We start from the raw sequence: 72,089 nt of genomic DNA, 5'->3' as shown, positions 1-72,089 counted from the left end.
GTTTTATTTTTTATTTTATTATTATTATTGATCTTTTCCCCCCTCCATTTTTCCTCCAATTTTCTCCCATCCCAATGTTAGTCGTATGGCAATTCCCAATCCACTTCCTGGTCGCTGCGCACTTACCCCCCACAGTCAGATCATCTGGGAGAGTGGAGGCTATCACGTGCTTCCTCCGACACACGTCCAGCCAATCAACCGCTTCTTTTCACCTGGCAGCGCGGATCCTCCCTGAGAGGGCGTAGCGTGTGGAAGGATCACATTATCCCACTCAGGTCCTATCCGCGCTTAGCAGGCGCCCCGACCGAACTGTAGGAGTCGCTGTTTACAACGACCCGGACCCACCCCGCCAGCTTCTCCCACCCTCTAATACTGCCAATTGTATTAGTGCAGACGGCCAGCCAAGCTGGTGACAACCCCGGAGCTGTGAGCTGGATTCGAACAGGCGAATCCAGCCGCTCCGGGGTTGGTGACGAACGCAATCTCCGCTACGCCACCTAACCGCCCCGTCATGTTGTGTTTTGATGTGTATTGTCTATGTCTGACATGTTGTGTTTTGATGTGTAGTCTATGTCCAACATGTTATGTTGTGTTTTGATGTGTATTGTCTATGTCTGACATGTTGTGTTTTGATGTGTAGTCTATGTCCAACATGTTATGTTGTGTTTTGATGTGTATTGTCTATGTCCGACATGTTATGTTGTGTTTTGATGTGTATTGTCTATGTCTGACATGTCATGTTGTGTTTTGATGTGTATTGTCTATGTCTGACATGGCATGTTGTGTTTTGATGTGTAGTCTATGTCTGACATGTTATGTTGTGTTTTGATGTGTATTGTCTATGTCTGACATGTTATGTTGTGTTTTGATGTGTATTGTCTATGTCTGACATGTTATGTTGTGTATTGTCTATGTCTTATGTGGAGAAAAGATAAAAACTGATAAATACATTTCTACAAAGCATGGAGATAGTAGGAAGATGGGTAATGCTTTATTTTAGATGACACAAACAGTGACTAAGTACCAAGAGACTAATGGTGAACAATTATGTTAACAACACGTTGGAAAGACTATTATTTAACTTTATTAATTTAGAATTAGAGGTAAGGGATTTCAAATGATTTCTGTTCTGATCGTGTCACTGGGAAGCGAAGCAAAAGCCATACTGGAAGGATCCCCCTGCACCCCAGACATCAGGTCTGAGACTTGAGTAACGGACAGTTACTTTTTTTTGTTTTATTTTTTAATTTTTTAAACATAAAAATAGATATACAAGCATTAATTAACAGTACACATCCAATGAAATCACCATTTGAATAAATGTAGTATACAAGATATACACCTAATACTTGCTATCTAATACCCTACATACATTATGCTCTCGCTCGCTCCCCCCCCGGACCCCCACTTAGATAATCCATCCATTATCATTCGCTCCTAACCAGGCACTACAATTCATATGCTAGCTTTTATTCTCTCCACCACTTCTAACCACATTGCAATTTTGGTTTCACTGACACCTAAAATTCTTGCTGTAGATATTTCTAGATAAATCACATCGAGATATGTAAGAACCCAAACCTTCAGACACATTTTTTCCAGTTGAAACCATCGTGATGCTATCAGCTTTTTAGCCACTGTGATACCAGATAAAACTAATCTCTTTAGCTGTATAGGGACTGCAAACTCAAAAACATCATTCAACAGCAATACAGAGGGGTGTACAGGTATATTAAGAAATTTGATAATTGCTGGGATACTTCTTTCCAGAATATCTTAACTGGTGGGCAATCCCAGTACATGTGCATAAATGTACCCTCATCCCCATTTGTACATACTGTAAGGAGCATCTGGAGTCTGGTTTAAGTCCCATTCTGTTCAATCTGATAGGAGTCAGGTATGTCCTATGCATATAGTTGAGATTAATTTGTTGATTGTCCGGGTTACGTGACGCAATTCGAACGTTTGCCCAGACTTCTTGCCAATCAAAATGTATTTCCAGGTCTGGTATATCCCTCCTCCAGACTGAGTCTAGGGGGAGGATTCCATACGAGGACGTTAGTAATTGATGATAAAAATCAGATACAAAACCTCTCGATGTCTCTCTTTCATAGAATAATTTGTGATATCTGTGGTGTTCAATTGGTATCCTTAATGGGACTCCATGAGCCTTCAAACATACCAATAACTGTGCGTAAAAATAATGTGTGGAACTGGTGAGATACATTTTTTTATATATGTCTTTATATCTACAAAAACCCCGTTTGTTGAAAACATCTCCTAATGTGTGTATGCCCTGCTTTTCCCATTTAGGGTATCTTATAGGTCGTTTTCCAATCAGGAGTGCATTGTTATTGAATAGGGGAGTATGACTATGCCATTTATGTAGGTTCGAATATTCTTTTTGTGTTTCACGCCATATCCGGATCGCATGAGTAATTATGGGGCCAAATTTCAATTCGTATTGCTTAATTGATAATTTGGTGTATACTATGTCCTGCAGTCTATGTGGTGCTACTATATTTACTTCTAAGTTTCTCCAGGATACAGATGCTTGGGAATCAAACCAGGTTGTCAGTGGTCTTAAAGTGTACGCCTTAAAATAGTGGTACAAATCTGGAAATGCCATACCTCTGTCGGCTTTGTTTCTCTGTGCGGTGGATCTTTTTATACGTGGAGGTTTGTTATTCCATATAAATTTGTATGCGGTAGAGTGTAATTTTTTCCAGTAACCTTCTGGAGGGGGTAACGGTAGTGTGGGATATTCTTGGATATCCTGATGAAGAATGTTCTCAGTCAACCGAGGTTTGGATAATAACAAAGGTTTATTAACCAAACAGATAGTAAGTACATAGAGAGAATGGCTGAGGGCTTCCCCCAGGTGATCAGCTGAAATGACCCAGGTAAAAGACCTCGATTGTGGTCGGGAGGAGCCCTTTATAGTTCAACAAGGGGGGTGTGTGGTCCCATTTGATAGGTCAATTGGGGGGGGGGGTACAGGTTTGGGGAGAGGAATGTCTTATTCCACAGAGAGGGGGGGGGGGGTGTATTTACATGAAGACATATTATACCACAATACTCACTTTTCTTTCTTATAATGTGGGTGAGATTAATGTATAATATACCAGGATTGTTTGGAACAGGTAAAAGTGAAAATAGAAAACAATTAAAATAATGAAAATTTTGGCCGATGTGATGTTGGTTGGCATAACAGTTTAAAATAGAATTATTTACATCTATGATTCATGACATGATCGACTGGACTGCGGTCTGTGTTATTTTGATATCAGAGATGTGGGAATAGATATCACCCTTTTCTTTTATTAATTGCTCAAAATACCTATGTCAATGAGTGGTCCTCAACTCTGATATCAAACCACAATTAACATAAGCTATAGCTGTGCATATATCTTGGCATACCTTCAGTCGTTCATGTCGTGACTCAGGGGAGCTAATGTGATGGTTGTACATACAGGCATCGTAATAAACCAATTAAATACATGCACTGTCTCTGTGTGGTCAGAGTGCACAGGGTGAAAAAACTAAATTGTGTGCATAATTATTAGGAATAGGATTTACACATAAGGCTAATGTGTACAAAAACATTTTAACAACCGTTAACCTGGTGGTTAATAAAACTAACATGATTGATTATGGGAAACTGTTCAAAAATATATATATATATGCACATTTTATAATGATTCTTGATGAAATTACTTAGGATCCAGTTGTATTTAACCTGAGTTTGAGTGTCACTTTCATCTGTGATTGCCTCAGTTTTGTTGGTCTTTACTTAGTATCAGGCAATTTTCTCCATTTCTTCTCTATGAATGAGGAGATAAAACGTCTTATGCATCGCTTCTGTATGTAATTCTAGTGCATATACTATCAACTGTTCACCATACAGGTGCAAAACAACAACGTTACATGTCCTCTTCCATGAGAGAATAAACCAACTGATTCTTTCTTGTCTGACAATACAATTTTGTAACCTAAGTAATTCAAATGTGATGTAATACAGTAACACAGTAAAATTTAAATAAATACATAATAATGTGGACAATGTGTGTTCAGATATCTCTTGGTCCACAGGGCTCTGATGATGTCTCTTCTTGACGATGCAGTCGGGAACATTCACTCCTCCATCATTCAGAGGGGGCCTATAGGAGGTTGTCGTCCACTCCCTGTGTACCTTGTCAAGGGTCACCGGTAGCAGTATACTAGTAGTGGCCTTGCAGACTCTTTTCCTGGAGTCTGTTGTTCTCCACCACCATCACATGTCTGTCACTGTGCTCACGCTTGACCTTTATCAGGCCTAGAGACATGGCGGTAGGGTGGTCTTGAACGTGCTGTGTGGTGGTTGGTCCCCTGCTCCCCGTCATCGCGGTACCAGAGGGGCGAGGGTTTGCTGGTGTAGTGGCCTGTCTGTAGGACGCTCTCTCTCACACGGATGACAATCTTGTCATGGGAATCCACCTTGATGGTCGGGGACTTCAGTTCCCTTTTGCAGATGGTCTGCCGCGGGTCGCTGGGGTGAGGCTGCATGTCGTCCTTTCTGTCTCTGCTCCCCTTCCTTTGGGGACGTCTGTGTTGTGTGGGCTGGTGGTTCTCCCACGGTTGTTGTCGTCGCCCCTGGTTGTGTCCGCAGCTCCTTGGCGGCGTCCCTGGTGATTCTATGCTGTCGTTCGTGGTTCAGGTCATGTGTCGTCTCACGTGTCGTCTCACTCGTCCTGTCCTCTCACCAATTTGTGATCTGAGGATGATAAAAACTGCCTTAGAAAACTCCTCACATAAATGATTCAACGCCTTTCTGCTACAGAGGAAAATCATTTAGGGTTAATTCATTTCATTGTGTAATACCATCGTGCATTTGATATCGTTTGGATCCGATCTTTGCATGGAATCAGAAACATTTATTTTTTATCTTTATAATCTGTGATGTCAAATTTAATTTGATCTTACCTCAGGATGCGTTGGGTGTACCTCAGGATACTTACCTCGCCATGACTTCTCTGGCGTTCTTCACATCTCAGTGTGGCTCATCATGGCATAGGGGGAAAAAAACATAAAACCTAGACAGCCAGTTAATTTTGCATGAAAAACAATCATTTGTTTTGTCGTCTACTCTTAAGTAGTATTAATTTAATTACCTCTAATACACCGTGTGCATTTTGATAATCATTGTGTAAATGATTATCCTGCTTTCAACTGATACAAATAATTCTAACCCTAGCTAACCTTACTGTGATGCATTTGTCCTAATAAACTAACCTACACTGTAGCACTCAACACTTTGATGACCATTGTTACTCAGCTGATAGAGTTGTGCCCTTTTTGATGTCCTGTCATACAGAACCTGTGAGTCGCTTTTGGATAAAAGTGTCAGCTAAATGATCAATGTATGTGTATACCTTGTACATTTAGATAATTGTGCTTCAATTTGTGGTTGATATTTTGCAGTCATGGAAATGTATTAGTTGTTAAAAGAATAGTCTAAGGAATAGTCATGCATGTTATTGGTTATAAACAGAGAATAGAAGGAGGAGATTGTAAGTAAAGTTGTTTTCATCATTAATCTTTCATCTCGGGCACTTCTACTTTGTCTGGTTTTATTCAGAATTCATCTCTAATTCGTGTGCCTCTTGAAAAGAGATGATGAAAACGACTGGTTAGTTATTGTTAGTATGGGAATTAGGTAGATTTTCATGACTGCAACATCATCACCTGTGTTTATACTATACTAAGTTGAGTCTCTAGGTGTGGTCAGAGTGTAGGCATACCCTGTGGGTTTCAAGTGCCCATCCTAAATAGTGTCTGCTATCGTCGTCTCACAATTGATTTCCCTTTAGCTCCAAACTGCTTTGTTCTAATGTAGATTAACTCAGTCCCTTTCTGTCTCTTGATTGTCTGTTTGCTTCTTGTAAACACAATTTACATGTGGGTGTTTGGATGCAGATTTGTTTTAAATGGTCAATCGATTGTCTCTCAGCTCCACACCATCTTCGGTTGACATGCAAATTGTTGGAGTTTCAGTCTTTTGTGATACAATTTTGGGTGTAGGTCTCTGCATCTCGCCTCAGAGCCTGACTGAAAATAAAAACACATGTTAATTTTCCACTTCTAAGACCATTTGAGTGGGTTCTTTGTTGATTGTCTGTGAGCTTAACAAAACATCAGCTATTTCTCATCCATCCCATCCTAGGATGTAATGATAGTGTTATAATTTATCAATCATATCGCATATGTACACAAGCATCATATGAATGTGGAACCACACATTTTGAATCATGTTTAAAAATGTCTTACAATGGAAAGGGCTAGTTATCTTTCATTGGTTCTTTAGATAAACACATTAACTCAAGTGAATATAACCTAAACATCTTACTTTTAAACATAATCTATGTTGTTTGTGCCCAAGTTTTCAACATTAAAAGCGTATAAAGTCTAATCTAACGCTGTTTATGTGGACTACAATTCCTGTACTGCCATATACCGGAAACCGCTGTTTAGCTCCCCGTATTGGTCAGTATGATCGGTACGCCCACAGATGTATTATAATTCTGAAACAGACATTGTAATTAGCTTTATGTGACTTATAATGTGTAAATTAAAGCAACATAAACACTCAAGTGATCTGAGATAGTTGTAATTTACTGTAACTGAGATGATAGTTGTGTATGTACAGTTACTCCCTTTTCTTGACTCCTTTTGTATCACAAACAGTACTGAATTTGCAATTCTGGTATGTCATAAATGTATAGATGTAGCAGTACTGACTATCTGTATGTCATGTATGTCATAATATGTCCTGATGAATTGAAAATGGGGGACCCTGATGTAAACAAGATGAAAGTCTCTCTCTGGTCTGCATCCCCTTAACAATTGTGTGTATTGAGCTGTACTGTATTGTACCCATTCTGCAATCTGTTAATAAAGTTTTCAATCAATCAATCAAAGCATCTATATTATGATTTTCATACTCACCGGGGAAAGCTGTTGTGTTGACGTCGTATATTATAATCGAATAGTGGTTCCAGAGGCTGTAGCACGTTACGTGTCGTCAATGCAATGTTCGGCTCGTTTCTCCGGTGGTCTGGGATAATGCAACCCTGGAAACACTCTTCTGCATCTCGCCACCGCAACTCAACATTTTCCAATAGCAGCGCGCACATACATATACAAATAAAACATATACTACACGTGGATTTCACGCACCCTTGGCATTGGGCACATTAAACTTTACGTTCGCTTATGGATAGTTTCATATAAAATCATAACTCCACGGCGCGCATAGCGTGACGTCATCGCTCCAAGCGACGTTCGTGCGTTCCCATTCGCCTCGGAAATAACGCTTTGCAATCCTTATATTAGTTCCGCGAGCTCTCAATAGCCTGGAATTTACCTTAACCCAGCGTTTTGTTACCGAATGAACGCGCCTGTGCATATGTGAAACGTAAACAAACTGAAACGATAAAACTATACTTCCCCAAATGGTCGTTCCCGTGGGCCGGTTTTGTTGATTCCGGAAATTACTATCCTAGTTTGTCCCGTGAGTTGCACCTCAATGTTATTCTCTGTATAACGGTACTAGTCTCTCAATGCTCGGCGCGATATCAGTCGGCATATTGTGTGTATACAAACGAGACTTTAAACAGACGAACAAACATTAATACATATAAGTTAACGTGTGTGTATATCTGACTGTATTGGATCGCTGTACGTTTAGTCGACCAGCATCTGCTGCGACAAGGCATTTATCCCTTGATATAACTACACATCGTTATTAAAGTCATAACGACCGAACCTGACTTCGAAATTTACCAGCGATATATTAAATTATATATACCTTTTAATCATACTCACGGTCCCTTCGACCCGCGACTAATGTCCCGTTAAATGTACATTCACATACTGCCGAGGCATCGCCGGTCATCTTCCCGCTATCTGTATTAATCAATTGGTTAATTCAATCCAAATACATCGTTTTCAGGAATGGAAGAGATTGTGGGCTTAGTTTGAGGTTGAAACAATGAATATTATGACGCTACTCTGGTAATTAATAGGTTCCAATAGAGTAGCGTTTTCCAAGGATATCACATCATAATAAGCCCACGTTTCTTGCCTTGTTGCCTATATTTTAGCCTGCATCAGCTAGACTTGGGTTAGCAAACCAACAACCTTATTTTGTGCCCTAACTTTCGGTTTGGCAACAGCTCAAATCCGGGAATAGCACTAACAACCCATCCTCTCAGAACATCTGTCCAGATAAGGACCCAGGTACACGCGTTTCCCCGGTACGATTCTCAATACAGATCAGATATATTAATGCACATTATTCTTACTCAGCCATGATCTCAATATTTGACAACATTCTGTAATGTTCACCTGGCACAGAGAAAAGCGGGAAGGTTTTAATTCCTTGCCATACATTTTTGGTCGACCATCCTATTATACTCACTTTTCTCTGTATAGCTGAAACAATACAGCACGCCGGTAGGACGCAAGAGTCCGTCACAAGTTCGTAGACGCCAATTGTGGGATATTCTTGGATATCCTGATGAAGAATGTTCTCAGTCAACCGAGGTTTGGATAATAACAAAGGTTTATTAACCAAACAGATAGTAAGTACATAGAGAGAATGGCTGAGGGCTTCCCCCAGGTGATCAGCTGAAATGACCCAGGTAAAAGACCTCGATTGTGGTCGGGAGGAGCCCTTTATAGTTCAACAAGGGGGGTGTGTGGTCCCATTTGATAGGTCAATTGGGGGGGGGGGGTACAGGTTTGGGGAGAGGAATGTCTTATTCCACAGAGAGGGGGGGGGGGTGTATTTACATGAGGACATATTATACCACAGTAGCATTGAGCTAATGAAGTTGATTCTAGGTAGGACATCCATCTTAACTATTGATACCCGTGCCTGTACTGAGTTTTTAAGTTTGGACCACCTGTCATAGTCGTATTTGATCTTATCTTGGATTTTTATGTAATTGTACTTCACCGTTTGGCTTATAGTAGGGAATACTTCAACTCCTAAACATCTGAAGTGTTTAACCATTGGTATTTCCTCTGGAAGGAGTATATTTTTTGCAGGGGCATTAAGTGGAAGGAAAGCCGACTTTGGCCAATTTATCCTAAATCCCGATAGATTGCCAAAGTCATCAATCAACTTGAGAAGATGAGGCATTGAGGTGTTAGGGTTTTGCATGAACAGTATTACGTCGTCCGCATATAAACTAATTTGATGTTGTGTGCCCTTGATTGCGATTGGTTCTATGGATTGGGATTGTCTTATATATTGTGCTAAAGGCTCTAATGATAAAGCGAATAGTCCGGGGCTAAGAGGGCAACCCTGTCTAGAAGAGCATGATACCGGAAATATTTCGGAGGTGATTATACCTGTTGTAATCATGGCCAATGGGTCTTTGTATAATACTTTAATCATATCAATGAATCCTTTTCCTAACCCCATCCTTTCTAATACTGCCCATAGATAAGACCATTCCAACCTATCAAAGGCTTTCATCGCATCCAGGGACAGCATCGCCTTAGGTGTGGTGTCATCCTTGCTGGCATCTAGCACATGTAGTAACCGTCTTATATTATCCGTGATCAAGCGGCCTCTTATGAAGCCAGTCTGATCAGGATGAACTAAAGACGTCCTATGCTTTTGAAGTCTGATGGCTAATACCTTGGAGTACAGCTTGATATCGGTTCCGAGTAACGGACAGTTACTTACAGTTTGTTAACACATTAGTTCCTCATTAGTTCCTATGTAATATCATTATTATTGTGCTCCCTGAAATGTTACTGTCAGACGTAGCTTTAAAACACGTGCCTACATCCTGCCTATGAAAGGTCACGCAAGTGCACTGTTGATCTTTCTGTGCACGTCTATCACACTGTCTGGTCAGTCTGGTGTATGGCAGCGATGCCACTGTCCTCTCCTGCCTCTTCTTCCTAGCCACAGGGGTAGGACGTGAAATATACACGAGTAATGACTTATGTTAACATCATAGACATACTGTGTCTGGCAGCCATTGGACGACACCTTATGTAAAACAGTGAATATGTAGTGTGGCTAATGAAAAACAGATCTGAGTGGAAGTGGGAGTTCCATTCTTGTTAGCAAAATGGAGCAGATGTAATGACATAATTGTAGGTCACACGGCTGTGTCAACTTACAGCACTTGTGGAGGTTTTAGTCGAGGTGAAAGAGGATAAGCAAAAGGTGCGGTTGAGTTCCCGTGCAAACGTGGTGATTTACATCACCATCATCAGGTAACAACATAATTGTATGTGTGTGTGTGTGTGTGACACACATTTCAATTACTTATTTATGTCCTCATATAACATAGGTGATGGACATAAAACTGATCTCTCAGTATCCTGCATTTGCTCAATTGACAATCAGGTTGATACATCCGGTACAACACAGTTAGGCAGACAGCACGATAACATACAGCACGATAACATACAGGACGATAACATACAGCACGATAACATACAGGACGATAACATACAGCACGATAACATAAAGGATGATAACATACAGCACGATAACATACAGCACGATAACATACAGGATGATAACATACAGCACGATAACATACAGGACGATAACATACAGCACGATAACATACAGGATGATAACATACAGGACAATAACATACAGCACAATAACATACAGCACAATAACATATAGCACAATAACATACAGCACAATAGCATACATCACAATACATACAGGACAATACATACAACACGATAACATACAACACGATAACATACAGCACAATAACATACAGCACAATAACATACAGCACAATACATACAGGACAATACATACAGCACGATAACATACAGCGCAATAATATACAGCACAATAACATACAGGACAATAACATACAGGACAACAGGGCCCGTTCCCTGTACCTGGTTCAACTAAGTCGATCAAAAGTCCCATTAGCCAGATTCAATTAACCCGATGATTGAAATCAGGCTATCCCGGTTCCTCGAAGGCTGATCCAGTCGCAAACACTCTCGTTAATTCAAACCAGACTTGAGTACTAAGGATAATTGCGCATGACTGCCTCAGCTGAAAAGGCAGCAGATGACCATCCCCGAAAACCATGATTTTCTAACGGGAAGATGTCGCTGACAAGTTAAATGCATATCTATAGGCAAATTTTAAGTCCCTCATTACCCCAATCAATCAGATTATATTTCTTTTTTTTAATCCACTTTTTCTCCATTTTTCAATTTTTCCCCCATCCCAATTTAGCCGTGCCAATTCACCACTCCCCTGTCTTGATTGTTGCTCGCATGTGCCCCCCACTGGCTGGTCGTAAGGAGGATAGAAGCCCATCACACGTCCCCTCCGATACATGTGGAGGCAGCCAGTCACATCTTTTCACCTGCCAGCGCGGACTCTCATTGGCGAGGAGTAACGTGTGGGAGGCTCACACTGCCCCCGCCATTTTCCTGTCTTTGCTGTGCAGGCGCCCTGACCGACCTGTAGGAGTCGCTGTTTACAATGACCAGACTACCACCCATCGACTCCCATCCCTCTGACTCTGCCAAATTAGTCAGTATGACGTCTGGCCGAAGCCGGAGGCAATGCTGACAGCCGGATTCGATACCGGTGTCTCTTGCGTTGGTGACGAGCGCAATGTCCGCTGCGCCACCCAGCCGCCAGATTATATTTCTTTAAATGTGCCTGCTGGCAGTAGGCTTAATGGAATGAATAATCGAATGAGATCTTGCTAGTGAAAATAATTACTTCAATTCTTTCAGAATAAGTAGATAAAAACAAGCCCAAATAGTATCAAATTGATACAAATTAATAGATACTTATGAGGATATTAGTCCGTCAAACAGTGCATCTCCTCATCAGACATTTTAATCCCAGTTACAATATCACAATAACAAGTGACAGTGATACAATTCAACAATCCACAGATTCAGATTCCTTGTAATTCACATCCACAATCCACTCGTAAAGACGTTTCAATTTATGCTTGAATGAAACACAATCCGGGTGCTCCGGTTAACCAAATACATCCACAGCGGAGAATATGAAAAGGATAGAGCCAAATGCCCGATAGGCCTTTTAGTCCAGTCATTATAGGCCAGAATTAGGCTAAACCTAGGACAAATTGCAACATTAGCAAACTCAACTGATTTTGTATCCTCAATATGTCTTTAGTGAGAGAAAAAGTCCCAAGGCATCCCATCATGGGAAATGTGTTTTTTTTCAATGTTTTGTTTCCCCTATAGTCCAGTCATTATAGGCCAGAATTAGGCTAAACCTAGGACAAATTGCAACATTAGCAAACTCAACTGATTTTGTATCCTCAATATGTCTTTAGTGAGAGAAAAAAAGTCCCAAGGAATCCCATCATGGGAAATGTGTTTTTTTTCAATGTACTTGATTGCTGGCAGGATCACTGACGACACTGTCTTTCAGAGATTGTGACGCGTTCAAATTTTGAGGTAGCTCAAAAGTAAAGATACAATTTAATTCTAGACAACCTCGCGTTTCCAATGAGACCAACCATGTCATGTTACTTCATTGGAAAGGGGGCTACATACCTAATTATTCAAAGTTAAGACGATTTTTTTGGGGAGGGAAATATGGCCATCACCATTTTTCAAATGGTCCCTTGGCCTTCTACCTCAATATATGTTAATAGAAATGGGTTACATGGGTACCTACAAGCCTCCCCTATACAGACATACCAAATTTATGTTAAGCCCATGTAGTTTTGTGCAAGAATCATGTAGTGTTTTGCATGCTGTACAAATATGTAATTTCCGCCTATTATAAAAACCCCCATCTCCATGGACCTATCCCCACGGACATAAACCCTTGAGCCCCATCCTCGTGGACTGAGCTCCACAGAGCCTATCTACTAATATTCCAAGAAGAAAAAAATTTCTTTATCAAATGTTTTGATTAGTTCTGGCGTGTATGCTAATTGGTGCATATCAAATAAGATAATGTGTGATTTGCATGAGTAAACAGAATAATTCAATGAAGTTGTGATTGACTTTTTTTCTTGTCTTTGTGTGTGTAATCAGCTTGTGAGTTTTTATAGTGATATCTAAAAGTAAAATTTTCACCACTATGTTATAACAGGCATTTTTCGATATGAATATATATAGGTCGTTTTCAAAACTTTCCCATGATGGGATTCCTTGGGACTTTTTTTCCCTCACTAAGGACATAATGAGGATACAAAATCAGTTGAGTTTGCTACTGTTGCAATTTGTCCTAGGTTTTTTCATATAATGACTGGACTATTTTACAATAACCTCGGATCCAAGTTTCATTAATTAAAAATATCCCGCGGGATTCACGTTTGCAATGCTCCATTATTAAAATAACCACATAGTGAATGAATGAATGAATGAAAAGTTTATTTTTTAACATGTAATTCTCCATTTCCTCCAAACAAATCACGGTATCTTGTTCCGTCAAACCAAACAATCATAACAACAAATTAAAAAACATAAAAAAAAAACATAAAAAAAAAGAAAAAAAGGAATTATAAACAAAGGGTCAAGAGCAATGTGTTTGGTTAGCAGACAGATAGTGTGTGTCGCGTGCGCCATATAGCTATGACCTGCATTATTTAGGACAAAGTAAATCCATAGGCTGAATATGATTTATTATCAGCATTTTAGGTCTATTATTTTACATTTAAAAAAGCATTTCTGTTACCAGTTTAATGTATTTTACTTGTTTTTAATTATAATATAGGCCTATTTCAGACATTCTATGAAATCAATACATTCTGGAAATCATCTCGCGACCCCTCTAGAAAAACTAAGCACAAAAACATTATTTAGAATGGTATAATGGGATCTCTGATGAAGGGAGCTGGCATTTCTTTCAGAGGGAGTGGCCAGCTTATCCAGTTAACTTAACTAAACCTGCGCTGGAACAGGTTCAAATTTTTTGATCTGTTGCCATAGTGACTTAGCCAAACCTGCTTCGTGGAACCGAAAAGCCTGACTTATGTCAAGTTATCCTGAAGATTATCCAGCTAACTCAGTTAGCCACGTACGGGGAACGGGGCCCAGGACTCGTGAATATTTTCCCTAACAGGGTTGCACTTCCGTGTTCGTTTTGCGCAATCTGATTGGCCACTGACATTTCTGGTCATGTGACATGTGCGCCAATCACGTGACGCCTATTTCCGCCTCGAACAGCCTGCAAACTACCTAATGCCTAGTTTATCACTGGTTAAGCTTAGGCGACTCTTTCGAAGTTGGTTAAGGTTAGAGTTTGGAATCAGGGCTGGTGTTCTATCGCCCTGCTCTAAGACAAACTCTAACCTTAACCAACTTCGAAAGAGTGCCTAAGCTTAACCGGTGATAGAAACAGGCGTCACACAATTGGCGCACATGTCACATGACCAGAAACGTCCGTGGCCAATCAGATCGTGCAAACCGAATGCGGAAGTGCAACCCCGTTAGGGAAAATATTCACACGCCCAGGACACATAGTTCAAACTATAATAATAATAATAATAATAATAATTTATATAGCGCTTTACAGTGCTCAAAGACGCTGTACAGTGTAAACAACAAACAAAACTTAACAAACAAAACAACAAAACAGTTAATGTTCAAAGCAAGAGTGAAAAGGTGGGTTTTGAGGGCTGTTTTAAAGGACAGTAGGGTGTTGGCAGTCCAGATGTGGCTGGGGAGGGCGTTCCAGAGGGAGGCTGCAGCAAAGATGTCTCCAAAAACATCATGTTGCATTTGACTGCATTTAAGATATTAATAATGTTAAACCTTATTTGTAGCACCTTTCATACAAGAATTGCAGATCAAAGTGCATGCATAGTGCATCCATAAATAAACAAATGCATAGTGCAGACATAAAACAAGTATAAAATACATGGTAACAAAATAGACAAAGTCAAGGCAACATAAACGGTTTGATTATCACTGATACACATCCTTACTGATACACAAGATGGCACATACAATGGGCAAGACAAAAATATAAAAATAATCCCATTTCCTGGCACTAAAAACTTCACTTTAAACTCAAATTTTTTTAAATGTTTACTTTCCACTCTGACTGACAACATTTTCATAGCAAAATGTTTTTCAATATCTGAATTGAAGAAAATCCACTTCTTGAATAAATTAACCTGAGAGTTGAATTGATCGCCACTCTCCCGTACCCCCCCCCCCCTCTCTCCTACAGTGGGAACCCAGACAAGTGTGACATTTGGGGGAACACGCCGCTCCACCTGGCAGCTGCCAACGGCCACCACAACTGCCTCTCCTTCCTGGTGTCCTTCGGTGCCAACGTGTGGTGTCTGGACAACGACTACCACACCCCACTGGACATGGCCGCCACCAAGGGCCACATGGACTGCGTTCGCTACCTGGACTCCATCGCCGCCAAGCAGATCACCCTCAACCCGCGGGTGATCAGCAAGCTGAAGGACCGGGCGTTCTGCGCCGCCGAGCGCAGGATGAAAGACTGTGCGAAGCTGCAGAGGAAGCACCACGAGCGCATGGAGAGGAAGTTCCTGAAGGAGTCGGCGGCGATGGACAACTCGGACGCCATGAGCTTCTCCAGCTACACGAGCAGCAGCACACTGAGCCGCAAGCTGCCTCAGTTCAACACGGTCACCTCCAACATGCCATACTCTCAGGTGCTTTATGTCACTGAAGCCTGGGGTGTAAAAAGTACCCAGAAATTATACTTAAGTGAAAGTATGGGTACCGTCTCAAAATCGTACTCAAGTAAAAGTCAGAGTATCTGGCTAACAACACACTTGAGTAAAAATAAAAAAGTTTCTACTTTTAAATGTACTTGAGTACTAAAAAGTAAAAGTCAAAACTTTATTTCTGACCGTCTATTCTTCTGATAGCAGGTGTTTAATCAAATATTCTCGCTTTCTAGTCTTGCACAAGGACCAATCAGCATGGGTATGGGCGGGTACATTTTCCATTGATGGGGATTTGATTGGCTGTGTGTGTGTGTGTGTGTGTGTGTGTGTGTGTGTGTGTGTGTGTGTGTGTGTGTGTGTGTGTGTGTGTGTGTGTGTGTGTGTGTGTGTGTGTGTGTGTGTGTGTGTGTGTGTGTGTGTGTGTGTGTGTGTGTGTGTGTGTGTGTGTGTGTGTGTGTGTGTGTGTGTGTGTGTGTGTGTGTGTGTGTGTGTGTGTGTGTGTGTGTGTGTGTGTGTGTGAGAGACAGCCGAATCCCGTCCAATCTTTCGCCGTCGACTAAAGACTCACTTCTTCAACCATTATCTGAAATGATTAAAAAAAAATCTAACCGTGACTAACCTTACTGTCATGCACTTGTCCTAATAAACTAACCTACACTGTAACACGCAACACTTTGATGAACATTGTTACTCAGCTGATAGAGTTGTACCCTTCTTGCTGTCTTGTCGTACAGAACTTGTAAGTCGCTTTGGATAAAAGCGTCAGCTAAATGACTAAATGTAAGTGTGTGTGTAGGTGTGTGTGTGTGTGTGTGTGCGCGCGCCTTGTAGAATTCCACACATAAGAAAGAAAGATACTGGGATGAATAAACAAAATAGGAAATAAAATGTAGAAATGCATGCAATACATAAATAAATATGAATCTCCATATATGAAATATAACATTTAGATAAGGTGCTACTGAGATGTTTTGGTGAGTTCTTAGTTTTTTTGTGGAAGTTGCCCTTCTTAAAAATGCATGAACATTCACTGATAATTGGTCTGTAGTGGAGTCTACAAGGTCTACATTGCCGGACCATGTAGAATCCGGACCTTGTAGACTGACATAATTCTGTGCATAGTTTAGTCTACACAGGCCATATTTCAAATAATCAAAATCTTACTTCATTCATCTTAAACATTCTTGATTTGGGGGATTGGTAGTTCCCATGAAATCTGAAGTTGTTCAAACGACAACAGCGATCCACCTTGAATTAAATCACACAGCCGAGTGAAACCTTGTTGGATGCGTCACAGTCACGAAAGGGGCTACTTAATTAATTAATCCAACCCACTTTATTTATAGAGCACATTTAAAAACAACAAAGTTTACGAAAGTGCTGTACAAGTCCCACAACATAAGATACATTTTTTTTTCCCTTTTTCCTCGAAGCTTCGAATTAAAATCGAAGCTCGGCCCCGAAGCTTCGATTGCCAAAAAAAGCTTCGAAGGTCAGCCCTAGTTTGTATACAGAGAACAGGTCTATAGACCGTCAATGGAATTGCAGTGCTACTGTATGGGAACAGGTTGGGCTCAAGTTTATTTCCTCTCTGCTATTGCATTAGCAAACACTGCAGCAGGAGATACACTTGGGCCCATTTAACACTTTGAGTGCCAGCAGGGGGCGCCAGAAATAGCGCTTGAGTGCCAGCGCTGTACTCAATTATTAATCTTAAATTATGCCTATGTGTCTAATACGCCCGTCGCTTATCAATGACTTGTTTGCAGTCAACATTGTCGAAACGGATTGTTTTTTTATCGCTACATTTCCGTTTTATACCATTTTGAAAAACGCTCGTTTTTTTTTACTTCCAAAAAAAGAAACAAAAATATTCTGCAGGAATCGCGCTTTACTGGAATACACAAAACACGTAATTTTTTGGCCTATTTATGAATCGTTTTCAAATAAACGCTAGATTATCGATAGTATATGTGTACTTATGCACGCTAGAGAAGCGGGCTGAAAAATCGATTCTCTTATTTCCTGATCAGCACACACACACTCACAGCCACACACACACATATGGGACACGCTGAGATATAGGTGAAAAGAGCTCTGATTATCCCAAGACTGGTAAAATAGATTCCTTACCTCAGATCAGATGTTCTCCAAAATGATTATTCCAATTCCTGATCGCCATTCCAAATATCGATCGCGTTTATTGATCCAACGCTGGGTACTAGAAACACTGATTCCACGCTGTTCTGAGTGTCGGTGAAGACTGCAATCGGCTCAGATTACATGCCTGACAAGTAAAATGTGGATTCCGGACTTTCTTTTCCCCATGCGTTTTCATTCAAACCAATCCAAAGGGTGCATTACCATCCGGCAGACGATAGGGCGTGGTATTTTCCCTGTTCAAACTCAGACAGAGTCCCAGTGGTAACGTGAGGCTAGATTGATGAAAAATGAATGGAAATCGATAATAAAAAAATAGCGATTAAATAACGAGATTTCTTGTTCCTGGCACTCAAAGTGTTAAGAACGTTTGTGTTGTCAAGTTCTCTACACAAATATATTTCACGTGACGATGATAATATGAATCATAAAATGAACATCGGTCAATAATGATAGTGGTTGTCAATAGGTTAATGTATGCATTCCATGTGATTTACCCCCTGTCCGTTTCTTATTTTGTGATATTTATGAATGGTGGAGGCTAGATCCCGTGGTTCGGAAGGCCATTTTTACATTTGTTTTTAACTTTCAGGTAGTGGTTAAGGTTAGGATTGGGGTTAGGGATACTGTAGGAGGTGTGTAAACAACCTTTAAGGTGAAACTCATGACGACTTTGCAACTTGGCCAAAGAGTGACGACCCCCAATAAGACGCTGATGATCTATTCTAGCACCTCATGACCTTCATGAATGTTCTTCTCCCCCCATCAGGCCACTCTGCACTCCACAGCCAAGGGCAAAACGAAGATCCAGAAGAAGCTGGATAAGAAGAAGCAGGTGGATGGGACGTTCAAGATCTACGAGGACGGGAGGAAGAGCGTGCGCTCGCTCTCCGGCCTGCAGCTCGGCAATGACGTCATGTTCCTCAAACAGGGCACCTACGCCAACAGCAAGGAGCGCTCGCGCCTCAACATCCGAGACATGTTCCCCCACGGTAACCACGACAACAACGTCGATGACGACGACGACGCCACCACCATCTCCCGTGCCATGAGCGACCCGGGCCTCCACGAGGCCGCCTACTCCGAGATCAGCGCCGACTCCGGCAGAGACTCTCTGTTCACCAGACCCGGCCTGGGCACCATGGTGTTCAGGAGGAACTATATGAGCGGAGGGCTGTTCGGCGAGGGGAGCGTGGCGGGGAGCGAGCCCGTGGGCAAGGCGCCTAACGTGCGTCTGCGCGGCCGCCTGCCCCGACGCTCGCCCAGCCTGGACGAGGTCAGCATCGGCAGCACCTTGAGCCTGCAGGAGAGGAACCTGCAGGAGCTGCCTTGGGAGGAGGCCGACGTCGGGCTGGACGAGGAGCTGGAGCCAAAGAGCAGCTCTCTGGAGGTCTTCCTGGCCTCCCAGGGCCTGGGGGAGTTCATGGCCATCTTCAGGAGGGAGAGGATCGACCTGGAGGCCTTGCTCCTCTGCTCAGACCAGGACCTCACCAGTATACACGTCCCCTTAGGGCCCCGGAAGAAGCTGCTGGAGGCCTGCAAGAGACGCCTGGACACCCTGGAGGACCCCGAGGACATCGAGGACACGGAGCTCTGAAGGTCAGTCTGTGATCGCTTTTTAGTTATTAGAAAGGGAAGCGCAACACTGGATGCTTACTAGATAACCCTGAAATGTTACACGTATTATTACGTACTGCCCTACAGAGGCAAGCCGCAGGGCAGTACTGATATAGTGGTATACATACACATGTAGAGGTGTACAAATGTAGTGGTATACATTCACATGTACAGGTGTACAGATATAGTGGTACAGTACATAAACAGAGGGGTACAGATATAGTGGTATAGTACATACACAAGTAGAGGTGTACAGATATACATACACAAGTAGAGGGGTACAGATATTGTGGTATAGTACATATGCATGTAGAGGTGTACAGATATAGTGGTATAGTACATATGCATGTAGAGGTGTATAGATATAGTGGTATAGTACATATGCATGTAGAGGTGTATAGATATAGTGGTATAGTACATATACATGTAGAGGTGTACAGATATAGTGGTATAGTACATATGCATGTAGAGGTGTATAGATATAGTGGTATAGTACATATGCATGTAGAGGTGTACAGATATAGTGGTATAGTACATATGCATGTAGACTAGAGGTGTACAGATATAGGGGTATAGTACATATACACATAGAGGGGTACAGATATAGTGGTATAGTACATATACACATAGAGGGGTACAGATATAGTGGTATAGTACATATACACATAGAGGTGTACATATATAGTGGTATACACATACACTATACAGAGGGGTATACTACACAGGACCCCAGGCCATGAGCATCCTCTCGACTGCAACCACAGAGTGATGGTGCCATCTAGTGGACACTTGTACTACATTGAGGCCATTTGTAGGTCATTTGTAATAAATAAATAACGTTTTCTTTATAGGAAGGAAACACAGTGACATTTTGGATCTAATGCTGTTGCACGCAATTCATCGACATGTAAGTTCCTCAACTGATTATCAATGGGGTAATCGGGGAATGAGGAAAGGTCATAAAAGGAGATTACAAAGAGCTCCAAACCTTTCGGTTTAAAGCCTCTTAAGACTGTGGAGGAATTGTCATTTAATGTGTTTTGTCGCCTCATTGAAACTCTGAAAAGAGACAACGGACTCATTAGAGGAAAGCCTGTTGCCACAAACACATGGACATGCATCACGCCTGGATGGATCCCAGACGGAGAGACATTATGGTGTTGCAATAAACACTGACTATCTATGTATATTTATAAATATGTATGTATGTATGTATGTATTTGTTTGTTTATTTATTGATGAACAACTGTCAGTTTAAATCCCACTGATATATTGTCAATTATGTATTATTGTACAGCTTTTATTACTTTAGTACGCATTAAAAGCGGCGATGAAACTGAACCCGCTTCATGTTTATTTTATCTGTGGAACTGATATTACATAATTATGAGGATGATAGAGGTGATAAGCATTATGGATAAAAATTGCTTGTTATTGTAAGGACAATAGACAATGGAGTGGTACTGTGAGGTTCTGCCAGTGTGTGGGGCTGCTAGCTTGACCCGCTGTTGTCGTCTCGGGTTGCTAACGGGGTGTGAGGTTTCACTGAAGCTCTGTCTGTACACAAAAGTATGACTGTGCATGAATGTACATTTCTATGTTGTTGGAAGATAATCAATCTTTGTAATACAAAAACGAAGTTGTGTGTGGATGTACCCACACACAGACTTAAGGATCCATTAATAAAACCAATAAAAGTGACCAATTTGTGTGTCTATTCTGGTAGCACAAACTGCTCAAAATAGGGATGCATGATATGGACCTATCTACCACACTGCAATGATTTAGCAGATATTGCAATATGACTAGCAATATAATCTTTTTGTCTAATCTGGTTTAGAATCTAGATTTAGTTTCCATGTAGTTTTAAAACCCTTTCCGTAGACCTTCCACAAACGTATATTATGGTAATCTAATACATTTACCTGCTATGCTGCCATAACCATAACCATAACTTTCAACTCTCTTTTATCATATGTATTCAAATGTATATATTTTTATTTTTATTTTATATATATATATTTACGACTTTCTTTCATATTGCGTTATCAGTACGAATTCAATGTACTTTTTTCATTTAAAAAAAAATTGTATCTACCTTTTCTCCCCATTTTCTATTTTTCTCCCTTTCCCCAATTTCGTATTGTCCAATTCTACCCTCCCCTGTCTCGAACGTTGTTGGGCCATGCCTCCCACAAGCCGGCTGCAATGTGGACGAAGCCTTACATCACGTGTCCCCTCCGGTACTCGAGGAGGCAGCCGTCGCATCTTTTCACCTGCACAGCGCAATCTCTCAGCGGCGAGGGTCTGCGTGGGAGGGACACGCCGCCCCCGTCGCTTCTTGATTCTACTGCGCAGGCGCACCAACCGACCTGTAGGAGTCGCTGTCCACAACGTCCAATCCCCACCCACCAGCTTCCCACCCCCTAATACTGCCAATTGTATTAGTATGAACGACCAGCCAAGCTGGTAGCAACGCCGAGAGCTGGGCTCGAACCCAGCATCTCCTGCGTTGGTGGCGAGCGCCTTGCTCACTGCGCCACCTAGCCGCCCGGATTCAATGTACTTTTAAGCACTGGCTGGTATGCTCCCTTGTGTGTAGCTCTGCTGCTCTGCTCTGGCTGATTGACACTGGTGTAAAGGGAACAGACAGGCTCCAGGCTGCATGGTGGAGCTGTCAGATAGAAGCCTTGGCTCGTCTGTTCCCTGCCCCTCGCTATCTGCTGTCCTTTGGACTCAAACATTCACTCCTATACAGCCTCATTAAAAAGCACACTGGCGGCAGGCTGCATAGGGTCCTGCCAAGAGAGCTGTCCCCTCATAAACACACATACATAACCACAAGCATGCAATTACTCATGTGCACGCACACACACACACACACACACACACACACACACACACACACACACACACACACACACGCGCGCACACACACCAGGTCTATTCTATACTTATTATTGTGGTCTCGTGTTCTTTCCGCACACTCTGTCTTGTTCCCTATCTTTCTCACTCCAACTCCTCCCCTAGTAACGAGAAACAACCAACATTGTAGTCACCGAGCAGCTACTGCTAATCCTCTCCTCTCCTAGGCCCCCTCTCTCCCTCCCTCTCTCCCTCCCTCCTTCCCCTCCTCTCCTTTCCCAGGACATCTGCCAAGGTTACTGGGATGGGAGCGAAGAGGGGAGCACAAGGGGGTGGGGGTGGGAGGAGGCAGGAGGGAGGGACATGCAGTATGCATGAGGGAGGCTATTCTGGAGAAAGAGAGAGAGAGAGAGAGAGAGAACACGGACCGGCAGAATCTATTCTCTAGTCGAGCAGCTGCAGTTCTGTGCGGTGTTCGCCAGTGTGTGTGTGTGTGTGTGTTTGTGTGTGAGAGAGTGTTTTAACGGGAACCTGCAGGGAGCAGCCAGGTCAGAGGAGAACCTGCAGGGAGCAGCCAGGTCAGAGGAGAACCTGCAGGGAACAGCAGGTCAGAGGAGAACCTGCAGTCTCCATGTGACCTGTAGTGCAATGCTCTCCCCAGGTCATAAAAGAAGCCCAAGGTTGGTTACATGACCAGGAACAGCAGCAGGAGGAGCAACCGAGACGAGACGAGAGAGAGAGAGAGAAAGAGAGAGAAAGAAGACACGCCGTATAGAGCGAGGTAAGAGAGGAGGGACCACCGGACCGTTGGAAGGAGGAGAGAAAAGGAGGCTGGACTTTGGGGTCTCCTCCTGCCAAAGACTTTCAAATGCTCCTGCCAAGAAGTGTTCAGGGTTCAACTTCCTTTGGCTCTTCACACCAACGGCAACATGGTCGCACTGAGCACGTCTGCTTGAGCTTTGACTTTTGAGTTGTGTGTTGTCGGTCATCATCAGCAGCGGCAGCCCCCCGGGGGCGACCCCTGACATGCAGGAGGTACCAGAGGAGTGGAGGGAAGAGCGGACCGAGGAGGGAGGGGGCGGGACGGGAGACGTCAAACCCTGGGAAGGGCAGACGCTGTTCCAGAGACCGGGGCCCTCCGGGGATCCCAAGCGGGACGCGGCGAGAGAGAGCCGGGTTAGCGAAGAGAGGACGAGGGCAGAGGTGAGGGAGAATGGAGGGATGGGCGGGAAGGTGGTAGAGGCGACAGAGAGGGAGTCGCTGATGATGGAGCTGACCCGGCTGGTTCAGAAGACGGTGAAGGAGAGCAGCTGGTGGGAGAGGAGAGGGATCGACTGCAGCATCCTGGCCGGGGCGTTCCTATGCCTGCCACCGGGTAAGAGACACTTCAGGCTCCTTCACACTTCATACTGATATAACTTGATGGAATACTTTCAATAATCACTTTTTGGAAGTAGTCAAAGTGCCCTACATTGATAGTAAGGAGGCTATTCATCTCTAGTGTTTCTCACAGATACTTAAGGTTTTGTGCTGGTAGGATGCTGCCCTTACAAAAAAGGTATCATGATACTTCCACCATTCTTTGGTCACTGCAATGATGAAATGCAATGGGTAAAATACCATTTGATTTGATCTTTATTTATCTCGAACATTTCAACCATAAAACAAACAAATTTGTAATAACAAAAAATAACAAACAAAAAATTAAATAAAACGAAATAAAATAAAATACAAATAAAATATATCTTCCTAGACATAAGCTATAATCAGCATAGCTCAAGACAAATGGTTTATGTTCGAGAAGGGACAGAAAGAAGCTAAGCTTATCTGGTCCTGCCCCTTCCTTACAATATCATATTAATATGTAATAAGTTATCTATCAATATCAATACCATGATATTACCATGGATGTCCTGGTGTTAATTGGACTGTACCGTGGTATTATTTAAGTGCAAAAGTGGTGCCATGGCGATGCATATCTTTTACCACAGCAGTTGGTATGGTAAATTATTCATACTATGGCCGGTACCATTTTTCAAAACTATTTGTGGTGGGTCTGTCTTCTATTAGGTTATATGTATGGGAAACAATTGACCTTAACTTTCAGGATTGTGAGGATTCTCACTTAGGAAAGGTAGAAGATGTTGGGCCAGAGTTTGATAGGCTACCAAGGTTACTGTGAATCGTTTATGGTCTTGCAAAATGTTATGACTCGGAACTGGCACAAATAGATATGAAACCTGGTGATCTTATCTATGAATTGAAGATATGAGTGCTCACCTTGAATGTCTTTAGAGAAACCTTGCTATGCACACTTTTAAAAGACCAGTTCTTTCTTGATTGATTGATTGATTGGCTGAATTATTGATTTATTCTCTAAATTAACATTGAGGTTTTACCCTCATTTGCAATGTCAAGTTCAAATTCAAGTTCTTTATTTGTCAAATACACAACAATACAGGGGCATTGCAGGTAATGAAATGTTTGTGTTTCGAGCTCAGACTCAACAGAGCATAACAACAATGAATACAAGAATGGTAACAATAAGTAGTAGTAGTAAGATAAAATAAAATATAAAATGAGATAGAATAGTGTGTGCATATTAACCCTTTCACTGCAGCACTACAAAAACGGTTAACCCTTTCACTGCGATGATACACAGAAGGTTAACCCTTTCTCTGCCATACGACAGCCGGCGACCGTCGGTTGTGTGATAGTAAAGGGTTAACCTTCTGTCGTGTGGCAGTGAAAGGGTTAAGGTGCAGCGCAGGTTGCGCGCGCGCGCGCGTGTGTGTGCGTGTGTGTGTGTTCAAGAGTTTTTTTAAGAGGTGTGTGTGTATATATGTTTTTTGATAGGGCTATCTCCTGTTGTTGTCCTTGTTCAGGAGTCTTGTGGCTTGTGGGAAAAAGCTGTCCCTGAACCTGCCAGACGGTAGCAGAGTGAAAAGTTTGTGACTGCGGTGACTGTGGTCTCTGAGAATGTTCTTGGTTTTCCTTCTGCACCTCTGTGTGTAGAGGTCGTCCATGGCTGGCAGCTCAGTCCTGGTGATGTGTTTCAATTACATATAGAATGCGATTCAAGTGATGCTATTCAAGTACATATAGAAGGAAAATAAATACATTTGCCTAAATAAGACAAAACACAGGTGGAAAGAGAAAAAAACTAAAAAGAGAGATCAAATTAAAAACAGTTCCATACTGATGTAGGGATCATGTTTTTAAATTGTCCATAGGATAGTGGAGTATTGATTTTTAGTTCCAGGAAGCTGGTGCATCAAAACAAAGCACATTATTTTTCAGTGTTGTGTTGACCCACTGAAAGCAGTAATACTTTTGTCATTACTGCTGCAATACATACATGGGGTCCAATATCCTACTTTACCCTGTCCGGTCACTGGTGGTTAACCACTGACCTTATTTTAAGAGTCTAGTAGTGTGACTGACATCACCGCTCAAGTGTAGGACAGCTTTATACCACAATATGAAACTTGACAGTAAGTGTCCAGTGAAAATGATTATTATTATAATTTTTAACCAGGCAAGTCATTAAGAGCAAACTCTTGGCGGGGAGGGGTAGGAGTAAAAACATTTTAAATATCTATAAAATGTTAACAGTATGTAGTAGAGTAGACAATAACACTATGGTGTAGTAATGTTACTTCTTTTGACTTATCATTAGTTGTAAAGCGCCAGTGACCTGTAGTGCCCTGTACTGTTGTGTATCTCTAACCCTGTGGCTTATCACCTCCAAACAGGCTGCTTTGAATATGAGATGTAGGGCATTAGCGCTACATTTTGTTGTGTTGGAAACAGAGCAACCACTATGTGTAAGTGCATTTGGGCTTTTGGTGTTGCAAACGTTATTATAGGTAATTAAAGGGGCCCAAAAAATAATACTGATTTATTTTGCGTTCATCTCAACACACATCCAGAACCTCTAAACTGTTTTGCACACATTAATTTAGTTTGACGGTTATTGAGAGTAAATGAGTTTGAATATGACTACCAGTGATGTCAACGGACATTCCTTGTGTTGTGTTAAATCTACATCATTTCACGGTGCTGTAATTAACACAACACAAGGATTCATTGTCTCCGATGACATCGCTGGTGGCCATATTCAAACTCATGTACTCCCGATAACTGTCAAACTAAATCAATGTGTGAAAAACGGTTTAATGTTTTTGGATGTGTCTGATTATGTGCAAAAATAAATCTGTATTGTTTTTTTTGGTGAAGTGCCCGTTTAAATATCTCTCTTCCAGAGTTGATGTATAGCGGCAGCCTTGGTGTTCTGTTTCACCACTGGCTTAATTTCAACAAATTAAGTTTGTTTCATTGGATAGAAGATCAATATTCTACACTTCAGTATTGACTGACTGCTTTTCATACAAGGACTGACAGGATGTGACATAATTATGAACTTGAGTTTCAAATGTATTTCTGAAGCCACAATTGGTTTATTTGGATAGTTTACACACCGTGGTAAATAGTTGTGAAAGCTTAGACACAGCACATCTCTGAAAAGAGAATCTATCAGCTAAGCAGACACTAAATAAAAAAAAAACACTAAAAGAAAAGCCAAAACATTTCTGGAATGCATAAACTAAAAGGTGCTAAACTATTCATCATCAAGAATAACAAAATAATACAGATCTCTGCCAAGGTCTGACAATCTCCCCGCTTTCACATGCAACATGTAGAGTAGATGACAGAAACAAGAGTTGCCGATGTTGACATAGTGGCGCTAGAAGAAAGGTCAGTCACCAACATCAACAGGTTTCTCCCTCTAGGGGTCAGGCCTATTAACAGCAGATTGTGTGACTGTACGACTAATAGGTCAGAAGATACGCCCATTTAAAAGTGAAATGTTTGGGGTAGTACATGTGCACATCAAATTGTATGGCAATTATACAATGACTTTTCAGGATATCTTGTTCTCAGTTTGGCCTGATGGTGATTAAAGGTATTGGGTCACCAAAATCAATAGGCATCTCATTTCAAACCGTTATTTAAACTCAAAAGGCAACTGAGATTGCTTTCATTTGCAGTCACTTCGAGTGTACATACAGAGTTAAGCAAAACATACAGAGTTAAGCAAAATAAATAAATAAAATCATACAGCATATACAATCACAACAATTATAGACAAGTAAAGTAAGGATAACAATCAATTAAAACATGTACAACTTGATTGACAAAGGTTGGAGATCAAGGTTGTAAATTCTGCAACAGAGGGGAGAATCTCAAGCTTTAAGGTCTGTTGGAGTTCATTCCATGAACTAGGGGGGCATCATAGCAAAATTATTCCAATACACATGCCTAAAAACAGTAGCTCAAAAGTTGCATCTCTTTCATAACTACATAATGTCATGTCATCCTGTAACCGGGCAGAGAAGAGTCACATGTGATGGAGGTTGTTGCTGGAGATAGAGTTTCACTCATCCACCTGATCTCCCCTCCTACAGGGATGAAACTCACACCGTGGCTGTCTGGTGGGTGGGTGTGTGTGTGTGTGTGGGGGGGGGGGGGGGCTGCTCAGAGAGTGGAGACAGGATACTGTGTTTTCTTTAGACAGTGACGTCTACATCCTAAAAACAAGTAAACACACTCACTCATAACAAATGTATCCTCAAGGGAGGGATGACACTGTCGTCTGCCCAAAAAAGGGCCCATGGAGAAAATGGAGCAACCCCATAATAAGAGACAGTGAAGGCATGATGACAGAGCATGTTCTACTGTTCTGACCCTGTGTTTCAACTGGTGGGGGTGGAATGGGAATTAAAGTATTACAAGTAACATCAGTAATAATAACTTCAATAACCATTAATACTAATACTAGCTACTTCTACTACTACTACTACTACTACTACTACTACTACTACTACTACTACTACTACTACTACTACTACTACTACTACTACTACTACTACTACTACTACTACTACTACTACTACTACTACTACTATGACTTCAACTACTACTACATAAATATTGTGTACTGTACATCTAATCTCTGTTACCTGTGTCTAAACCTTTATGTTGACCACTAAGTCAACTACTGTGTCTTGTCTGATCTCTCTCTCTGTATAATTTATCTCTCTCTGTATCATCTCTCTCTCTGTATCATCTCTCTCCCTCTCTCTGTATCATCTCTCTCTCATCTGGGACCCTGATGTAAACAAGACAAAAGTGTGTATTGAGCTGTACTGTATTGTACCCATTCTGCAATCTGTTAATACAATTTTCAATCAATCCCTCTCTCTGTATCATCTCTCTCTGTATCATCTCTCTATATCTGTATCATCTCTCTCTCTGTATCTTCTCTCTCTCTCTCTGTATCATCTCTCTCTCCCTCTCCCTCTCTCTGTATCATCTCTCTCCCTTTCCCTCTCTCCGTATCATCTCTCTCTCTGTATCTTCTCTCTCTCTCTCTCTCTCTGTATCATCTCTCTCTCCCTCTCCCTCTCTCTGTATCATCTCTCTCCCTCTCCCTCTCTCCGTATCATCTCTCTCTCTGTATCATCTCTCTCTCTCTCTCTCATTTCTCCCCCAGCCTTCCTGCTGCTGGGTTCCTCCCAGGCCCTGTGGTTCTCAGTGGGGATGTTGCTGATGGGAGTGGCCCACGGTGTCATCACCATCAAGGGCACCCACCTGGCGAGCCACGGGTCTCTGAGCGAGTCCCAGGCCTGGGGAGAGTTCTGGGCCGTCTTCTTCATCGAGGTGAGATGTTCCCCTCCTTGCCTGGTTCCAGACCCCCCCCCCCCCCCCCACACACACACGTGTGCTGAATCACTGCCCCTTTTTTTTATTTTTTTTATTCCTATGATAATTCTATGATTTAATTCAAGCAATTCTAGGAATCTGACAGGAACTATAGGCCACTGCACTCCATCATTTGGTCAACAAATGATTCGGCGGATGGTGTCTGAAAAGTCCTCTTTATGCCTTTTGTTATTGCTGGCGTAAATAAATGGTATTCAATGGTTCATCTAGCAGTGTCAAACTTGATTTAGCATAGTAGATAGTAGCATAGTACATAGTAGATAGTAGTATAGTAGTATAGTAGATAGTACACAATAGTAAAAGACAGTAAGAAGGTTTGTTTAAAAAAGAAAAAATCTTTTTTTGATTGAAAAGATGTGTTTTTAGTCGACAGCGGACAATTGGGCAGGCTTCAGCTGCCCTGACTGTGGTGGGAAGTTCGTTCCACCACACCAGTCTTCAAAAAACCATAATACGTCCTTTTCCAAAATAGAAAGCTGACAGTATAATCAGATGTGTCTACTGAGGAAATGGTTGCAAACCGTAGATTGTATCAAACATTATAATGAGTTTTTAATTAGATTTTTTTTACTTACATTTTTATTAACATTTATAGACATACAACACTTAGACAATACTTACAATGACATCAATAACATAACAATATACAAACATGGGCCCCTTGAATACGGCTGCGTTCAGCCTCCCAGACCCCCATAAGAGGGACCCCCTCTCTCCCACCATCCACCCCTAGAAATAGGGCTCCCCACATCCCAGGTCCGCCCCACACGGGGCCGAGCACTCAGCGACACGGGTTCCTTGAATTAAATGGGCTAGGCTCAGTAGAGGAGAGAGGGGAGGTACTCCCCCCCCCCCCCCCCCCCCCCCCCCCCACCGAGCCAAGCCCGCTACCTCCCATATCACCAAGCACCCCACCCCACGCACAACGACCCACAACATACAAGACCCCACTCTCCCGGGCCAAACCGTGGAAACGATGCTCCCCCCCCCCGACAGTCCCCCCCCACTGAGTCAAGCTCGTAGGACTCCCCCATATCCCAGGTCCGCTACGCGCGGAGCTGAGCACCCAGCGACACGGGTCCCTTGAATTAATTGGGCCAGGCCCAGTAGAGGAGAGGACAGGGGACCCCCCCCCCCCCCCCACGAGCCAAGCCCGCTACCTCCCATGTCGCAAAGAACCCCACCCCACACACACCAACCCCACAACACACAGGACCCCACTGGGCAAAGCTCAGCCGCTCTGACCCCCATAAGAGAAATCCCTCCCTCCCACCATGCTCCCCGAGAAACAGAACACCCCCATATCCTGGTCCACCATGCGCGGAGCCGAGCACCCAGAGCCCCCACCCGCTCCGACCGCCAAGCCCCCGGCCCACGAGAACCCCAAGCCCAGGCCCGCAGAAGGCCAAAGCACCACGCCTCAATGACCCCCCAGGCCACGGCGGCCGAGGGCCCCAGGAAACCCCACCCCACCCCCCTCTCCCGGGTCGAACCGCCGGAACGATGGCCCCTCCCCCCGACATTCCCCCCCACTGAACTCAGCCTGCCCACTTCTGTACCCCCCATGTCACCGATATCACTATATACATTTATGCTAACATGACTTAAAAAATAAAACTGAAAACACAATAAGCTATTTAGGACTCCCTCACATCCCAGGTCCGCCCCACGCGGGGCCGAGCACTCAGCGACACAGGTCCCTTGAATTAAATTGGGCCAGGCCCAGTAGAGGAGAGGGAAGGAGACTCCTCTTGTCTTGTATCTTTCCTTGGATCACCGTGGCCCTTCATGCCCCTTTCTCATGTCCTTTTGTCGTTCTTCATAGTTGATCTGCTTTGAATCGGTTCAGGTCCCCTCTTTTCCTCCTCCCGTCCTCCTCTCCTCGTCCTCCTAACCGGCGAAAGAAAGACGTTTATATAGAGAGGCGATAAATTAATGAAATGTAAAAAAAGAAAAAAAATGCTAGGCGTGGTCACGTGGGGCGCTGAACGCAAGAAGGTTGCCTTAAGTAATGAAGCGGCCTGGTTAGCCTCTATGTTAGCTTGTAAGCTAGTTTGTATGTTAGTCTGTAGCTTCTCTGCATTGGCATTCAGTGTCCCGCTAGCTTGTTCTATCTGTTGCATCATTGCCTCGTGTTGAGTCTTTTCCATCGGTGTATTTACTTCATCTGGGGTTGCTTTTCTTTCATTTGTCCTCGTGTTCATTCTTCCTTCTTTCTTTTGTCCTCGAATCTTCACTTTTTATTTCGTTTTGAATTGTTTTACTTGCTTTTTTTTATATTCATTGACCGGGAGCTCTTTCATGTGGCTGCTCACCAGAACGTTGCAAACCGGAAGTCTATAATGAGTTTCATAGGCCTTGTGCTATCTAAGCCTAACTGGCCTATGTCACTCATAACTTTTGATACAATGCACGGTTTGCAACCATTTCCTCAGTAGACACATCTGATTATACTCTGAGCTTCCTGTTTTGGAAAAGGATGTGTATTGTGTTTTCTGAAGGTTAGAACACATGCTATTAACAACTGTGCTATTGACACATGTTGTGTTAGATGTGCTTAGTTAAATATCCTCCTCCATACTTGTTTTTAACACTTTAAATGTTGTTTAATGAAGGGCGGCTACGTGGTGCAGTGGGCAAGGCGCTCACCACGAATACTGGAGACTGGCCTCAAACAGGTTCGCCTCCCGAGTATCGGAGGGGACTCGTGCTATGTATGACTTAGTCCACATTGCAGCCGGCTTGTGGGAGGCATGAAACAGCGTTCAAAGACAGGGGAGGGTTGAATTGGACGATACGAAAATTGGGATGGGAGAAAAATAGAAAATGGGAGAAAAAGTGGATAAAAAAAAAAATGTGTTTAATGAATAACAATTTGTTTGGTATGGTATTTCCACCCAACATTTTCAATAAAACACTGAAAATTTCTTAGCAGCATCCCTACACCTTTGCCCTAATGGAGAATGCAAAGATCTATACCCCCCCCTTCTCCCCTCACATCTTCCTCCAAGCCGGCTAACACGGCACTTACACAATGTTGTAATAATTTATAATAAAAATCATTGTTTTTCGTGCATAGATCACTAGATGTATCAACCTATGATACGAGTTTCACATTAGCAGTTCTATGTCGTTATGGCTTGCTCAGCACCTGTCTGCACTGTACTTCACTTCGTGCACGAGCACTGAATAAAAAATTCCACCATGTACCTTTACATCCCAACATCCGTCTGACCACACCCCCTTCCGCTTACCTTCATAAGCAGGTGTGTGGTCACCTACTCGCCTCCTTCTTCACTTTCACCACAAGGAAGTGCCTTCGGTAGATCCCCACTTGACGAGGTTGTTAGCTGAAGAAAGTTGAGACGTGTTTACATTGTGCTTATTTTTTTCTTCTCTCATAAATATTCAATAGAAAAATCTAAGTCATAATGTCTACTTCGGAGAGTCACAGAGCCACTCTCCACCAGCGGTTCTCCATTTCCGCCTCCGTCGTGCGTTCTGGTGCAGGGCTGTTGCCTCTCTCGTGGTTGACAGCCACGCCCGGTAGGCGTCCGATGGGTAGTTTGCCTCTCCAAGGAGCTGGTGCACCGGTGCCGTCGCCTCTGCGATGGCCTGGTCCTGGCTCTGGTTCCTCTGCTTCCGGGGAATCGTCCGCTGTTGAGCGGCCGGTTCTTTTGGTTCCAGAGGATTTGAGACGCAAACTTTTTGCGTCTGCTCGCTCCCGTCGCAAGATGGTGGCTTGCAGACGCGAACGGCCTGGGTTTGGTGAGTTGCTGGAGCCCAGTGAGGATGCGTCGGTCTCTACCTGCCCGATGGAAACAGAGGATTACATGGTAGAGGCGGACAGGTTCTTATTTGAAGGCCCGGTGGAGACATGTATCCCGCCCGTCCAGGTAACACTGGAGGGGGGTGAAATGTCTCCTTGGGGCGCCTTGTTTGAAGATGTCGGGGAAGACCCTCGGACTCGTCGGCAGGATGCCCTACTATCAGCCACATCGGAGTGTGGCTCCTTGACCAGTCGAAGCCTGCTGTATGTGAGGGATGCGGGCTCGGTGGAGGAAAGTCTGCAGGGGGAACTGCGGGCTTTGTTTCCCGAGCTTATGGCGGTGGCGGCCGTTGCAAACGGTGTGCCGCTGCCGCAGCCACTGCCTGTTCCTGTCCCTGATGATCTAATAGGTCATCTCTGGCAGCGTCGCCCGGTGAGAGGGGTGGACGTTGTCTACCCATTTTTCCCCTCAATGGGGGCCTATGTTCGTCGGGGCCAGGTGGTGTCCCACATCATTGGCCTCACCCCCGCCTACGTACAAGTTACGCGGGTGGCGGGTTTGGTCGAAGGTATGAGAGAGGGCGTGCCACGGCTTGATAGGCCGATGGCCGCGCTCCTCTGTCCGGAGGTGGTGTGGGAGCCGTTACGCAAGCCGGTTCCTCAAGGGAAATCGGCGAGGCGGTTGGCTTACTGGAGCGACCAGTCATTTATCGCCGGAACACAATCTCTGGCTGCCGTGTCTAACATTGCGCAGCTGGCGAGATTCATGTCCGGGATATTGACGGGCAGCATGACCAGCTCACCCAGTCGGCAGGAGCTATCCTGCAACTGACGCAGCCGCAGGCCATAGCCGCTGGGAAAATGTGCGAGCCCTGGCAACTCTAACCCAGCGCCACCTTTGGCTGGAGCAGGCCCGTGTACCGGAGAAGAAGAGGATTCCTCTTCTGACAGCACCCCTCTCCGATGCTGGACTGTTCGGGAAGGCCCTGCAGTTGATGACCTCGACGTGCAGAGAAATGCAAGAGGAGCGCTCCGTGCTCCAACCTCATTTTCCCCCTCCCGACATCGCCGGTGGAGTCAGACGGCTACCACGTCGTCAAGCTTCCTCCGCCGTGGCTGCTGCTGCTACCACCGCCACTGCTGGCCCTTCGAAGAAGGCCAGGAGGAGAGAGGGCGCCGCCGCTGCAGCCGGCCCATCTGCGCCTGGAGGAGACGGTAGGGATCGCCGTGACCAGCCGCCGATTGTCTACCGTCCCTCCGGGGCTTCCCGGGGTGGCAAATCCCGAGCGGCTCGAGGCAGCAGGCGCCGCTAGGCCAGTGACTTTTTTCCCCTGTGGTCCCCTCTGTTTACCCCTCCCCGGCCCTCTCATATAATTTTGTTCGAAAATAAAAAGTCCCCTCTAAAGGGTGACTGTATTTTTTGTTAACAAACTGTGTGTTTCTTCACCAAAACATATGATGAGGTTGCAAGGTGTGAATCTTCACTTGTATGCATTGATAGGAGGGTTACGTTCGTGTTATGAGCTTAAGCAAGGTCTGCAGCCTACACTCGGTTATAGAAAGGTTTTCTACCTCGGCCTGAGACTCCACATGCAGGTAGAGGCTAGTTGTATGGTCTGTTGCTTACACAAGTAATGTTGAGCTACAACACTGTTGTGTTAGTTGCAGTAATGCTCGTATGAACACGTACCACGGCCCAGCCGTTTCGCTCTCTCTATCAGTGTTTTTCTGTGTACAACATAGGATGCGGGTGTAGGATTCACACACACACGCGACTTGGTATTGTTGTAAACCCTGTTCACAGTTATCTGTGGGTAGCGTGCATTGTATTAGCTTGCGCTATTTCATTAGCATTCTACCAAAGGTATCATATGCTAAAGTTGTTATTGTGTGCAGGGGGAAGGGCTTGTGAGGGGGTGCCGAATAAACCCCTCCTTCCCTCTTCTGATTGGTCAGGGGGGTTTACTCATCTCCTGTTAGGCCGGTCGGGGCCAAGCCGTTAGGCGACTTGGCAGGGAGGGGGGGGGGGGGGTTGCCCTGACTCTGCTCCTATTAACAGGCGTTGAGTGTTGGGTTTCCCCCCGTCATAGCATACGTCACTACGCACGTTGCTATTTGACGATGGCTTCCGTGAGTTAGATCTGTACGTACGATCTGTTGTTGTCAAAGTGTCGGGATAGAGCGTAGGACTTACGGGTCCACTACGCTCGATTTTATGTGTAACTTGAGTCGGTTGGTCACATGACTCAAGGTTACCATGGCTTTTTCATTCTACGACTCACGTGGGAAGGCTCTCTGGGGAATTTTCAGTCTAAAATCCTCTGTGATAGGGGTGACTGAATGTAAAAATGTAAACAGTTTTTACCCTCAGTTGTGTCAAATGGGATTCATGTCTGTTGGTGCTTCCTTCTTTTTAAATAAAAGAGTGTGGAGTATAGGAGGCACCACACCCTTCTTGTCGTTTCCCCCAGGCGCCTTGGGGATTCAATGAAAGGTCTAAATAGCCTATTCATTGATGTGGTTGTGTCCCGACGCATGCATAGTGCTAGCTCGGGGTGTTCTGTTGACTCTGCTCCTATTAACAGGCGTTGAGTGTTGGGTTTCCCCCGTCATAGCATACGTCACTACGCACGTTGCTATTTGACGATGGCTTCCGTGAGTTAGATCTGTACGTACGATCTGTTGTTGTCAAAGTGTCGGGATAGAGCGTAGGACTTACGGGTCCACTACGCTCGATTTTATGTGTAACTTGAGTCGGTTGGTCACATGACTCGAGGTTACCATGGCTTTTTCATTCTACGACTCACGTGGGAAGGCTCTCTGGGGAATTTTCAGTCTAAAATCCTCTGTGATAGGGGTGACTGAATGTAAAAATGTAAACAGTTTTTACCCTCAGTTGTGTCAAATGGGATTCATGTCTGTTGGTGCTTCCTTCTTTTTAAATAAAAGAGTGTGGAGTATAGGAGGCACCACACCCTTCTTGTCGTTTCCCCCAGGCGCCTTGGGGATTCAATGAAAGGTCTAAATAGCCTATTCATTGATGTGGTTGTGTCCCGACGCATGCATAGTGCTAGCTCGGGGTGTTCTGTTAGGAATCATGCGGGTAGCTAGTACGCCTTGGTTGCTTGTGGTTAAAACAGCGTTTTTATAAAGCAACTGGGATGGAGGTTTTGTCCTCTTCCGAGAACCTGTTACTGGTTCTCGACGGATTCTCGTTCATATCTGGGGGATGATAACGGAATGGATCTGAACATAGGTAGAGGGGTCTCACGCCCTTGGGGTGGGCCACCGAGCGTGGTTCACACCGGCCCGTCTGGGTGGCACCCTCTTTTCATGTTTTAGATCAACACGCATATCTGCCCCTTCTCCTGGAGTAGGCATGTCGGCGTGGTTAGGGCACGGGACTGGTTCTGGTCACGCTGGTCCAGGTCAGTTAACCCGTTTGTCCGCCGGGGATGCAGATCTGCTGTTCTGGTACCCTGAGGGACTTGGGCTTTTTCCAGGGGGAAAAAGGCCGGGTCGGCCCAGGGCGTCACAAGGTTAGGCGTTATAGAGACCCTTGTTGGGTACTTTTTTGTACCTGGCACTATCATAAGGGGCTGTTTCTCTTCTCCGCACCTCTCTCACGCATGGCGGAGAGGGGGCTGTTGGGGTGGTCTTCTGGACCTCCTCTGGTAACCCTGTGTGCTTCCCGAGCCGCCGGGCCCGGTCCGAAGTAAAGTTTCGTTGATACCGTAGACCTGGGATAACCCCTTTTTTCTTGAGGGGTTATAGGAACAACCACCGCATATGGTAACGAAAGGGTGGTTGATTCCCTGGTGTGTTGGAGCAGTGTCAACTCCCGGGTTGTCCGGTTGAGTGTGCCCCTGCACGTTCATGACGTCTGCCAATCATGTCAGCCTTCTCTGCCTTGACCCCTCTGGGTGGGTTTTTTTTTATGGAGGCTTCGTCATGGTGATCAACAACGCCAGCATCTGCCCCTTCCGCCGGGAGGGCTGTTTCAGCTGACTCCTTTGGCGCCTGTCTCGTCCGCAGTGCTCCAGGCTCAGGTTACAGCCTGTTGCCTGGTTTCCCCGGTACGCTGCCTGCTTCCGTTGGTTAACCTTTTGAGTGTTTACGGCCATGCTGACTGCCTGTGTTGCAGGGTCAGTATGCCAGGCGGTGTGCTATTGGGGGGGAAAGGGCCCGCTCTTGGAGGGGCCTTATCCGAATACGCTGGCGATGTGGGGGGCGGTGTCACTAGGTGACCACCTGGTGGGGTCTTGATGCCTGGCATCATTGACCTCTCCGGGCCCCCTTTTCCAGGGGATCCAGTCCCTTCAGTGGGTCTGGGTCTTCCTTCGCGCTCCGCTGCTACGGCCTTGCCACGGGGTTGCGTTTGCTCTTGACCCCGTGATTTTGGGGGCAGTAACGAGGTTGTTCCTTCGTTCGTTCCCGGGTGGCATGCGGGTTGTGCGTGTGTGTAGTCGTGGGGTCAAGCCACGGTCTGCTCACCCTGTGCGTTGGGTTGCTTGAGTGCCTCTTCGCACGGTCGGATCCGTCGCCCTCCCGTGAACCTCCAATAGGGGGGGTATCCTCCATTAGGGAGGGTCGGGGGGGCTCTGTCCTCCCCGGTCTGATGGTTGTGGGGGGCCTCAGCGGGGTACATTTGTCGGGCTATGGCTCCCGCTCAGCCCCTGTTGCAGACAGGTGCTGAGCAAGCCATAACGACATAGAACGGAGGGGTATGTATATAACCCAGTTCTATGAGTTATGGTGCGCTCAGCACCTGGACGCCGCTGCGGCCCTTGATCTCGCCTTGTGGTGAAAGTTTGGGAAGGAGGCGAGTAGGTGACCACACACCTGCTTATGAAGGTAAGCGGAAGGGGGTGTGGTCAGACGGATGTTGGGATGTAAAGGTACATGGTGGAATTTTTTATTCAGTGCTCGTGCATGAAGTGAAGTACAGTGCAGACAGGTGCTGAGCGCACCATAACTCATAGAACTGGGTTATATACATAACCCTCCGTTAGCATTTCCTGGATGACAGTGTGGCCAGCTGGGCAATAGATACGATTAGATGTTCCCTTTTTAATCCCCTTGGGGACATTCAGGGTAATAGAAATGACAATAAAAGGTAAAGAACAAGATATAATGAATACAAAATAAAGGTGAGGGTCTGGTAAGCCAGACAGGTGACAATAATAACACAGTGTGCCTATGTACAGCCCCCCCCCTGGTATCATATACGATTGTATCCTAACTTAAGTCAACCCCATGTGCAAATATATATAGCTAACTAAGTCTACTTAGTCTACTAGGTCAATAGTGACCATGATAGCTTCAAAGGATTAATTACGTCACACAGATGGCTCAGGTTTTGAGGAAGTACAGAGAAGCCCCCTCCTCCCTGCAATGTAAGAATGTGAAAAGGGCGCTCTGGTGATCAATTCTGCACAAATAACAATCTGTAGAGAGGTTTACTGTAGAAAAAACATGTTTTTGAGTGGACGGGACTACTGAAAATACTTGTGCTATTTCAAGACATATGTTTTGTTAGTGTAGACCCAGCAGTATTGACCGTATCTTCATGAATCAGGCATAATCATTTGCAGATCAATATGACTTAAAAATTACAATCAATATTATACTATTTTTTTATCCACTTTTTCTCCTCCTATTTTTCTTGTATTTTCCTCCCATCCCAATTTTAGTCGTTATGCCAATTCCCCCCTCCCCTTCCTGGTCGTTGCTCGCATTTGCCCCCTACTTGCCGGTCTAGGGAGCCCTGAAGTCTATCACATGCTTCCGCCGATACATAGGAGACAGCCAGCAGCCTCTTTTCACCTGGCAGCGAGGACTCTCATTGGGTGAGTGTAACGCGTGGGAGGGCACACTACCTCACCCAGATCCCTTCCTCGCTGTGCAGGCGCCCTGACCGACCTGTAGGAGTCGCTGTTTACAACGACCAGATTACCACCCACCGGCTTCCCTCCCGCTGACACTGCCAATTGTGTCAGTATGACCACCGGCCAAGCCGGAGGCAACGCTGACAGCTGGATTCGATACCAGTGTCTCTGCGGTGGTAGACAGACGCTTAGTCCGCTGTGCTACCCGGCCGCCCTCAATATTATACTCTTGAAGTTACATTCTTGTAATATTGTTGTGTGCCCTGAATAATAAAGTACCTTGTAATATTCCGAAAACATGTTGTTAGACTGATGTTAAACTGGTCAGTGCCAGAGTAATTGATTCAATTAACGCAATGTTTACTAGCTCATTGACCTGTGTGCTTAACAAAATAAATATATGAAAGAAAATATCAGATGTTCGCTTATGTAGTTTGTCTGGGTTTGTTTGCCAATATCCTTCTGCTGCAAAGTTTTCATTGGAATCTTCTGTACCTTGTGTCTGTCTGTCTGTCTGTCTGTCTGTCTGTCTGTCTGTCTGTCTGTCTGTCTGTCTGTCTGTCTGTCTGTCTGTCTGTCTGTCTGTCTGTCTGTCTGTCTGTCTGTCTGTCTGTCTGTCTGTCTGTCTGTCTGTCTGTCTGTCTGTCTGTCTGTCTGTCAATCTGTCTATCTGTCTATCTGTCTATCTATCTGTCTGTCCGCACAGATATGTGGTTCCTTCACAGCCAGAGTGGGGGTTCAGGCCCACATTAAGATGCACCATGCCCACACTAACGTCATTGGGCTGGGTGACTCCAGTACCTGGAAGATGCCCTTCCTGTCCCGCAGCATCTACCTGTTCATTGCCCCCCTGGCGGTACCCATCATCACCCCTGTGGTTGCACTAGGTGAGAGCCCTTAAATGGAATAAGGAACAGGGATTGAATATTAGATTGTTATATACTGTAAATTATTATTGTTACTCACATTTTACCCGTTCACTCACACATTCACTCACACATTCACTCACACATTCACTCACACACCGATGGTGGAGGCAACCATGCAAGGTGTCAACCTGCTCATCGGGAGCAATTAGGGCAGGGGTGGCCAACCCGCGGCTCTTTGCACGTCAATGTGCGGCTCTTCCATTCATTTGCATGTTCTTGGTATCTGAATCTAGGGACATATATGGATCAGTGTCAGAAATAGTGTGTCTGTTACTAGGCTTGAGTAAATTGTAATGAACCAAAGGAGAATATCAATTATATTTAAAAAATATATATATCTTTGACTGTGAATAACACCACGCTAAAATTTACCAGACCTGAAAAATCTAAGCAAATGAATAAAGGGAAGATGATTAAACAGAAGGTTTTGTAGATACAGTACTGAATTCTGCCATCTTTTTTATCATGTAAATTTCTCCACCATTTTTCATCGTATTGCAACACCGTTTTTTGCAAGACGTTCACAGAAAGGTAGAGAAACTAACTGCGTTCTGTTTTATGGCAATAACGTGCAGGTTTGTGGGAGATAATCCCAAAAAATATGAGAAATAAAAAAGTTAATCCAGAAGTCAGATAATTGACAGGGGCTGGTGTGAGCTGGGTAGGGTAGTTTTTCGAAATTCGAAAGCCCTGAGTCTCTTCCTTCAAAAGACTACACTCACTTTTGGCTGCTCCACTTCCTCCTGTCAATATGCGCCGGTTTCCGACTCAATGCCCTGAGATTTCTATAATCTTATATTTCACTAATAACAGTTAAAATAATTGGTAAACTTTTACTGTATATCTCGGGCTTAAGAGGCTCTGAGGCCCAAATTAAAAAGACATTAGCAACTTCAGAGGCCAGAGGGTGGGACATATAAACACATTTACTATCAAATAGCATTGTGAGGCTGAACAACAGGACCAATTGACTATACATGTGCTTAACATTTTTTAAATAAACATTCTTTTTTTAAATGGCTAAAAGTGATTTTGTAATTTTGCAACCGTGGGTCTCACAGGGTACTTTTAACCCTGTGAGGCCCAAATAAAAAAGACATTAGCAACTTCAGAGGCCAGAGGGTGAGACCTATAAACACATGAAGGGTGCCGTGACTGAAAAAAAAGGTTGAGAAACGCTGGTATATGGTGTGGCTCTTTGTGGTACCACAGTAATTTTTGTGGCTCTTAGTCTCTGACTGGTTGGCCACCCCTGAATTAGGGGTTAAGTGTATATAGCGCTTTTCTAGGGTGAGGTATATATACTGATTGATTGAAACCTTTATTTATTCTGGAAATTAACATTGAGGTGTCATCACCCTCATTTGCAATGTTGTTGAGAAACAATTCAAGTACATATAAAAGGGAAAAAAAACATTTGTAGAAAACACAGGTGGAAAGAGAAAAAATAGAGATCAAATAAAGTTTTTAAATTGTCCATAGGATAGTGGAGTATTGTTTTTTTTAGTGTGAGTTGAAGATCATTCCAGGAAGCTGGTGCATCAAAACAAAAGGCAAGTTCTGACTGAACTCTGACTGAACTCATAGGACCTTAAGTGTAAGCCAATCGTTTGAGCGGGTCAGATAAAGTTCATAATTCCCATCAAGCATCATTGAGATATATGGTGGCAATTCAATGGCCTTAAAGATAAACAGATACCAATGCCTATTTTGTCTTTCCGATAGAGAAGATCAACCCACCTTCTACAATGGCATGCAAATATCTTGATTCTGATTGGCTGAAACAGTCAAGTTAGCCGTTGTTATTTCGTATAACACACTCCACGTGACCCCAGATCCCTCCCACAACCGAATTACTTTTTCTGAATGAGTCCGCCATAGATAGACAAATGGAAGTATGAATAGCCTTTGAACGAATCCTCCAAAAAAGATACAGTCAACTTGAATATGTTAGTTCGTTACACATATGTTGGATTATGTAATTGGTTTGTCATGACCCATTGTGAAACAAAATAAAAATCACGGACTTAAAAAAATAATAAAAGTCAGACTTGGATCTTGCATTTCCCAAACTTAGGCCAATTGGCAGAGTAAAATGCATAACAATCAGGCACGTTGGAAGGGGGGGGGGGGGTGGCAGCTTCAGTTACTGCACAAAAGTAAAACGGTATTTTTATATACTGTAACATATATATAATATAAGTTATAAGTTTATCCTGCTCAAAGCACTTGACTTCACCATTACACTGACACACTTGTAAATACGTAAATTCTTGCGTCAGAACTTTGCATCTGAGGGGAGTGGCCAGACAACATGAGAGAGGAGAGATGAGACGCACCTAAATCCATTGCGGGGTGAGAATTTGCCGCAAAACATTAATATCTTTGGAACCGTGTGTGTTCAATTGTATCTGAATTGGGTGATGATATTCTCTCGTCACAATTGAAATTGTATTTCTCTGTCGTGCAAAAGCTGGCTGGCAGTCTCATTGTATAATATACATGCTCTGAAAGTCTGTAAACTTGTGCATATATGAAGTTTGTTGTTAGATGGCATCTGCTTCAAAAGGACACTGTCCTCGGCTGCGCCTCGGGCCTAACAACCACCCCTAGGCGTGATCTAATTCGTATAACACACTTCGTTGCGTGATGTAATGCTTAATTATCATACAATGAGTGCCATAACTATCACCAGTAATGAATTTAAGAGCATAATGATACAGTAGATAGTGTCTAGGGCAGTGGTTCTCAACCTGTGGTATGCGTACCACCGGTGGTACTTGGGCCCCCTGCTGGTGGTACTTGAAAAAAAATATATATTATAATTTTTTTTTCTTCGCAGTCAGGCCACTGACTTTAGAAGCAGGCCAGGCCAGTGTTTCTAGTTGCGGCGGCGTGATAGTTAGATAACCTAAGTGGGGAACAACCAGGAGATCACTGTGACAGAGAGTAATGCAGTCTAAACAGTCATACATCTTTTATTCAACTTCAGCCCTGATCATAACTATTTTTATTTTTAGATTTCTTTTGTAATGTCAGATACAAAATGAAATACATTGGTAAAACCAAGGAGCTGATCATGGATTTTAGGAGAACACAGCAGGGGACACACAAGCCACTGTGGATAAATGGGTCTATCGTAGACAGGGTGAGCAGTTTTAAGTACCTGGGAGTCCACATCACAGAGTACCTGACATTGACAACTCACATAGACACTGTGGTAAAAAAAGGCGAAACAGCGCCTATACCACCTGAGACAACTAAGGAAGTTCAGAGTATCAGGGAAGATACTCCATTCCTTCTATTCCGGGGCTGTAGAGAGCATTCTGACTGGGAACATCACTGCCTGGTTTGGAAACAGCACGGCCCAGGACAGGAAGGCCCTACAGAGAGTGGTGCGCTCAGCAGAGCGTACTATCGGGTACTGCACTACCACCCCTGCAGGAATTATACAATAGGAGGTGCAAATCCAGAGCCTGCAGAATAATGAAGGACCCTCATCACCCCAACAACAGCCTGTTCAAGCTGCTGCGGTCAGGCAATCGCCTCCGCATATACGCAACAAGAACAGAGAGACTAAGGCTCAGCTTCTTCCCTCAGGCCATCAGAACACTGAACACTGATCTCTCCACACACAAGCACAGATGAACACACGCATACACACACAACACAATATTGTGCACTCGCTCACACACAAACACACCATAGGTCACTTTAAACACACAAGAAAATGACACTTTAAAGGAAGGGAAAAAAGGACACTTGTTGTGATTATTGCATAGTATAGTTAGTAACAGCAAGTATAGCATAGCGCTGCTGTCGGGACAAAACCTCATAACTCCAAAAACCCAACTTTTCAGCAGATGAAAAAAACTAACACAGATTTGAGGGTGAATAGAGTTAGGAGGTTTAGACAGATGATCGGTTTAATGCTTTCCCATTGTTTAAACTTTGTAAAACCCACACACACATATGGAGGATGATCTACGGAGTTGATTTATATAATAAAAAAAAATAAGAAAAAATGGAGTTATGAGGTTTTGTCCCGACAGCAGCGAAAGAAGTAAAAACTTTATATTGTATAGTAGTGTACATAGAACACAGTGCCTTAAAGTGATTTATTAACATGTCTATTTTATCATGTCTATTCTACTTATTTTATTAGTATTTACTATTATTACTATTGTATTTTTGCACTATCGTAGTGGGCATGGCCAACCACATTTCACTGTATGCCCTGGTATGTATGTGATGAATAAACTCTTGAATCTTGAGCTTGATTTGTTTCTTTAAAATAATCCAATCTTTTGTCTCAGCTTGCTAGTGAGATTGGATATGTGGTATTTAAAAATAAAATTTTCTTTAAGCCAAATGCCAAGATATTTATATTCAGTGACTATAAATAGTAGTATCATCTGCATACAAATGGGCTTGACAGCCATTGTAGAGACTATATCATTTATATAAATAGTAAAGAGGACTGGGCCCAAAATTTTACCTTGCGGTACACCCTTTGTTATCTGCATAAACTCAGACTGGGAATCACCCGTTTTCACACACTGACGCTTCCCATACAAATAGTCATATACACACACAATATCAATGTTAGACCCATTTCAACAGGGGGGGGGGGTGTCTATATCACACCCCAACAAGTAAAATAGCAATCTATAGTAATATAGAAATATATATATAGAGAGAAAATGTTGTACAGACATGTAACAAGCATACACAAAAGTTTTAATATTTATACATATATATATGCTGTATATATAGCCTACATACAAAACTGAATAACTTTGCCTGGATGTGCACCGCACGCTTGGTCCCTTTTTTGTCCATTTTGTTTGATTCCCATTTGATTCCCACAACAGAAAAGTAAAAAGTATGCACTCATCAGTACTGTAAGCATCCACCAAATGGCACATTTCATTGTTATGTTACAATTCTGCGGTTCTTGTAGGTCAGCTGAAAAGCCACACGTTGGTCCAGGCAGTGAGGACCATACTAATGGTAGCACTGGGCATATACTCCCAGTACTGGCTCCTGATCCATGTCTCCGGGTTCCAGTCGCTTTACGGCACCTTGCTCTGCATGCTGGTGTGCAGGGCCATGTTCTCCCTGCCGTACATCCACGTCAACATCTTTCAGGTGAGCCATGTTCTCCCTGGTGAGCCGTAGTGGTAGGGATGTCCGATATTATCGGCCTACCGATATTATCGGCCGATATCGGCATTAAAATGTGATATCGGTTGATATCGGTATCGGAAATTAACACTTTCTTCGCCAGGCTTATGTACATCATTATACCATCCTCTGCCAGCTCTATTTGTCTATGGAGAAGTTCCCCTTCTTTGCAGGGCTATAACTTTTTAAATTGTATTGCTAAATTGACATTACTATGGCCCATTCAGCATAAAGTATCTATTGTTCAGGGTGTAGCAACGTTATACTTTTTCATTCACATATTCATACTAAAATACGGTCTAAAGTATAAGTATGTTTTTATCGTTTTCTGCAGCTTTCTGCAGAACGTGATTTATAGCCCTAATTGCATTATATTGATGATTGTATACAGTTTGATAGCGATCGGCGCGAGATAAAAAATTTCAAATGGACGTGCTTCTAGAAGTTACTACTTATCATCTGATGTTGACCGGATGGGGGGGGGGGGGGTCGTTTATAATTCTGTGGCCAACGTTAGATGATTCATCTAGTGTGGGTGATATGATCATTAGAGCAGTTTGTATCGAACACGTTAAAAAAAAAACGCTGAAAGTCACCGCAGCTTCCTCGTAGCGTTGGGCGATGAGCGTGGAGCAAAAATATTCCTATTATGGGATGTTGAAATATGCGATCCATCTCCAGGTTGTATAATAGTATATACGTCCAAATCATGTTGTTTATCGAGTTATTGGTAACGGATTGCTATCCATCGTGTCTAGCTCGAGTCCCGGGACTATTAGCGAGTGATCGGACCGAATTGGAATGAGCACCAGTTTCCGTTTCCGGTTTCCGGTTTCCGGTTTGGGCGATCCGCCGATCGGCCACCAGATGGCGCTCTTGAACCGTTGGAGAGTTGAGAGGGGATCAACAGTAGATCTCAAGTCTCCGGGGGAGAAATATGATTGCGATCACAGATTTTTGAAATATTGATCTCAATGACGTGTTACGGCGTCATTGGCAGAATGAGCATGGCGGGGAATGACGAGTTTAGGCGTCCTTGGCAGAGAAAGTAAGAGTTGGACAATATCGGTATATCGGTATCGGTAAAAAAGTCAATATCGAGCATCCCTAGTATCTAGCCTTACAAAGGCATGGGAGATACTGTAAATGTTCCCAGACATGTCTCTAGCCAGAGACACTAGAGACATGTCTGGGAACATTTACCGTATCTGTGTAGGTCAGTATACGACCGATGCTTTGAAACGGACACACCGGGGTGCACAGTAGCCACATTAGTCGGACACACCCACTCACATTTCACATAACTGTACAACAAGAGTTCAAAACAACTGGGCCTGTTCAAATCATGCAGAATAGTTGGGGCCCACTGCTCTTTTAGCAGAAAACTGTTTTTCAATGCAGCACTGTGTCCTCAGAATATTTCGACCAGGGATTCAAGTCCGGTCTGTGAAAAATGGGGGAAGGACGGGGGGAAGAACAATTCATGCATGATTTTCCCAGAAATAGCCTCGCTACTGGAGTCCATTGTCTGCTGTACTGAGCTTTTGAAGATGGATTAATAAACAGAGATTCTTGATCTGAAGTCATGGGGTTTGTTAGTGGAAAACGCTTGTTCTTTAGGGTGGGTTTAAAATCTCAGTGTGGGGGGGGGGGGGGGGGGGGGGGGACCTTTGTTCATTGCTGCTGTTGGCTCCAGAGTTGCCTTGTAAACTTCTTTCAGTTGCCTTGTAAACTTCTTTCTCAGAACTGGTGGAATTCCCCGCGATTGGTTCTCCTGTGGTAACCTGCACAGGGAATTTATTGATTCAGGTGGTTGTGAAACCAAAAATATGACAACTAACAGCAGGTTTAGTAACCTGAGAAAGGGGGAAAAGCTGAAATAACAACAGTAACGCATGAATGGGGCAGCAGTGGCCTATAGGTTAGAGAAGTGGGCTTGTGACCAGAAAGTCGCTGGTTCAATCCCCCGGACCAGCAGGATTATTCTGGGTGGAGGAAGTGAATGAATAACCGAACTCTCCTGTCTCTGAATACCAACCCGCTGAAGTTCCATTGAGCAAGGCACTTAACCCATAACTGGTGCAGTGATCAGACTGTGGCATTACTGGGCAGCACCCAGGTGTGAATGCGTGGAAGTGTGTGAATATGAAGCAGGGCTTTGCTGAAAAAGAGCATCCATTTTCAGCTAACCTACCCTGGGTAAATAATTTTTTCTTTTTTTTTTAACAAATGTTTTTTTATTTTCCCTTTTTTTTACAGTACAGTAACAGTAATAATCAACGATAAAACACAGGACAATAACAGAAATAATAATAACAATAATTCAGGGGGACAGGGGATGGACCTGAATCATAAGCCAGTCACTTGAGAATTTATACTGAACCAGCACCAGTAGCACACGATAAACCTGATCCCAAACACAGAGTGTGTCGTTCTAAGCTTCTACCTCTCAGATCACAGATGTGAATATCTGGTATTGCTATGAATATAATATTATGTTGTCTACGAGAATCATGGACTGAATCTGACGTATCATATCCAAACGGGAGACCGTTAGATCAGAGGTGTCTGTGTCCAATAGGCTGTCATTTTGTGTAATTAAACCCACACATGCGTGTATGCACAAACACACACTCGCAGTTCAAAAAATAAATGCAATGCAATAAAAACTCTCTCTGTTACATTCAACAGCACATCGGCCTCCCCATGTTCTCCCCAATCGGTCGTCCTAAGAGGATCTATCAGATGACCCATGGGGTCCTGAACCTGCCACGCAACCCCATCTTGGACTGGACCTTTGGACACTCGCTTATCAACTGCCATGTGGAGCATCACCTCTTCCCCTTCTTGTCTGACAACATGTGTCTAAAGGTAGTAGTATAATACTGTAATGTTCAGGTCTGAAAACATGTGTCTAAGGTAGTAGTATAATACTGTAATGTTCAGGTCTGAAAACATGTGTCTAAAGGTAGTAGTATAATACTGTAATATTCAGGTCTGAAAACATGTGTCTAAGGTAGTAGTATAATACTGTAATATTCAGGTCTGAAAACATGTGTCTAAGGTAGTAGTATAATACTGTAATATTCAGGTTTGAAAACATGTGTCTAAAGGTAGTAGTATAATACTGTAATATTCAGGTCTGAAAACATGTGTCTAAAGGTAGTAGTATAATACTGTAATGTTCAGGTCTGAAAACATGTGTCTAAGGTAGTAGTATAATAATGTAATGTTCAGGTCTGAAAACATGTGTCTAAGGTAGTAGTATAATACTGTAATGTTCAGGTCTGACAACATGTGTCTAAAGGTAGTAGTATAATACTGTAATATTCATGTCTGACCATATGTGTCTAAAGGTAGTAGTATAATACTATAATGTTCAGGTTTGACAACATGTGTCTAAAGGTAGTAGTATAGTACTGTAATGTTCAGGTTTGACAACATGTGTCTAAAGGTAGTAGTATAGTACTGTAATGTTCAGGTTTGACAACATGTGTCTAAAGGTAGTAGTATAATAATGTAATGTTCAGGTTTGACAACATGTGTCTAAAGGTAGTAGTATAGTACTGTAATGTTCAGGTCTGACAACAGAGGGCTGCCCTCGACTACAGAAATTCTAACAGTCTAACGACTAATAGGCATAGGATTTGTCGACTAATCGACTTGTTATCATTTATCAGGAATAACTCATTTGCCTTGGAAAGAAACATATAAATCAACTAGCAAAGTATTGGTCGACTAAAACAACCATTTGACAATGAGGGTAGTAGTACTATAGTACTACAGACAAGTGCAGACATAAAGTGCAAGGTATATACAAGTGCAGACATAGGGGTGCCAGGGTGGCGCACCACGTACAGCGCTGCGGTGCAACACGGCCATCCCGGGTTCGACTCCCGGACCCGGCAACCTTTGCCGAATGTCTTCCCCCTCTATCTCCCATACTTCCTCTCTCTCTCTGCCGGACTGCCCAGAAAAAAACAATAAAATATCTACCAAAAACATAATACATTTTTTTTAAACAAGTGCAGACATAAAGTGCATAGTATAGACAAGTTCAGACATAAAGTGCATAGTATAGACAAGTGCAGACATAAAGTGCATAGTATAGACAAGTGCAGACATAAAGTGGATAGTGTTGACAAGTGCAGACATAAAGTGCATAATATAGACAAATGCAGACATAAAGTGCATTCAAATACGTTCAACACAGCCCCTCATTTCACATCCTTGAGTTTAGGAGATTCACAGATAAAGGCGTTTTTATACCTGTTCAGGTATCTTTTCCTGTATTTAATTGGAACCCTGTAGTGTCTACCTGATGGGACCAGTTTGTATTTTGAATACAGGACATGGGAGGGGGGTCAGCGGTCATTTTCCTAGCCTGTTCAATTCTAGCCTTGTCAAAGATTATTCGGAGGGAGAGACGCTCCCTCAACTAGGGCTGTACCGAATGTCATTTTTTAACATTCGAAGCTTCGATTGAAGTATTCGAACGAAGCTTCGAATGTCTATACAAAGAAATTACAAAAAATAAATTAATAAAAGATTTCTTTGACGTCTTATAGTATAATATTATAATATTAGTGTAGCCTAATCTTTAACTGCAACTGTGAAGAAAACCCCCATTGGTTTAAACAGATTGAATAGACAATTTTCTTTTTTAAATATATATATTTTTTTATTAAAAATAAAAAATTCAAATGTTGATTTAGAATTCGAATGTCAACATTATGATCGAAGCTTCGAAGCATTCGGTACAGCCCTACCCTCAACCCCATCACTTGCATTGCTGGCTGGACCAGTCTGTTTTATTCGTGTGTTGCCAAACCAAGGTGAAATTCTGTAACGTAAGCTACTCTCGATCACAGCACGATAGACATCATTAGCCTGTGTCAGACCCCCTGTGGTGGAACCGTATCAATCAATTATGCACGCTGACAGATCTTCACGATCGATATAAACGCATTAACAAGACGGATGAGTCAAATACAAGTGAAGAGATCAACGAGCCTGGCTGAGAGGAGTGTGCCGTCTGGCCACCACTGTGCACACTGTGGAGAGAAGGATGTCACGGGCTCTTCTGTAGGCTATACAGGAAAGGTGGGGCCCTCAGAGGGGTGGGAGATGTGGGCTATTGTCTTAATCAGACAAAGGACTGGAGGAGTGGGGAGGTATTTCCCTGAGTCTGCGCACGAAGTAGAGTCGCTGTTGGATACAGACTTCACACGGACATTCCAAGACGGATTACAGTCAATATGTACACCCAGCCAAGACATTTTCCATGGTAACTAAGGACTCTGTGGCAGAAACTACTTGATGGCTGAAGTGAACATTTTCGTAATTGTGTTTTTTAAGATTAGATTAGATTAGATTAGATTCAAATGTATTGTCATTATACAGCTCAAATACATTACAAAGAAAATAAGTTTGGCATCCAACCAGAGTGCAAATGTAGCAGTAAAGTGCAACAGGTACAAAATATACAAATTAGTACTACTGAGTGTAGTGCTAATCAGATGCATGAACAGAGTTGTAGTATAATAAATAAAGTATAGACAGTATGACTACTACTGGCCAGCAGTGTACTAATAAGAGTATAATATACAGATATAGATATAGTAAAGGGCTATGTGCAGGTAAGTACAGACAGGTGAGGATAGGTATATATGCGGTGAGAATAAGTATATATATATATATATATATATATGGTATACAGCATTATTGTACATGCTATCATACAGAACTCTGTCTCTTGCAGTCAAAAATTACTGGGTTCATGCAAAAGCCAATTTTTTCCCCCCAATTTGCATTTCTTATCTTGCACTAATGTCAGACTCAAGTCAGGGGTGTACAAAGTACCCAGAAATTATACTTAAGTGAAAGTATGGATACTGTCTTAAAATCTTACTCAAGTAAAAGTCAGAGTATCTGGCTAACAACACACTTGAGTACAAGTCAAAACGTCTATTCTTCTGATAGCAGGTGTTTAATCAAAGATTCCCGCTTTCTAGTCTTGCACAAGGACCAATCAGCATGGGTATGGGCGGGTACATTTTCCATTGATGGGGATTTGATTGGCTGTTTTTAAATAAAGCGCGGCCGCAGGATTAATAATGTTAGTTCGGCCAGAGAAATTAATATACTAATTAAAATAGTTGGACCTGCAAGATTTGTACTTTGTACTTTGTAGGTCTGCATTTTAAATGTAAGGAGTAAAAAGTATGTTTTCTTTTCTCTGAAATGTAATTGAGTAAAAGTATAAGTATAGAAACCTAATAATACTCGAGTAAAGTACAAATCCCCAAAAACAGTACTTAAGTATTGTAACGAAGTACAATTACTCAAGTACTTTACACCCCTGGACTCAACACATGCTATCTTTTGAAACTTGCCAAACAACATACATCGTTTTTACTCTGTGAAAAACACTCATCTGAGAATGTTCTGCAACACATAGCCTTGTGTGTGTATAGTATGATCAAATTAGGATATGTTCAAATGAAGATGTTTTGTCATAAATGAAAACTACACTTATATTTCAAACCAATGATAGTGCGTTAAGGAATTTCCACGCCTGTTTTTTACTCATGTAAACTGTGTCAATAATGAATGTACTTTGAAAATATTGCTGTCTGCTCTGTGTGAACATTCAGATTTTTGTCAGAATTTGACCTTTGTGGAAAATCCTTTATTTATTCAAAGTAACAGGAGAAATTCCACTACATGGCTCATGCGTAGAAACGGGTCTATCACAAAACTGTCCTTTTTAACCAGCGTAACTGTTGACTCAACATTCTGTGTTGTAAGTAATGACTTCAAATATGAAAGAAAAACAACGATATGTTTTCTTAGATATGAATGACTCCCCATCTAAAGAGATAGGGGTCTGGTCTTAGATAGTTTCCATTGTCAAGATGGCGGCAGAGTGAACTCTTTAGACATACTTTGCAGCATCCCATCTAATGGGAATGATAAATGGTAAATGGTCTGCATTTATATAGCGCTTTTATCTAAAGTGCTTTACAACTTATGTCTCACATTCACCCATTAACTCACACATTCACACCGACGACAGAGGCAAACTGCTCATCGGGAGCGGTTAGGGGTTAAGTGTCTTGCTCAAGGACACTTCGACAAGGAAGTCCAGTGCTATACTGTGATTTGGACCTTAATTGGTCTTATTTTCAATGTTCTTACCATGATAGCAACTCGTCCTTTTAGATGCAAAGCTCTTCATAGACTGCCGATGCCAATCACTCACGGCTAACCACTCAGCCCCTAGTGGTGGCTCACGTGCATGGCACTGACTTTGTGTACAACCATGAAATTAAATCAATGAAATCTACTTTCCCCACTGGCCTATACGTCTTTTTTTTTATCCAATTTTTCTCCTTATTTTTCAATTTTTCTCTCATCCCAATTTCGTATTATCCAATTCTTCCCTCCCCTGTCTTTTTTTTTTTTTGGATCTTTTTCCCCCTCCTTTTTCCTCCGATTTTCTCCCATCCCAATGTTAGCCGTTATGCCAATTCCCAATCCCCTTCCTGGTCGCTGCGCACTTACCCCCCACAGTCGGTCTGGGAGAGTGGAGGCTACCACGTGCTTCCTCCGACACACGTCCAGCCAATCAACCGCTTCTTTTCACCTGGCAGCGCGGATTCTCACTGAGAGGGCGTAGCGTGTGGAAGGATCACACTATCCCACTTAGATCATATCCGCGCTTAGCAGGCGCCCCGACCGAACTGTAGGAGTCGCTGTTTACAACGACCCGGACCCACCCCACCAGCTTCTCCCACCCTCTAATACTGCCAATTGTATTAGTGTGAACGGCCAGCCAAGCTGGTGACAACGCCGGAGCTGTGAGCTGGATTCGAACAGGCGAATCCAGCCGCTCCGGGGTTGGTGACGAACGCAATCTCCCCTCCCCTGTCTTGAACGTTGCTAGACTATGCCTCCCACTGGTCGGCTGTAGTGAGGATAGAAGCCTTGCATCACGTGTCCCCTCCGGTACACGAGGAGGCAGCCTGTCGCATCTTTTCACCGCAGCAGCTCGAACTTTCAGTGGCGAGGAGTAACGCGTGGGAGGCTCACGCTGCCCCCGCTACTTCCTGTTTCCGCCGCAACGGCGTCACCCAACCGACCTGTAGGAGTCGCTGTCCACAACGTCCAATCCCCACCCACCGGCTTTCCCACCCTCTAACACTGACAATTGTGTTAGTATGACGGCCGGCCAAGCCGGTAGCAACGCAGAGAGCTGGGCTCGATACCAGCGTATCCTGCGTTAGTGGCGAGCGCCTTGTCCACTGCGCCACTCAGCCGCCTGCCTATACATCTTTTAATGTCATCATGAACGTCATCAGATGAACGTGTCATCGGACACGTTGTGTCCTTGTTCATGAGCCTGTTTCACAGACATTGACTGCATGTTTCCTTTGTCGAAGAGTTGTCTAAGCAGTTTTCTTATCAGTCTTGGACTATGGTGATGTAATTTATAGGCATACTGCGGCCTCAACCCTTAAATCCCTGGACTCTGTCTATCACTCTACCCTCGGATTCATCACCAATGATAGATACGACACTCATCACTGTGTCCTTTATGAGAAGGTTGGTTGGTCCTCTCTGACGGAGAGGCGCAACAAATACTGGTATTTGTTCATTTTTAAGGCCCTTATTGGTAAGCTAACTCGTTATACTTAGGGATGCTCGATATTGGCTTTTTTACCGATACCGATATACCGATATTGTCCAACTCTTAATTTCCGATACCGATATATGCAGGGTTTCCCCCCCCCCAATTTTTTTTATAATTTCAGATAATTAACATTACATATCTCTTGTTGTGGAATTAACACAACAGTATGCATACTTTTGACAATAAATACAATCAAAATTTGTTCTTACTTGCTTGCCTGGGTAAATAAAGGTTATCGAAATAAAAAAAAAAAAAAATGGAAAAACCGATACCGATATTTTCCGATATCACATTTTTTATTTTTTTTTATTTATCTCGATAACATTTATTTACCCAGGCAAGCAAGTAAGAACACATTTTGATTGTATTTATTGTCAAAAGTATGCATACTGTTGTGTTAATTCCACAACAAGAGATATGTAATGTTAATTATCTGAAATTATTCAATTTTTTGGGGGGGGAAACCCTGCATATATCGGTATCGGTTGATATCGGTATCGGAAATTAAGAGTTGGACAATATCGGTATATCGGTATCGGTAAAAAAGTGCAGATATCGGCCGATAATATCGGTAGGCCGATAATATCGGACATCCCTAGTTATACTACATCATTATTGGACCTTTGGAACCCGTTCTAGTGACTGGCTGGTCCTTAAGGTCCCTCGAGTTTGCGCGGAACAGGGTAAATCTGCATTTTGCTATGATGCCCCTCTAGCTCAGGGGTTCCCAAACTTTTCAGGCCGGGGCCCAGAAAATAAGGAGTCAGAGAGCCGCGGCCCAATGCACATCGTCTGGCTTTTTTTTTTTTTTTTTTTTTGCCAGGCGACCGATTTTTTAAGCCAAATATCACTTCAATCCTATTAATTTTTTTTTTTACCTTTATTTTACCAGGTAGTCACTTGAGATCAAAGATCTCTTTTTCGAGCAAGTTAGTTATTCATTTATATGTGCTATTTATGAGAGGGCTAACTTGTTGCAAAATAATAATGATAATAATAATAGCCTCATTAAAATACTATTGTTGCTTCGGTTGTTTTCAGCGTTTTATGTGCATAATCTGTTATTTAGTTTGAAATGTTTGTTGAAATAAGTAGATTTTTCGTTTTTGTTTATTTATTAAGTTAATATAAAACCATATAGTCACATTTTAGAATACAATAGAAAATAATTTTAGAATACAACTAGAAACACTGTCCTGGCCTGCTTCTAAGTTCAGTGGCCTGAAAAAAAAAATTAAAAGAAAAAAAGAAAAGAATTTTTTTTTTTTTTTTTTTTTTTTTTCTTCTTTTTAAAATCATCTCGCGGCCCATCCGTGGCTGCTCGCGGCCCACCTTTGGGTCGCGACCCCGACTTTGGGAACCACTGCTCTAGCTCATGGAATGAACTCCAGTCCTTAAAGCTTGAGATTTCCCTCTCTGTTGCAGAGTTTAAAACCTTGATCTCCAACCATTGTCAATCAAGTTGTACGCGTTTTAATTGATTTGTTATCCTTACTTTTGCCTCGCCTTGTTGTCTTATTGTTATGATTTCATATGCTGTGTGACTTTATATGCCTTTTTATTTTCTTATTTCTGTATGTACACTGGATGTGACTGTAAATGAGGCAAACCTCAGTTGCCTTTCGAGTTTAAATAAAGGTTTGAAATTAAATTAAAATGCTTTTTATTAAACATTTTTACAATGGATATATTCAGAGATAAAGACTTGTCTCAGACTCATCCTTTTCTCCTTCCTCCTCTGACCAGGTGAAACCTATCGTGTCAAAATTTCTGAAGGAAAAGGAACTTCCGTACCATCAGGACAGCTACCTCTCCCGTCTGGGCCTGTTTTTCCATAACTACCAGGAATGGATGGTGTTCGCGCCGCCCATTACAGAGATGGTGGGGGTGCAGTGACCGTGGGAGGACCATGAAAGACTGGAGATTGAGGAGAACTATTTTAATTCATGCTGCTATTATTCACACAAAGACTACTCCCTAGAGTTTGTTCTGTACACTAAGACCCATTTCCTTAAGAGCACAAGCTTAACCAGTATATCTATTTTCTCTTGATGAACACGTGTACAAATCCACATTTGGATTAAATCATAACCAGTAATAATAATAAATTAATAATACATTTATTTTATATAGCACCTTACATTAGGCATCTCAAAGCGCTTAATAATACAGTAATGAGATGTGATTTATGACATGATTCAAATGTTGTAGTTTCTAACTAACATGTTAAACATTATACAATAAGCAATAACATTAACATACTTTCTTCACCAATTAATATTATATACGCCGATTAAAAGTGCTGACATGGATACCTATCCTAAACCGTGGCCAGTTGCTCTAAGCTGTGATTTGCTTTTGCAGTGTCTTTAACTCAAAGACACGTTTATTTACACTGATATTGCAGTTCGTAAGGATGCAGAAATGTCTAAAAGTGTTTTGGAGATAATAAAGTTGTTTCAGTGAAGAAATCTTTAACAACATTGTTTTTGTTTGTCTTTATATTCCACTATCCCAGATGCTGGCTAGAATGTATACTGTAGTCATTTAGATCTGTAGTCACTGGGTGGCAGTAGTGTAACTTGCCTGAACATTTTGCTTGCCTGCACTGTGGCCTCAATTCTATTATTTGCATTTGCACAAAAACCTCCTGCACTTTGGATTCAGAGAAGCCTGCCTTGAAAAATGACACAAAGTGACAATACCGCTCACTCACAATGTGTGCATTAGCCTACATTCTACTGAAAAAGAAAAAGACAAAGGATCAAAGAACTGATAACCTTTATCCTATCACATTGCTTCAATCATGCCAGAGGAGAGAGCATAGAAAGCAACGGTGCAGTAATTTCATCATAATTTCACTGTCAGTAAATTAGTTATGCTTTAGATGTAACTTCGCAACCAGGCCTAAACAAAATAACGTGGGGAAGTGCAATACTACACCTCTGTTTCTGATTTGCAACATGAGCTCCTCCTTGTAGCTTCTTCTCTTGGGGGCGGGCAGTGATTGCGTGCCTGCCTACCGGCTTTCCTGGTTGCCTGTGTGAATGCTGAGGGGGCGTTTCACTTGTTAGGTGAAACTAAGGGAGGCTGATGTTCACATAGTTTAGGTGTGGCTTGGAGGCCTCTGCAACTGGGATCCAGGAACTACAGGTTGGCCAGCTACAAAAGTAGCTGGGCCAGTTAGTCTCAGACAGAAAGAAAGAGAGAGAGAGAGAGACAGACTGAAGAGGAATCCTGTCAGAGAGAGAGTGAGGGAGAAAACAGAAGCATGGCAGACCCAGCAGCACCAGAAGCAAACCTCAACGGAGAGCAGCAGCTGTGCACTGCATGTTCCGGTCCACTCAACAAAGACGAGCCGGCCAACTGTGGCCACTCGGTCTGCCGCTCTTGCCTGGGGGAGAAGGGGAAAGGATGTCCTCGGTGTCTGCAGAGCCCCGACAAGCCTGAGCCTGCTGTGGTCCTCAGACAGAATGGAACAGCGTTCCGAATATCCCCTGTGATCAAGAGTGAAGATGAGAAGGACGGCCAGGACTCCAAGACTACAGAGGAGACCAAGATACAGGATGATCTGAAGCAATCGGAGGATCCCAAGAAGCCAGAGGAGGGCAAGAAAGAGGAGGAACCAAAGGGCAAAAATGAGAACGATGGAGAGAAAGAAGAGGCGAAAGAAAAACCTTTGGGCCCCGACGACGTGGTGTGTGATTCGTGCATCGAGAGCCCCTGCAGGGCCCTCAAGTCCTGCCTCACCTGCCTGGTGTCCTACTGCGGGGCCCACCTCAGGCCTCACCTGGAGAACCCCAAGTTCCAGAACCACCGGCTGGTCCAGCCCCTCAGCGACATCGAGAGGAGGACGTGCGAGATCCACAAGTGGCCCCTGGAGCTCTTCTGCTGTGCTGATGCCTGCTGCGTGTGTCAGGACTGCGTGGCTGAGGACCACAAGGGCCACAACACTGTACCTGTGACTGAGGCTCGCAGGAGGATAGAGGCAAGGTTTTCTCTCTCAATCTCTCTCTGTATCTTTTCTTAAAACCCGTATTTTAAATGTACTTACAAGTGAACCCTTTGTGTGCCCATTGTGGGTCATCATAACATTCTAAAACTAGACAAGTGCTGTTGTGGGTATATCCCCAAATGGCCTGAATTCTCAATCCACCTTTTGACCATGCCCCTAAGCCCCCAATGCCCCTAAAGTAGTTGATGTTTTTAGTTTAATGAGAATAGTACCACCATGAGGCAAGATGAATCAGAAGTTCACAAGTCTCCTTATTGTAAGGTAATAAGTTAAGTAAATCAGACATAAAGACACAAAGTGCATTCACAAGTAACACATAATTTCCTGTTTACCATGTGTTTTTGTGAAATGTTATTGGATCTGGCGGTGGTTTGGCTTATCAATTATCTAAATGACACATTTGAAGATGTTAGTCCCCAGATTCCACACAGCAAGTTTGGTGAGAATCATATGAACATGCTAGGGGGAGTAGAGAAATGTGTTTTCCCAATAATTGAAGATGGCAGAAATTTGAATATAGTGGACTTCATAGGTCCTTGTGGAAAGTTGTTGTGCATGAGTAGTAGACGCATCTCTGTATACCAGTTCCATGACTGAATGACTAACAGATCAGGAGATCAAGTCATTTGAAGATTGAAAGTCTGGCCTGATAATGGCACTAGAGAAAAGATCATGGGTTCACCTAAATCAATAGGCATCTTTCTCTAGGGGTCATAATTGTGCACAGCAAATTAGAAAATATTTGAACGAAAGGTATTTAAGGTATTTAACACTCATTCTAAAATGTAAAGTTTGGCCTGATGGTGGCGTTAGAGGAAAGGTCATGGGGTCACCAAAACCAATAGGGTTCATCCTCTAGGCTAGGGGTCATGAATGTACACTGCAAATTATTATAATTTTTTTATATTAAAGCTATTTGCGTTATCGTACTGACACGGAAACTCTGCGGCAGCAGTCGGGGTAAATCCATAATATCCCTGATCCCTGTCATTTGGGGATATAATTCACCATATCAATCATGTGGTTTAGTTAATTTGAAAGGTAATTCCCCCCCTATTTTTTTCTTTAGGTTGCCAGTTTCCACACAGAGGACTAGGGTGGACTCCGTTCATTTACCAACAAAATGTTCTTCTCACAAACTCAGACAATTAGCTCTTGGCTCAAACTTTCCCTACAGTTTCACTACTTTATACAAAATATCGTCTTTCAATATGTCAGCGCATCAGTGTCATTCCATCTCATGATATTTTCAGTAAAGTCTCACTTAATCCTTGTCACGCAATGAGTTTTGGCCTGTATCAGAGCCAGCTGCTGAGGTGTCTGACTGACAGCAGGACTTAAGCTAGTGCCTCCGCAGTAACACCATGGAGTCCAGTGTGACTTCATCTTTCATCTTCGTCACTGGGTTCAATTTTGAAAGGTGCCACAGAGTGGATGGGATTACGCAAACTCAATTAGGATATTACTGACTTAAAACAATTTCCAAATGAAGGTCAGCCCGAGGCATAAACTGTCTGAAGTGTCATTTGTCTCCTTCTCTGACATGACCCACAGGTTTAGGCATTCCAGCCTGAATTCCAGCCGAGATCTTTGTTTTTTAGCCCACACCTGTTATTTGCCAACTGAGTTGTCCGCAACGCTTCAGATAATATCATTAGCCTACATCTGCAAAACATAGAAAACACAGTGTCAATATTTGAAGATGTAGATACCGCCAACAGTACAATAATTTCTTGCGTGCCTTGTGAAACATAAAATAGAAGGAACATGCTTACCGCTGGTTCTTGTTAGTTTACTGGGTTTTTTGTTCCTCTGTTTGTTCATGAAATCCTCCTTACATAACAACGCGATAGGGAAGGTTTTGTTGAATCAAGCACATTGCTGCGCAGGAGCCGAGGCTTCACTTTGCTGATACAGTCATGCTGGACACAAAAAGATGAGTAGGTGTAAATGATGTCCTGTGACAAGAGATCTGTCTCTGTGCCAAAGCCTGATTTGAATGTAATCCTTTAGAGAACAACGGTATGTCCTGCAGACTTGGAGGCGTACCACCTTTATACTAGAGACGGGTATTGGTCTGATACCAGGGTAAACTACCGATACTTGTACTCAGAATATAACTGTCTGTGTAAATGTAACGGGGGTCCGTGAGTAATATCCACAGTCACGATAAACACGTGTGTTGAGACGTGACTGTGGCAGTAAGCGGGCTGCGAGTTAAACTCACTTCCCCATAACAGGGTTAAAAGACACATAGATACGGTACCCAGGAGTGAATTCACCTCTTAGTGCAGCGGTCTATGTTGTCGCCCACGGTGTGGGAGACCCGTGTTCGACTCTCCCTCGGGGCATCGACATTTAACACAACGCAAGAGGAGTCACTTACGATCTGTCACACTGGTGCCGCGTGACCCGGATGTCCTGAGGTGACGTGAGTTTAGGGCGGTGACTGTAACAGAGGTCCGTGAGTAATATCCACAGTCATGATAAACGCGTGTGTTGAGAAGTGACTGTGGGAGTAAGCAGGCTGCGAGTTAAACTCACTTCCCCATAACAGGGTTAAAAGACACATAGATACGGTACCCAGGAGTGAATTCACCTCTTAGTGCAGCGGTCTATGTTGTCGCCCACAGCGTGGGATACCCGTGTTCGACTCTCCCTCGGGGCATCGACATTTAATACACAACGCAGAGGAGTCACTTACGATCTGTCACATAAAGAATGTTTCCCATCTTATTTTTGACAGCATAAAGTAAAGATGGTCAGTTATAATGAAGTGAAGTACTTATGTTGGTACTCGGTATTGGTGAGTACTCAAAACAAAGTCCTGCTTGTCACAGCAAAAGGTGGTATTCGTGTGCCTCTACTTGCCTGCACTGAACTGTGCATTGATGTACAAATAGTTTACATCCAGTGTTGGAGAGTAGTTTTGCTACATATAATTAAACTAGTAGTTCTATATTTTGCAGTAGCTTGCTAGTAGTTCAACTAAATTTAAATTGGCATAGTGATTTTAGTAGTCAATTATTATTATATTTTGAGGCGTAGTTAACTACTGGAACTACATTTTGGCTGTAGTATTAGAAAAGAAAATAATTACATTATTATTATTATCTTTATTATACATGAAATCTCCGTTCACCAACCCCACCCCTCTCCCTGTCGTACAAGAGATTCTGCTCTGACAGCTAAGCTGATGGTCTAAGAATGTGCCAGTTCAAGAAAAACAAGGTTTGCATTAACATCTGCAAAAAACTGTTTTACAAGTTTACAATCTGGCAGACACCTATTAAAGTGAGGAGTACTTTTGTTATACCTTGTATTACACTGCAGATGTAGTTTTTTTTTTTTTTTAACGAAGTAAACCCTAGTTAACCAAACTATAGCTCTCCCGAGTGTAGCTTTGCTGTAGTTCAACTTCTTCCAGTGTGAAGTAATTGGTAGCTTCCAAACCCATGCTCTCAGAATAACTTCCCGACACTATTTACAACTCAAACTGGTAGAACGGCTTTGGGCCTCATTTGAAAAAAAAAGATATGCCTTTCTTCTTTTTAGAACATGTTACAACCAGAACAGGCATCTTCCGAGGCAAAAGGAAAGAATTTCAGAGAGTCATGAATTAGAAATACTTTGAATACTACATACTATCGAATGTAATTTAGAGTTAAAACAAAACAAGAAATAATGATGTTCAATTTGAATAGCAGCACTAAACACTTTTAGTATCCTGGGTGTATAGTCACAGATTATTAGAATGTGATTATACACCCATGATGTGTTGGCCTAATGATCCCTATTATGGGTGTGTCCTGTCAGATTTGACACACCCACAGCTCTTTAAGCGAAATTGAAATGTAGTTATCCCCTTGGGGCACAAGTTTCATGTTCATAAATTCTACACAAGCACCACTGAGTCGCCCAGACCTGCTTGAGGAATTCACACTTTCAGCCTGAAACCCAACCTCGCAAGCCAATCGGATACCTTGAAAACCACAATGAATGCAGCCTATACTATATGAGACGATCATGCTATCTGGGAGCATAATCGCACACATTGTTTCAGAGGAATCAGGGTAGACTTATTTGATGTCAAATGAATGGTGTAAAAACATGCTGTTCGGATTAGGCATGTTTTCCAGTGTGACGCCATGCCTTTGGGTTTGTAAGGAGTCTGATTGGCAGAGATGGTGTAGCGGTTAAGAACCCCTGGAACCACATACATCTGCTGCCCTCGTATACTGCTGCCAGAACATTCTGTCCGTTGTTTCCCCTCCTCCCTGTTTCCCTCTCAGTCTCTCAATGAAGAAAGAATGCTAAGAGTGGATTGCCCACTCTCCTAAAAGAAAGTAAAGACAGACACATTAAATTCTCCTCCCCCCATACCTTTGCAGAATGAACTAAAGGTGAAGCAGACCGAGATGGTGAAGACGGTGACGGCAGCAGAGAATGCCATCAACAAACTTCAGGTCAACACGGTCTCTATTGAGGTACGACACAATGAAAACATATTGTTGACACCGCGATGAGTCATGAGAATGTCACAATGCTTTCTGCGTGGGCACTGGGGTAGCAACTAAGCAGTGGTGAACACCCGCTAATTTTGGTTACAAGAGCCCCTACGCCTACGGGTATCGCCACCATCCCATCCTGACTGGTTTCCCCAGCAGCCATAGGGGGAAATCTGTGCTCCTGTGGTTCAGGGTGGAGCTTTGCTCCTAGTGAGGCAGTCAAGCATGCAGCCTTGTTGTTGTCATTACGTAATAAAGACATAACCTGATTGACCTGAATATTGGAAAAGCCTGATATTACTGTCCTACTGTGATTTGTTTACAAGATCCAGTAATATGACAACAAATGATTATGTTTTTGTTATTGCTCATATATCAACACATAGCAAACTTCGTCTCCTCCATTGCCATGTACAAAACAATGGTTGCTATGTTACAGGCCATGTTGGAAGAAAGATAACTACAAGAATGCTTTGCATGATCTATGACACTGTGTGTGTTTTTCAAAAAGCAAATGCTGCTGTTGAGTGAAGACTTTGTATCTCCAGTTGTGGTCATTTTAGTTTTTACTTGAATTGAAGGTTTACATGGTTCTCTGTGTTGCGAGCAAGTTCCATGACCCTTGAGTCCACAGAACCCACTGAAAAAAACAGATGGGTGTCAACCTGGAAATTACATTGTTTTCCTTAATTCCTGAAAAGTTTACACCCCCATCCCTACAACAGCGCGGTGCTCTCGCGTGGACATACGTTTTCTCTGATATAACAAAAAACGGCACTGTTCCACAGCATTCAGTCACCGACGTACGGGAGGTGATCGAGACCCAGTTCACGGAGCTGCAGGCGGCGGTGGAGAAGGCCAAACAGGAAGTGACAGAGATCTTGGAGGGGGAAGGGAAGCAGGCTCTGAGGCAGGCTGAGGGCATACGGGTTCACCTGGAGCAGAGGTGCACAGAGCTGAAGAAGACCCAGGCACGAGTGGAGAAGCTCTCCAAAAACAAGAACGACGTGGACTTCCTGCAGGTATGCCTGATATGGAACCAGGATGTGGTTCCAAGTGTGGCGTCGCTTCTTAGCAATATAACACTAGAATGACACGGAATTCCTTAACTACTAGAATGGCCATAGGAGTTACTCTGACTGCTCACATATTACTAGCATATAATTTCTATAATAAACTAAAATCAAAACATTTATGGTTTGTAACGGATCAGCTGGCCTAACCTAAACACCTCTCCCAGAGTTTTAAGCTAGGCTAGCTGATCCGTATCTGCTTCCATTCATTTGTGCTGAGCTAGGCTAGCTTGCAGCCAGATAGCTACTGGATGCATACAGGAGATTGGTAGGCCTATCTATCTTCTTGTCTGACTCTGGAGAAGACTCATAATGTAAGCACATTTCCCATAATGTTGGCGTGTTCCTTTAATTAACTCAACCTGTTTACCATCAAAGGAAAAGATAACAATTTGCTATCAAGTGCCAAAAATTAACTGATTAACTAAACAAATGTTATTATCCTTATTATTATTATTATTATTATTATTATTATTATTATTATTATTATTATTATTATTATTATTATTATTATTATTATTATTATTATTATTATTATTATTATTATTATTATTTAATTATTATTTAATTATTATTTAATTATTATTTAATTATTATTTAATTATTATTATTATTATTATTATTATTATTATTATTATTATTATTATTATTATTATTATTATTATTATTATTATTATTATTATGTATCATGTAATCCCATGGGGGATGGGCCATTTAGATGGGAGTATGACACTAATATACAGGCAATATACAATTATATCAAATATCATTCATTCATAGGCTACTGTAGTACTTATATTATATATAATATTATATAATATTTCATCTACTATTTATAGTACCAACAACACCATATCTATATTTAGATGGTAGTATGATACTAATATCAAATATCAGGCAATATAAAATGATATAAAATATCATTCATCCATAGGCTATACTATAGTACTTATATTACATGTTATATAATATTTGTATTTCATCTATTTATAGTAACAACAACAACAGGGCCTGGCTCAAACAGCAGCCCGATCCCGCTTAAAATATGTAAATACAGCTGCAACAGTCGCAAACAGTGCTACAGTACGTACAAAGCATGAGGGGAAGAAAAATACTCCAGCTTTGCCTTCCTGATGCACAGATACTCCCCTGACTCTCTAGGCGTGTCCGCGCTTGTCGAGAAAGCTGTGGAATCTTTCAAACTTTGTGTTGTACAAATATGAGCTAAAAGGTTAACACAGAGAGATAAGAAGTTGTCTAAATAGTTTGTCGCCTGAGTATAACCCAGATGTGTGTGCTTCATGAGTCACTCTGTCAATGTGTCATGAGCACAGCCACCTAAAAGGAGTTGGTGTTGGCTACTATTTTGTTGCCCAACCGTATATCCTCTACCCAGGGCCGTTTCTTGCCATATGCAGATGTGGTTGCATAGGGGCCCCAAAGCCATCAGGGGCCCCCTAAATTGCCATTTTTTAAATAGATTTTTTATTTAAATGACCAGTCTCTCTTGATAGGTAGCCAAGCACTCTTGTGCGTTGAGTGAAGGTACCTATATGCAAAAAAAATATATATATATATATATATCCTGTAGGCATGTAACAAATCATCAGATCGGACCAAATCTCCCCTTTCCAATGGCAGAGTTCAATCTGGATTTAATACCACCAGGCGCCCCTGACAGGGCAGCAAAAACTGTGAATGAAATCTACTGTAAGTACAGTTACTTTTTTATAATGTAAATTTCTCTGCCATTTTTCATCAGATTGCAACGCCGTTTTTTTGCTAGACGTTCACAGAAAGGTAGAGAAACTAACTGCATTCTATTTTATGGCAATAACGTTCAGGTTTGTTCCACCTGTGAGATATGATCCCAAAAAAAGAGAAAGAAAAAAGCTTTTTTTATTGACATCATACATTCTGTAAAGATGGATTTATGGCGTGATATCAATCTCGTACCGGTACTGGACCGCTCGGGTTTAAGAGGTTAAAGGGTTTGGAATCTCCCCACCATAGTTTCACAAAATAGGGGTTTCAAAAAGCTAGAACCGGCCCTGCCTCTACCCAAGAAAAATACTAATAACAAATGTTATTATCAGCTATAATTATAGGTAATTATTAAGGCTGTCAAAGTTAACGCGGTATTAGCGCGTTAACGCCCGATTCTATTAATGCCACTATTTCTTTTAACTGACGATTAACTTTTTAGAATATATATATATATATATTATTTTTTACTAGACTTCACTCAGGTGTATTATTGATACTCTCATTGATACTATGTTTGTTTCTGACTCAGTTTGTTTCTGAGGAAGGGGCAAGAGAGAAAGAGAGCTGGGAGAGTGTGTGTGAGAGAGAGAGAGAGGGGGGGCGGAAGTGTGAGTCCTCAGCCCTTGTGTGGGTGAATGTAACAAGTTCCTAATGTTTTCTCCCCCCATGTCATGCACACTTTATTCATTGTTTTAAATTATTATTTTCTTTTAAGTTATTTTGTGCATCACTCTGTTTTGAATTTGATGCAAATTTGCAATGCATGAGGGTCATCCTTTTGTGTTAAATGGCTGCATAAAGCAAGCATTTGTTGACTCATGTTGATAAGAGTATTAAAACTTGGAACTTGAAAAAGATCTGTTTAAGGTAGATAAAAAAAAAGAAAAAAAAAGGCGATTAATTTGCGATTAATTGCGAATTAACTATGGACAATCATGCGATTAATCAGATTAAATATTTTAATCGATTGACAGCACTAGTAATTATGTATCATGTAATCCCACATAGGGGATGGGCCATTTAGATGGGAGTATGACACTAATATCAAATATCAGGTAATATAAAATTATATAAAATATAATTCATTCATAGGCTACTATTGTACTTATATTATATATAATATTATGTCATATTTCATCTACTATTTATAGTACCAACAACACCTTATCTGCAATTGTTCCAAAGAATACTTTTCCGGGTGACCTGTCCAATCAAAAGTATTGTTGGTAGATAGTATAATTAATACATTTTCAGAGGATATGCCTTAATCCCGTAGGGTCGGGGTTCAGAGAAAGAGTTCGACACAATTGGCAGACGTCTTAAAACATGCGGGGGCAGAACCTCGAGGAGCCGGGGCCGGACCCAGGCCCCGTCAGAGAGTTGACTCCGCTATCGGCATGCCGGGGAGACAACCATCCCAACAGAAAAGGGTTGCTCCCTGACCCCATTAAAAAACCGGGAAACACAACTGCGCGTATACACAGGCTATACAATGCAGTTTAAGGCGTTTCAGGCTTAAAAAAGGGTTAACCCAGGCCAACAGGTAACAAGGGCAAGGCCCGACCCGTGCCTGGAAGACCGGGAACTACACAGGGGCGCTTAGAGGGGCTGACTGATAATAAGCAGCCCCCCGATGCCCACCCCACGGCCGAGCGGGGAGGGGGGGGGTGAAAATGAATGGAGAAAGGAAAAAACCCACTTAATAGGTTGCAGAAAGGGTACAACATAGTATGGACCAATGCACACAACTGTTAAGGGGATGTAGATCCTCTTTTAGAGGAAGACGTTTGTCTCGTCTACATCGGGGTCCCCCATCTTCAACTCGTAGTGGCATTTCTATGACACACAACATTCATGACATCAGCCCCCGTGGCGTCCGGTCCACCCTGGCATTTCCCCCCCGGAAAAGCTCAGGGCCCTTCGGGTTAATCAGAACGTATCTGTGACCCGGCGGGCACCGGGTTGAACTGATCCAGTCCGGCGCGACCAGGATGAGTCCTGTGCCCTTTCACGCTGCCGCCCCTCTCCAAAGGAGAGGGGGATAGGTACACGTTTCGATCAAAAAACATCACATGTAAATTCACAGTATGTGATAGGGAATGTTCCAATAGAGCAGAGCGCAGAGCTATTACGATACATAACCTAGGTCTGTCCGTGTTGCAACATGACATTCTAGAGATATCTAGGCTATAGGGCCCATTGCTGTAACCTAGGTCTGTCCGTGTTGCAACATGACATTCTGTGAGTAAACTTATTCAACATCAGGGGTGTTCAATCCTCAAATCATTGACCTCTAAAGGTTATGTTAAAGTGGTTATGTGGTCCAGTTATGTCGGGTCCAATTACATCCTCTTGAAGTTGACATTATTCAAATTTGAAAGTACATACTGTAATCTTCATCCATTTTTGCCATGTTTTCCATGCAAAATCTTTTTCTTCAAAGTAACTAATAACTGATTCAGATAAATGTTGCGGAGTAGAGGTACAAAATTCCCTAAAATGTTAAATACTCTAAATGATTGTAAATGATTGTACAAAAAAAATACTTCTTTCTTCCATTGTTTCTGCCATTGTGTAAAACCATATCTGTATTGAAATTTGTTCTGCCAGTCCATGTATTTGCAGTTGTAAAGTCAATCCAAAACACTTGGACGGTGAAAGGCATTCCAACTATTATATTTAGATAATAAGGTTTGACAACACTGTTGATCTGAAAACATTTTACAGTAACGTACAAGGTTCTTTGTCATAAAGTACATGTCAAAATACTTCCCAAAGGTCAGTGAATACCACAACCACTACACAAGAGGAAGCTCAACAAATCATGTTAAACCCAGATTCCGCTCAAACAAGGGACTAAACACGTTTCGCAATTATGCCACAACAATGTGGAACGCCCTACCCAAAGCTGTAAAGGAATGTGAATCCCTGCCCACATTCAAAACCGCTCTTAAAGAGCACCTACGGGAGGCTGCAATTCGAAACTGGCCACCGTAAATGCCCAAAACCCCCACCACCACCGCATGTATATATCCCCTCCCCGCCGTATGTATATTTCTCTCCCACCCACCCACCCCCTCCTAATGTACAGTCCCCTCCCCATCATATGTATATACTCTGTCAGGATCTAGGGGTAACAGTACTGTATATTTGAATACCGTTTATGTCACAAATGTATCAGTACTAAATACCTATATGTCCCTATGCCATAAATGTCATGTATGTTGTGTATGTCATAAATGTCTATATGAATTGAAAATGGGGGACCCTGATGGAAACAAGACTAACGTCTTTCTCAGGTCTGCATCCCCTTAACAATTGTATGTATTGAGCCGTACTGTATTGTACCCATTCTGCAATCTGTTAAATAAAGTTTTCATTCATTCATTCATTCATTCAGGAACACGCCAACATTTTGGGAAATTAGTTTACTGTCTTCTCCAGAGAGAGACAGACAAGAAGATAGATACCGGTTTCCTCGCTGTGCATTCAGTAGAAAGCTATCTGGCTGCACGTTAGCCTATCTTAGCACAATGAATGGAAGCGGACATGACCGGTTAGCCTAGGCATTGTCCAACTAACACCTCTTCCGAAGGCTAACCGGTCATGTCCGCTTTCATTCATTGTGCTAAGCTAGGCTAACATGCAGCCAGATAGATTTCTACTGGACGCACATAGAGGAAACTTAAACTGGTATCTATCTTCTTGTCTCTCTCTGGAGAAGACGATAAGCTAATTTCCCAAAATGTTGGCGTGTTCTTTTAAGAATTCAAACATTATCTCCAATAGGAGTCATAAAAACACATCAATATGTTTTCAAAATAAGTTGTGTCTTCCAGGGGTACTCTGAATGGAAAAAGGAGAACCACGACATCAGCCTGCCTGGGGTCTACATCGGCCTGATGGATCGCTTGCATTCGTTCAGCCGCATGATAGCCGACTCCACTCAGGAGCTGTGTGAGAAGCTGGTGTCTTCTTACAAGGACAAACTCAAAGCAACGTGCAAAAATGGTAAGTTCAGGGCCTGGCTCAAACAGCAGCCCGATCCCGCTTAAAATGATGTAAACACAACCGCAGCAGTCGCAAACAGTGCCACGTACGGTACAGAGCACGAGGGGAAGAAAACAACACTCCAGCTTTGCCTTCCTGATGCACAGATACTCCCCTGACTCTCTAGGCGTGTCCGCGCTTGTCGAGAAAGCTGTGGAATGTTTCGAACTTTGTGTTGTACAAATATGAGCTAAAAGGTAACTGTAAGTGGTGGCTAACACAGAGAGATAAGAAGTTGTCTAAATAGTTAGTAGTAAAACCCAGATGTGTGTGCTTCATGAGTCACTCTGTCAGTGTGTCATGAGCACAGCCACCTAAAAGCAGTTGGTGGTTGGCTACTATTTTGTTGCCCAATCGTATATCCTCTGGCTCTACCCAAGCAAAATAATTAACTAATAACTAATGTGCGAAAGGAAATCTCAATGATGTTGTCGTGTTATTGAAGCGTGGGAATGTATTCTTTCATTTTCTACAGACAACATGGGAATCAAGACCACTGTCAAGGAAATTATTGCATTCAAACAGAACATGGCTATACCAGACCCTAAAACCTATGATGACTTCCTGAAATGTAAGTCCCCCCCACACACATTTAGTGGCATTTGTACTGACTGGTGGTAGACAGATCATCATAACACAATAGGAGGAATTTAAAGTATAACAATAGTTCCGGCTTGGTCAGTCGTCCCTACTAACACAATTGGCAGTGTTAGCGGGTGGGAAGCCGGTGGGGTATGTGTCCTGGTCGTTGTAAACTGCGACTCCTACTGGTCGGTTGGGGCGCCTGTTCAGTAGGGAGGGGATCTGGGGGAGATAGCATGAACCTCTGCACGCGTTACATTCCCCCAGTGAAACTCCTCGCTGTCAGGTGAAAAGAAGCGGCTGGCGACTCCACATGTATCGTAGGAGGCATGTGGTCGTTTTACACCCCAGGCCGACAGTGGGGCAATGCGCGCAACGACCAGGAAGGGAATTGGCATAATGACTAAAGGCGAGACAGTACCCCCAAAATCGCCTTTTAGCTTATTTTTTTTATGATATTGAGATTTTGTTATATTTTGCTTCCTTAACATGTCTTATTTCAAACTAGTGGCAATAAAATATCGAAAACAGACAACTAGTTGTTTATTTTACTTCATTTTGTCTGATTGTGTCCATAGATCACAATTACAATACAGAACTTTGAGGGCGTTTTCTCAAAAACAAGTTTTTATGCATTTTACTTACACACAAAGACATGGAACTCAATTTCCCTAGTAGTACCTACACACACCAAACTTTCCACATTTATTCCCATCCATATCCTGCTTCTAATACAGAAGGGTTTGTTGATATACAGTATCATTCATAGCCAGGTTTGTAGTACATTTTATACCAAAACTAGGCGAATTTTTTTTTCAGTAGACAGTATTTCCTAATGTATGGGCTGATAAGATGACATAGCCACAATCCCTTCTGGAAAAAGTTTAGTTTTGAATGTATCAACAAAATGAAACCAAGTTTTTGAATCTGGCATTATCCATGTTGGTGATTCGTATCTTGGCGATATATGCAAATGTTAGCATATTAAATGAGGAAGTGCCTGATTTGCATATATAAACATACAATTCAGAAAACTTTTAAATTTTTTCTTAGTTTATATGTACATAACAAACTGGGAAAGTTTCATAGTGATATCTATTCAATTTTTTTTGCCTATTAGGGTGTACTGTCTCACCCTTGGGATGGGTGAAAAAATACAGAAAGCCCAAAAATAAATTATAATAAGTATAACAATAGTAAGTGTAATCATAACTAATCTCAGGATGAGCGTATTGAACATTCTCCTAAATGCTTTCCCAGATGCCAGCCTTGTGAGTTTCGATGCGGACACCGCTCACAAGTTCCTCCGTCTGACGGAGGAGAACAGGAAGGTTACCAACACCACGCCCTGGCAGCATCCATATCCCGACGTGCCCGAGCGGTTTGAGCACTGGCGCCAGCTGCTGGCCGCGGAGAGCTTCTACTTGGGCCGACACTACTTTGAGGTGGACATAAGCGGGGAGGGCACGCACATCGGCCTGACCTACAAGAGCATCGACCGCAAGGGCCAGGAGACCAACAGCTGCATAACGGGCAACGACTTCTCATGGTGTCTTCGGTGGAACGGGCGCGCCTTCTCGGCCTGGCACAGTGACGTGGAGACCCCCCTGAGCGCGGACAAATTCAGACGCATCGGGGTCTACCTGGACTACACTCAGGGCCTCCTGGCCTTTTATGGCGTGGGTGAGACGATGACCCTCATCCACCAGTACAGTGCCGAGTTCCTAGAGCCCGTTTACCCGGCTTTCTGGCTTTCCAAGAAGGAGAACGTGGTCGTGCTGGCGGTCCCTGGGGAGACACCGCCACTCAAAAGCCCCTCTCCCCCTACCTCACCTACCAACACAGCTGTGGTCTCAAAACCGACGGCACAGTAACAGGCAAAGGCCAATTTCTCTTCTTGGGTCAATTTCTCTCTTTCAGGTGAACGTTCAGCAATGCAGAAACTATATAAAATTGATGTAATGGATACAGTTTAACTTATGGAAAAGCTTGTTTTCTTTTGCATATTCTTGACTGATATTGGGCGTAACTTATGTTTCCTTTGTAAACTTTCTAGACTGTTACTTCTCACTATACTGTGATTTTAGAATATTTGTTAAGCTATAAATTGTATGAAAATAAAGTGTCATTTTACCATGTATGAAAATAAAGTGTTGTATAGTGTCACCCCAGAATTTCACAACTTCAGACAACCTACGAAGACAGATGAACACTCTTTTTCATGTCATTTTTACGCCAGGGATCCAATTGAATTGAAAGGCCATTGACATGGTACAACCACTCTACTTATATTGGTGAAAAACACACACATTTTAGGCTCATAACTTTTACTATTTTGTTTCGCAATAGTTTAGTTTCCCGCAATAGCATCAAACATCAAAACTCTGTTTCATTGATCGTCTTTATCCATCTCCTCATCAATCCCTACCTCATCCTCTTCCCCCTCATCATCATCACTGACGCCACCAGCAGCCAACAGGTCAATGAGATAATAGGACCA

The 72,089-nt window shown here is 42.8% G+C and overlaps 3 protein-coding genes across 3 annotated transcripts in view; all 3 read left to right on the top strand.

The window, feature by feature from the left end:
- The window catches only part of ush1gb (Usher syndrome 1Gb (autosomal recessive)), a gene marked incomplete at its 3' end in the record, with an annotated part of 23,997 nt that extends 4,542 nt beyond the window's left edge, over positions 1-19,455 (top strand). Inside the window, exons 2-3 of the mRNA XM_084323864.1 lie at positions 15,224-15,680; positions 18,628-19,455. Of these exons, the coding sequence (XP_084179990.1) occupies positions 15,224-15,680; positions 18,628-19,455 (1,285 nt within the window). The remainder of the gene's footprint in view (positions 1-15,223; positions 15,681-18,627) is intronic.
- Positions 19,456-23,366: 3,911 nt separating this feature from the next.
- On the top strand, positions 23,367-56,033 carry fads6 (fatty acid desaturase 6; the record flags this gene model as incomplete). Its single annotated transcript, XM_084323859.1, has 6 exons — positions 23,367-23,715; positions 28,897-29,063; positions 39,490-39,670; positions 44,676-44,863; positions 47,591-47,770; positions 55,341-56,033. 6 exons carry the CDS (start codon positions 23,367-23,369, stop codon positions 55,488-55,490), a joined length of 1,215 nt encoding a protein of 404 aa, XP_084179985.1. The 3' UTR covers positions 55,491-56,033.
- A 647-nt stretch (positions 56,034-56,680) lies between these two features.
- Positions 56,681-71,755, top strand: trim16 (tripartite motif containing 16). The gene is made up of 6 exons (XM_084323856.1): positions 56,681-57,582; positions 62,001-62,096; positions 62,906-63,139; positions 68,797-68,968; positions 69,483-69,578; positions 70,850-71,755. Exons 1-6 carry the CDS (start codon positions 56,866-56,868, stop codon positions 71,461-71,463), a joined length of 1,929 nt encoding a protein of 642 aa, XP_084179982.1. The 5' UTR covers positions 56,681-56,865; the 3' UTR covers positions 71,464-71,755.
- The last annotated feature ends 334 nt before the right edge of the window (positions 71,756-72,089 follow it).

This window comes from Notolepis coatsorum, assembly GCF_963971535.1.
Source record: "Notolepis coatsorum genome assembly, chromosome: 10".
Taxonomy (NCBI): domain Eukaryota; kingdom Metazoa; phylum Chordata; class Actinopteri; order Aulopiformes; family Paralepididae; genus Notolepis; species Notolepis coatsorum.
This window is presented reverse-complemented; position numbering and strand designations above follow the sequence as displayed.

Bases quoted from the DNA above. Each gene is read 5' to 3' on its own strand.
- trim16 (XM_084323856.1), top strand. From the start codon at position 56,866: ATGGCAGACCCAGCAGCACCAGAAGCAAACCTCAACGGAGAGCAGCAG. The intron at 57,583-62,000 runs GCAAGGTTTTCT...ATACCTTTGCAG, and splicing joins AGGCTCGCAGGAGGATAGAG to AATGAACTAAAGGTGAAGCA. The intron at 62,097-62,905 runs GTACGACACAAT...ACTGTTCCACAG, and splicing joins TCAACACGGTCTCTATTGAG to CATTCAGTCACCGACGTACG.